The 72089-nt window shown below is 34.0% G+C and overlaps 1 protein-coding gene across 1 annotated transcript; it reads left to right on the top strand.

Annotated features, from left to right (window-relative positions):
• The first annotated feature begins 24719 nt into the window (after positions 1-24719).
• LOC127128765 (protein SWEETIE) lies at positions 24720-68752 on the top strand. The gene is made up of 48 exons (XM_051058136.1): positions 24720-25076; positions 26050-26257; positions 27187-27293; positions 29428-29664; positions 29771-29860; positions 29945-30032; positions 31689-31753; positions 32623-32727; positions 32982-33071; positions 33170-33250; positions 33332-33400; positions 34554-34679; positions 37392-37495; positions 37965-38097; positions 38498-38604; positions 40207-40317; positions 40394-40561; positions 42315-42401; positions 43497-43590; positions 44631-44699; positions 44787-44909; positions 44998-45066; positions 45158-45262; positions 45435-45523; positions 46762-46918; positions 52568-52717; positions 53368-53417; positions 53558-53657; positions 53921-53977; positions 54065-54132; positions 58006-58099; positions 58733-58929; positions 59278-59422; positions 59534-59602; positions 61857-61913; positions 62140-62226; positions 62430-62558; positions 62647-62850; positions 62981-63445; positions 64407-64472; positions 64682-64779; positions 64884-64983; positions 65143-65287; positions 66106-66413; positions 66494-66628; positions 66756-66920; positions 67011-67136; positions 67291-68752. Exons 1-48 carry the CDS (start codon positions 24915-24917, stop codon positions 68317-68319), a joined length of 6888 nt encoding a protein of 2295 aa, XP_050914093.1. The 5' UTR covers positions 24720-24914; the 3' UTR covers positions 68320-68752.
• Positions 68753-72089: the final 3337 nt, after the last annotated feature.

Raw genomic sequence — 72089 nt, 5'->3', positions numbered from 1 at the left:
AATTCCTGCTCTTGATCCTATATTAACTGCGTGGTTTAGTAATGTAGGGCGTGAAAACCTACTAAATTAATTATTTAATATTTTTCTATAACCTTTATATTTTTTGTAAATAAATAATAAATACTAACTATTTTAATAACTTTTTTTATTACTTACTTATAATAATAAATCCTTATATGTTTTGTAAATAAAATCTAATTGACCATTTTTCTAATTGAATAATAATAATAAACCTATTAATCTAATAATTTGATATTTTCTATAATCTTTATTTATTTTGTAAATAACTAACTTAATATTTTTCATATAACTCTTTTATTTTATAATTGGTACATTAATGTATTTTAAATTCTTTTATTATTACTAATTTATTTTAAACTCATATTTTTCTAATAACTTCTAAAAAAATCTAACTTGTTTAACCTAAAATAATTTCTTTTAAAATTCTAACCTTTTTATTATCACTTTATTATTATTGTTATTTTATTATTGCTTTATTACCATTGTTTATTTATTATTTTATTATTATTTGCTTTTATCTATTCTATTTTTGCTTCATTATTTTCCTTATTTTAATTTTGTTTTATTTATAATATTAGGAACAAATGTATAGGTTGTAAATTTATTCTTTCTCGCCTGATTATTATGTATCTGTCCCATAGCCATGTAATAGTTTAGGAATTTATTTTTCTTGCTTTTATTTTTTTAAATATTTATTGCGTGGTTAGTAATTTAGGGAGTGCAAAAAACTAACTGTAAATAATTGAACTTAGAAAATTAAATTCAAGACAAATTTCTGAAAAATAACACTCACACACGTAAGTCGATCTTTGATCGCCATCTGTACTTCCTAGGGTATTCCTCTTGGTTGCCTTCTTTAAATGGTCAAGTCCCTCGAAAATAGGGGTGTCTTAAGCAAAGTCCCTTCAAACAGAAAAATCATCAAGTCCCTATAAACTTAAAAGATCAAGTCCCTACGAGGTTGCCTACGATATAATGATCTTGTCCCTTCGGTAAATATGATGATAGTCCCTACGAGTTGCTAAAGACACCCCTTATGTTGCCTTCATTGACCATACGATGACCCTACGCCCGTCCCTTAAACACATCCAAGGTAATGACTACCTATTCCTTAATAATAGGGACAGTCTTACCATTGAAAGAATATACGAGAACACGAAAGACTTAATCTAGGGTAGGTATCTCATAGTTACTTGCTCACACTTTTCAAAATTACTTTTACACCTCACAATTTCTAAACTAGGCTTTGTATACACCCATACGAGGGCCATTACAAAGTACTTAAAGAAATTTTTCTAATCACACACTACACTCTTGCAAACAAACAAAGTGAGCTAAGTAACTAAGAGCCCATGGATAACCATGGATATAAAGGGTGCTAATACCTTCCCTTTGTATAACCTACCCCCCGAACTCAAAATCTTTTTAAGGTCTTTCCTGTTCTTTTATGTCCTTTCCTTTTGGATAAAATAAAAGTCGATGGCGACTCTTGCTATCCGCAACATTTAACTAAAGTCAGTTCTCCCACCGTGTTACAGTTACATACTTAAATAAGGGAGTGTCGAGTTGATCCCCTTTGAAATATCTCCAATGATGTTCTTGATTGCATGATCATCAATGGTCTTCCATTCCTTGGGTAGATCCTGATAGCCATTACTTATTTCTTTGTTTTTGTTGGTTTTAGTTTGACTTTAGTCTTTTTTATTGAGTTTGTTCTTTACTTCACCTTTACACTTATTTTCATCTTGATATTTATTTTTATCTTGATCTTCTGGGAGAATGTTCTCCAAAATACATTCACAATTAGACACTTTTACCTCTACCGACTTGGGGTTAGTTTCATCAAAGGTAACATGGAGTGATTCTTCTATAAATAAGGATATTTTAATATATATTAGAAAAGCTTTACTAGCAGGGAAATGTGTGGATCTATGTGCTTGCTGTCGCATTACGCGAAAAACCGGCAGGAAAACAAAAACAACTGAGCCGCCACCGTGCGTTATTTATCCCAAAAGAGGGAAAGGAAACGCTCGAAGTAAACCTGGAAAAGACATGGTCTCGCGACCAAAGAGAATGGGATCGGGAGTCGGTTATGCGAAGGGAAGGTATTATCACCCCTACGCATCCGTCGTACTCGACGGGATCCACGCACAAAAGGAAGGAATAAGGTTGCTAAAACACTGCTCACACAAACACACACTGGCTGAAAGAGACACAGGAAACAAAAGAAACTAACTCGGCAGGATATCGCATCCTGGGCCTACGTAGTCTGTCAGGCACAGACATCAGAGTCGACGTAGTTCGGGACAGGGGAAACGTGCTCGCTAGGATGTCGCATCCTATGCATATGTATCTTCTCGGACTAAAGAAGAATCAGAGCACTCGTAGCTCGGCTCACGCACGCCAAACAAAACAAAACACACACAGGAAACCGACTGCCAATCGCTGGACTTATGTCAGACTCCACACAAAAATGGGCAAACATGGAACCCAAATGCCAATCGTTGGACTTATATCAACTTCCGAACCAACAAACCCACACTGGAAACCAAATGCCAATCGCTGGACTTATATCGGACTCCGAGCACACAACAAACACACACAAAAGGGTTGAAAACAAAAGGTTGCTCAGAGAGATCAGCTCAATCTCCTGCCTATGTACCTCATCTGGTATGAGGATCAGGGCGACGTAGTTCCCCTACGCAGGGAAAAAGGACTAGCCTAACCAGATAACAAAGGTAGACACAAACTACCAGGGAGACTACGACTCGAGCCTAGAAGTTGTCATGCATACGATCCCTAAGTTAAGGTTTCTAGCTAACTTGCACAGGGAGCAAGCTATCCTAACCAGCACAGGCAAAACAAACATTCACATAATTAGCACACACTATATACAAATAAAGTGGGCTCACACAAGGCTAGGCTTTAGTCAAGGGATCATGTCAACCTTGACAAACAAGCCACTGAAATGGGGTGTGATTTGCTCTTAACCCTAACATTGAGAGTTAGGGTGAAGCAGATGAAATGGGAAGTGAAGATAAGACTTCACAACTCTTATCCCTGGCCTGGGAGAGCTTCAAACAGATGAAAGTGTGGGAGTCCAGAAAGTGAGACTCTACTCCACATGACTGACACAACTGTACAAGGATCTTGGGTTAGTATCCACAATGCATCAACACAGTGGTGTGAGCAAAGCAAATGACACACAGAATATCAGGGGATGGATTGCACATCCCTTGTATCTGCCAATGCCTCTTCCCTTAGGAGGTCTTTGATATGTACAGGGACAAAAGTAAACAAACACAGGCATTGCCTCTTAAGGAGGGCTTCAGACAGGTGCCTGCCCAAATAACAGGACAGGTCTTCAAGACTACATGGAGTCAGAGACATTATACCTCAATGCTCAAGCTATCAAGCAAAGCAAAAGCAAGTTCACAATGAACTATAGAAACTAAGGTACCTGAAAACAATCCAACACAATCAATATACAAGTCAAAAGAAAAGTCAAACAGACAATGGTCAACAGTCAACTGTACATAGTCAACAACAGTCAAACAACAATGCACAAAGGTGCAAGCCACAAGGCCTAGGCTTAAAACCTACAAAACAAATCAAGGTTAGTAATCAAAAAGCAATGGATCAACTCCAATTGAGTGAACATCATCAAGTACAGCAATTGTGCTTTTAACCTGAAACAAAGCTCAAATGTGAGAGCACAAACCACTAGGACAAGGCCTAGGGTCAAAGTGGGAGCAATAGTCCAAAACAGAACATGAAAATTGGCATGAATCAAGCTTAATCAATTAATGACAATATCCAAGTGGTCCCATATCAATATCATCAACCAATTTCATTTCACAAAGCACATAGGGCAAAGCATGCAAGCTAAAACCTCATTGAAGCAAACAGAAAGATCCAATCCCCATCAATTCAAGAACAATTCAATAAATCTCAAGAAAAATCATGGCTAAACAGAACTCATCACATGATCAACACACCAAAAATCAAGGCATTTGGACAAAGGGAAGCATGTCATTTAAATTCCCTAAGGCAAGGCAAGGCAAAACAAGCTCAAACAAGGCCCAATTGGCTACATCATCTTAACACGAGCCTAAAACAGAGCTCAAACATGATAAAGACATCAAACCAAAGCCACAATAAACTTCAAAGTGTCTAGAACCAATCCACAAAATTTCAAGTCCATATGATAAACAACCATCATTTCACAAATCATCTAAGTTCATGACTCATCAAAAGTCCAAACATGATCAATCAGAGGAGAAAATCTCAAACAAATCCAAATTGCATCCAAAAATTCCACAAAAATTCACAAGCAATCCTAACATCCAGAAGTAGCATCATGCAAAAATTCACATCAAATTAAGTTCATATGGCATGTTAAATAAATTCCACAAGTCAAGCAAGCAAAGGTGTGACACACATTGTCACACCTACATTCAAATGATCATATCTCATCAACCAGGAATGGGAAAAATGCAAACTCTATACCAAAATGTCCCTAAGGATGTCTATTTTAAGCATGCAAAGTTTCAAGAGTGTTGGATTAAATCTCATCATTTCACAATCAAAATGGCAAGGCATGTCAAGAAAACACATGTACACACAATCCCTAGCCAAAATTAAAATCCATGCGTGCACAATTTCTGGAAAAATCATCACAAAAAAAATAGACATGACAAGGAACAAAGTGCAAAAAACCTCACATCAATTGGACAATTATTCATGGAGATATGGATTTTTGAATGTAAGGAAAAAAATAAAAAAACATGTGAACAAGGCATGTGTGAATGGCATGGCATAATGTGAAGGCAATACTGGAAATGTTTCAGCCAGGTATCGAACTGGCCAGCTTTTCAAACCAAGGCGCGTTTCATATGAAACGCACCGTTTCACTAATGTGATGTGGCACGGGGAAGCAAGCAGAGCCAATCATTTTGCCACATAAGATTTCATGCAGCCAATACATGAGCGAAAACATAGAAACACATGCAGCACGCGTTCAGCAAGATCAAACTACTTTCTGGAATTGAAACCCTAAGACCTTCATACGTGTTCTTCACCAATTTCCAGATTATGAACAAATATCCCAGAAATCAAGAATGAATACACCATTGGCTTCATCTTTCCAAGCACATCACTAATCTAAGCTCATTTTAACCTAACTCTCACTAAAACGCCTGGATCGAGCAAGATAAGGTTCATACATCAATCTTATTTTCAACATAACTTTCTCATCTCTCCATGAAAATAAATGCCACAAAGCTCAATGCACTCAGTGTTCCAAGATCTACATCATGCATATCATAATTTCAAGAGTTATGAGGATCGATTCCTGACCTGAATTGAAGTGCAGAAGTGAATTTGCTTGTTTTAAGTCCTGTAAGGTCCAAACAGATGTTCTTCAATGCTTATGTGAGTGAATGAATGAAGAATCGAGGCTCAATTGTGATCGATAATGCTGAAACCTTCAACTGCCATGAATAGAAGCTTGCTTTGACAGTTCCAAAATATGCACGAAAAGGATGGATTCTAGCTTCAATCCAACTCAATTATCATTGTGGATGATGATTCAATCGAGGAAATAGCAAGGTTTGTGGAGAATTTTGATGAATCTTCAAGAACAAGTTTGAGAGCACAATGAGAAAAGCTTCAGATCTGGAAATTATGCCAAACTCCACCAAATTTCTGTTATGATTATCTTTATATATGGTGTGCTAATGAGGTTTGTTAATCATGATTAAGCCAAGCCAAAGTAATTAGTGAGATGCAAGTGTTTGTGCAAAATTGTCCCATGCACCCTCATGCATGATATGAGTGCTACAGTACACGAGTTTAGTGTTAATTCACCTCAAAAATCCATTTGGAGCCAAATGCACATGATGGAATGTGTGGGAAATGCTTAATTTTTGAATTGGACTTTTTCCCTCCAAATTTCAAATGAAATCCAATTGAAAAGTTCAAAAATTTTGCAATGGAAATTCATGGTTTATAATGCATGTTTTGGATAGCTCATGTTAAAACAAGAATATTGCAAAAAGAACCATCTCATTTGGCCTTTTGGTGTGAAAGTTATCCCCTTTTGAACTTCAAATTTGCTTGACAATGATTGATCCATAATTTCTCAACCACACATGGGAAATTCATGTTCTTGGACTTTTTGGAAAGGTGAGAGTAAGATCTTCAACTTTCATGTTGGACAAAATTTCATTTGAAGCTTTCTTGGACATGTAATCTTGAGGAGAAAACCTTTCCATTTTTGGCAATTTCAAATTACATGTCACTTTCTATTTTTGGAAAGTTTTCATCTGACCTCAAATTATTCAAAGTTGATCTTTGAGATGTCAAATGAGACTTGTATGGACATGAATGAGGCCTTTCTAACCATCTCCCACCTTCAAATCCATGATTTCATGCACAGTTGACTTTGGTTGACTTTCTAGGGTTTCAGATGAACTGGTCATTGACTGATGATCTTTGAGCATCCAACCTTTGGCCAAACCACTTCAAAATGATCCCTAGGTCATATGAACTTGTTGAACCAACCTTAGGGCTTTGCTTCCATGAAAAATACACTTGCTTGCTTGCACAACTGATCCTCTAGCCAGTCTTGACTGATGACTTGCACTTGGACAAAGGACAATGCAATGTTATGCAGTGGATCATGTAATGTTAATGACCTAAACATGAAAATGAATGTACAAAATGGGAGGTGCAAATTTGAGGTGCTACACTTGCATGTATGACGTTTGCATTGATTTGTTTGATTTTGATGTTGACAGTTCTCTTAAGATAAGTCTTCACCAATCTTGTTGTCCATGGGTTGTTAGTTCATATGATATCATCTGATATGTCGGTCAAGTGGTGATGATTAAAGATCAAGTGATCAAGTTATATTTATTAGTTGTAATTGAGGTGTATGAAGATCATCTAATACACAACTGAATATGCTTTTGAGATCAAGTTGTGTTGATGAAGTTGTGGTGATCAAGTTTGTGGTGCTTGGAGATCTAGTCATTTGTCTATTTGTGGAGGACAACGCGTGATGTCAAATGGAATTTGATGAAGTCAGCAAAGATCTTTGATCAACCAATTTATCTATTTATGGAGGTTATCATGAAGAGCTACCTCAATCCTCACTAGAATAAGATTCATGGTTCTAGTTAAATTCTAAATTCAAAGATAATGTGGCAATGAACTATAAGCTTCAGAGTCGTGAAAAAGGGGAAGTGAGAATGATCATCGAGTTTGTATTGAGTGATCATTGTCTGTGAATGTATAATCAAAACTATCAATTTTACTAAGGAAAACCACACACACACACACATTCAACCTTTTGAAAAGTCTCTGTTCTTTTATGAAAATAGCCAAAAAAATGTTTTTTTCAACTAAATTGTTAAGACCTAAAAAAAAAATTTATGAAGGATTTTTACATTCTATAATCGTTTATCCCTTATGAATAATCGATTATTACCTTTTGTAATGCCTCGTTATCAATGATTAGGGTTAGTAGTCAATTAGGTAAAGGCTCGTTTAAAAACCATCCATTTTTGTACCTCATAATCGATTATGAGACTTGCATAATCAATTATCATCCTTTAAAATCCCATGGACTATGTCCATATTTGGTCCACCTTTACTCCTATAAATAGAGGGGTCACTTCTCATTTCTTATGCACTAGAAAACATATTGAAATTCCTTTTTCTCACTCTCCTCTTTCTCATTTTAATTCACACATTTGTGACACGCTGCAAGTGTATGGCAATGTCGAAGTAGTAAAATAAATATCATCGACATAGAGCAATTTTTTACTATCGAGTCCTATCATTTCATTGTTTTTCTAAGACAGATGATATTTGAGTTTGGTTTGTGACAAAATTAAAATTTGGTTTTTCTTAATAAAAATGGGAAGAATGCAAGATTATGATTCGTGCCACTGACTTTGCTCGTACAAGTTTTGATTCAGATCATAACGAGTATCATTGTTTGTAGAAAATAATAGACTTCAATAGTAATCCACACTTTTTTTGGTGTATTACCATGTGCTAGACCAACCAGTTACCCACTTTCGCAACGTATCTCATTCGTCTAGAAACCTATAAAAATGCAACTATTTTAAAAGGTGTTTTTTTCTTAATTGAGTCTGAGACATTTTCACCGCCTTAGTATCAACTATTCAAATTTCTAAGTCAAACACCGATTATACCTTTTCTACATATAATCGATGTCTAAATGTCCATACTTTTGTAGTGAACGTGTGCTTTTAAAAACATAAATAATGAAACAAATAATCATTATTCTCGTAATTCACACTACTACAAAAGGTACCTCTCACAACGGCTGGAACAAGAGATTTAACTACGGGCGATTGTATGTGGTAAAGAATGGTGTGGTAGTAAGTCAGCTACTTACCACGAACGATGGTATATGGTAAAGAATGGTGTGGTGGTAAGTCAGCTACTTACCACACTGGCCTATTGGACGTGGTAATAAACCGGAAAGTGTGTTGCATATCACCACGATTGAAATAAGCAACCATATTTGAAAGTGGAAAAGTCATTGCTTTGATACTTAACAATGTCATTTTTGGCATTTATTAAACTAGATAGTGCACTACATATCACCACGGTTTGCAGAACCAACCGTGGTGAAATATATTAGTTTTTTAAAATATATATTTTTTAATTTTACAAAAATCTCATTATATTAACATGTACTTTTGTGAATCATATCAGATCAAAAACATCACAACAATATATTTATGAATCAAAAATAAATGGGCAACTATTTTGAACAAAAAATATGTATTACATCAAAACTAAAATGACACCAAAATGACATACATTTTAAACATCATTACATCAAATAAGAAACCAATCAACATACAAAATTATTATGTACTACATTCATTATTTTGAAGGAAGCAAGATGCACAACGTGATCAGACGTGTTTTGCCGTCTTGTCTCTAAACACCTATAATTTCAAATTATAATACTTTTTAGTATATAACACTTAGAGATTATAACAAACAATAAATTATGAATAAACAAGAAACAATATTTACTTGTTAGTTTTCCCATATGCCTTCTTCATAATCATAATGAATAGCAAGCACATCATCTATATCAATTTCTTCATATGAAGGAGACACATGTGTTGCGAAAGAAGAGGTCTCAAGAATATCAAAATTTAAATCATGATTTTCATCACTATGAGAATTGTGATTTCCTTAAAGAACAATTGGTCATATTTTTTCAAAAGGGTCATTGACATTAAACACTTGTTTTGCTTGGGATTTCATGATGAATGACTCGGTCATATAAGTTGCCTTGCTAAAGTCAACCTGTGTGAATCTTAACTTATCAATTTCTACACCAATGTTATTGTCAATCCACTTTCATTTAAATAAAGGCACTTTGAATAAAACACAATAAACCTTTCAAATCTCCTCAATGACCCCAAATTACAACCTAAATGCTATTGTAGGATTCTTATCTTTGGAACTAGAGAAGTACATGGATTCGGCCTCAACTATAACCCACTATTTTACATTGTACTACGATCACCTTTTAATTTTGTATAAAAGGAAATTTTGCTAAGGTCATATGCATTCCAAGTTACTACATTAAATTTAGGCATGTATGACATACAATTAATTGTCTTGTATGTACTACCATCATTATAAATCTTTTCATTAAATCAATTTATGAAATTCTTCTTATGCTCTTTCAAGAACAACTTGTCACACATTTGTGGATATTTTCCCTGGTAAGTCTTCTGTAAGAACATAAGTGAGGTTGAACTTCATCAACATTATTCAATATATACAAATATGCTTGAAGAACTACATTTTAAGCCATTGGGTTGACATTTAAACCTTGAGTATCTTTACCTTCATATTTGTCATCATGGTGAGACTTTGGAATTGCTATAGAGTATGCTTCTGACAAATAGTTTGAACAAACTCAACAATTTTTTATGTGACGTACCTTTCAACGATCGAAACTTATGGACGATGATAATTCTTTGTATATCCTTTAAAGATCTTCATGTATCGCTTTATTGGATACATCAACCTTAAATAAATTGGACCAAATTTTTTGATTTCCCTAACTAGATAAATAATTAAGTGAACCTTAATGTCAAAAAATGATGGATGGAAATACACCTCTAATTAACAAGAGATTATTTTAGCCTCATCTTATAATTCATATATTTTTTTAAAATCAAGTTCTTTATTACATATAGCATTAAAAAATAAGCACAACCTAGTTATATGTATCCTTACAATTTTTGGTAAGATGCCACGAATAGTCACTGGTAGAAGTTGTTGCATAAAGACATGACAATCATGAGACTTTAAGTCAATTAACTTGAGATATTTCTTGATACAACTTTCTTGATGTTTGATAAGTAACATTGGGGAACTTTGATACCATCTAAACACTCGCAAAAATGTGTTTTCCTTTTTAGATGGAGTGTGACATGATGGGGGGAAATATGCTCTTATTCCTAATTCTTTTGGAGCCAATTGTTGTCGTATACCCATCGCCACCATATCTAAACGGGAATTCTTACCATCATTTGTCTTACCTTGAATGTTTATAAGTGTTCAAATCAAACTATCACACATATTTTTCTCTACATGCATCACATCAAGATAATATCTTACATCAAGGCTAGACCAATATGTAAGATCAAAGAACACTGCCTCTTTTTCCATATATTTTTTCAACGGGCCCTTTTTTACTCATTGAAAAGGCAACATTAATGTATTTTTGTCGTTTATAAACTTCAAACTCAGTTAAAGGCTTAGGAGCGATATTGAACTCTTGCTCTCCATTAAAAGTATTCTGCAATCTACGATATGGATACTTGGATTTTAGAAATTTTCGATGCCCAAGGTAAACGATCTTTTTTTCCAAACCGAAGTTGGTGGAAGCACATATTAAATTCATATAAAGGACACATTTAATGTCCCTTGACACTATATCCAGTCAAGTTACCATATGTAGGAAAGTCGTTGATTGTGCAAAATAATATGGCACACATCTTAAACTTTTCACCTGAATACGCATCATCAACATCAACGTCTTCCTCCCACAAAACTCTTCAATCTTTAATTGATGTACTTATATAAACATCTATATTGTTTACATCTTGTTTTGTCCCTAAAATAATCATAAATAATAACATATATTTGCACTTCATGCACAACCAAAGAGATAGGTTGTAAAACATGAGAAGAATAAGCCACGGAGTATGGTTAGTACTCAAGTACCAAAGGGGTTCATTCCATCAATGCCAAGTCCAAGCCTAATGTTTCTTTGCTCATGGCCAAAATACGGAACCAAAGAATCAATTTTCTTCCATTGCAAAGAATCAATTATATGACAAATTTTTCCATCATATTTTTTTTCATTTCCATGCCATCTAATATTCTTTGTGTCATTCACATTAGAAAACTATCTCTTGAACCTTTAAATTATTGGCAGTTACCATAACACTTTGGCAGGAGGACGCTTATTGCTAACATCATCATCATCATCATCATCATCATCCCCACTATTGTCCTTAACCTTGTAGTGAGACTCACCATATTCCGAGAATTTATCCATTTTTTAATACTCTTTCTTGTATAATATGCAGTCATTATAGTATGCATGTATTTTGATATACTTTTAACCCATTGGACACAATATCTTATGGGCTTCATAACTACGGTCAGACAAATTGTTACTTTCTAAAAGCATTTGTTTCAGCAACTCAAGCAATTATGTGAAAATTTTATTCGTCCACCTACTTTTTGCCTTCATATTAAACAATTTCAACATCACAAACAATCGTGTAAAATCTGTACACCACTTATATAACGATGCATCCTTGTCACTGCATAAAGTCTCATAAATATGAGATTTCCTAAAAGAATCTTATCCAATATCATATATCATATATTCTAGTCGATCATCCATATCTACATCAACTTCATGTATTTGTGACATTGTTGTTTGTTTTTTTATCTACTTCACCATGCCGCATCTATATTGTATAATTTTGACAAATTCCATCACAACATAGGTGATGAAACACTTATTTCTTTTCAATTTTTTTTTATATTTCTACTTATAACACAAGGATAATAAAAGATACCATTACGACCAAGAATATTTTGTTTCACGTATTCAAGGAATTCAAGAACTCTTTTCACATACATTGAACTTAACACATCAACTTTCATCCAACTACAATCCATAGTACATTCCGAAATTTATATCAAATACTTGTAAAATTATTTAGCAATACAACAACACAACAACATTCTCAAAAAAATATCTTACTAAGTCATTTTCAATAATATGGAAAAATAATATATACCAATAATACAACAATACATCAACAACAAAATAACAATATTAACACAATAACACAATAACAATGAAACGACTACAACAATGATTTCTTATCGCACACACGTAAAAAGTGAGTTATTAAAAAGTAGTATAAGGAAGCGACACTCGACTCATATCACAAAGACTCTCGAATTAATTTAACTAACTAATTGAAACGAAAGGGGGTTGAGGTTTTCGATTACGATTAAGAGAAATTGATTATGAATAATATTAACAAGCTAATATACTGGTTCAATTTTTGTCTTATCAATGGTTACTACCTTACCAACTCCCTAAGAAGATTTGATCCCTATTCAATTACAATATCAAGTGAACAAAGGCAATTGATACTATATTATTTATGTTATTATTTTCCGAATTAAGCAAACAATTAAAGATTACACGGACTAACGAAAAAGCTATGTTAAACTCGATTATGGTTAAGGATAAAAAATCAATCGAATTTAATCAAATCCACTCTATGACATATCAGATAAAAGCATTTGAAATTCATAAAACAAAATTGAAAATGAGAAGAAATTGAATTGATAAATGTATGAACCTCAAAGTCTTGATGGAAACATGATTCAGTAGATCAACCATATGAGATTTTGCTCTTCATGAAATTCTTAGCGGTTGTTTATTCTAATTTACGTGGAATCTAAATACTAAGCAGTAATATTGCGTGTATTCTTAAAGATATAATAAAATTATGCTCTAAGAGCACTGAACCCGAAAAACATAAATTCAATCCAAAAACTAATTACTTTATTAAGTCTGACACGAAAACTAATAATTTGACTTATATGCACTCCGAATTGATTTTTGACTTCAATATGAAACTTGTAGATTTTCCTCTTAGATTTCTAACGCATATTAGAACACGTCAAACAAAATCCATCAGGTCAAGTTATGATTTGCACTGTGATAAAGTCTCAAATTACTCCTTATTCAGAAAATAAGTAGTAGTAATAAAATAAAAGCCAAATTAACTCAAACTTAGAAAACAAACTAAAAATAACATAAACAATAGGAGAAATTAAAGAAATATCGTAGCCCAAAGTAAAAAATGGTTCACCAAAATGTACTAATCAAACCCCCCCACACTTGAACTTTTGCACTCCGAGCAAAATTCTAACATACATATTTTAAACAGAATAAAAACAAAAACAAGAACAAAAACATAACATGCAATTTCAAAAAAAACCAGGATTACAAAGGGGTAAACAAAACTATCATTCTAAGCTTCAAGAAATATGATATTAGTGAGTAACTTCTTGTGGCAATCAAATCAAATTAGAGGATGGTTTACCAAAGATAACATCATAAGTAGCCAGATCTTCATATGATAAAATTCTCTCAACTCTGAAGTGTTTCTGTTATCTATTTACTCTCAAAGCACATCATAAAAGTTAATATTGCCATAAGCTTGAAAAGACTATAACATCCACACTTGAAATACATGCACATAAAGATCAAAAAAACTTTACCCGGGTTGCAACATAGAAAAGGTAATAGTGAGATTAATCCTAAGGGGTATTAGACTAATATTTAAAGGGGGAAAAGAGAATTCAAAGGGACTGTGGGAGTTGAACTAATAATCACTTTATTCGCCTGCCAATAACTTCTTTGCAACTATTTCCTCTCTTTTCTTCTTCTTCTTTTTTTCTCTTTTTTTTCTAGAAGGACTAGTAATATGTATTTTCTTCCTCCTTTTCTTTTCTTTTCTTTTGCTATATTTTTTTTCTGCCAACTTTTAAAATATCATAACACAACTATAATTCAACCCACACAACTCCAAACAAGACTCTTTCATCCCCTTAAATAGGGTCATAACATTGTTTTTCACTTTTAGGCTTGTAATGAGTTATAAAAGAAAAATATAATAAATAGGCTCAAAGGGGTTTCAAACAAATGATGATAATTACATGGTTTTTTTTTTGGCTAAGTGGCTAAAAATAAAACAAAAATAAATTACCTTTATCATATTAGTGTGTACAAGTAAACAAAAAATTTCAACAAGAGTAAAGTCAAATTTTAGAGTAACTAACAGACATGAGAGAAATCATACAGGAAGGAAGAAAGAAATGAATTTTTGTCAGTTATCTATTATAAGGATCAAAATCTCATAAAAAACATTGATCAACCCCAAATGATGCATAATTTAGAATTTAGTATTACTTACTATACTAAGAAAGCAAAGAAAATCGCTCACATCACACCACGAGTTTTAGTCAAAAGAACAAAAAATTTCTCACACTTGCAACCCCAAAAGTCAGAGAAAAAAACATGCATTTTAAATCATTTTTTAATAAGAAAACAAGTAAATGACAAATAAGAAACTAAGTAAATGACTCATTCCCCCACATTTAAGATACACATTATCTTTAATAAAATAAACAAGTGTGTGTGTGTGTGTATATATATATATATATATATATATATATATATATATATATATATATATATATATATATAAATATATATATATATATATATATATATATATATATATATATATATATATATATATATATATATATATAAATATAAAAGAGAGAGAGAACATGCCTGAGGGGTCAAGGTGGATAGATGATTGCATGAGTAGTCTTTCCCAGTGAGAGCTCTTTTATATTTCCTTCTTCCAATTTAGGGCTCTCATGGAAGAATAACTTAATGCAGTGTCCATTGACTTTGAAATTTTTATCAATGCCTTCTCATTTTATTCCATGATCAAAGAACATTCATTTGTAGGTAAAAATGTCGAGTGAGCAAGTGAAAGTAGTCTTTTTGTTTATCCTCTGGTGCAATATAGATCTCACTTTTCACAAAATAAGAAATCAGGGGATTAAACCACATTTAAGACTGCCTAACTGATTTTGCCCCATTCTCAAGTAGTATCTTATCCATACACATTTGTAGGCTAGTGACAGGAATGTTAGCTAGTGCCAATCCAAGTGTCTTCTCGTGTTTCCTCAATACTTCTAACAATATTTGTTCATGTTCGTATTCAACTTTAGATGAAATTATTATAGGCAATTTTTCTTCCAATTCTAAAAATGCTTATTTTAAATTTGCACGGAGTGGCTTAAGCTCTAAAGCATGTGGTTTCTCAATTAATGGCAAATTTTTTGCAGCAAGAATTACATTTACTTCTGCAACATCAACTTTGTCAATATAAATCTCATAAAAAATATCAACTTGTAAAGCAACTTCAATTTCAGCATAAATTGAACATAAGTGAGTACCAGTACAAACATCACAAGTATAAGTGTCATCAAAATCAAACAAAGAAGGTAAAGCAGCAAAAAGTGAATTAGGTGCGGTAAATTCTCTTAGAGTTTGTTGAAATTCAACCATATTATGATCTAGTCATACAACAAACAAACACAACAATGTTGATAATTTCAATAAAATAAATTATTAAATAAAATATGAGTGAAAAGCTAATAAAATCTAATGAAAAACAAATAATATAAAATATATAAAATATGAAAATATGACTAAAAATCAAATCAAATCAAATAACTACTCTACATATTTTTTTTGATTTATTTTTTGAAAATATGAAAATAGAAAAATTCAAATAAAATTTTAAAAAAATGGAATTTGCGATTTCTAGGGTCGAAATCTCTTAGAAGTATCTTCTAAAGGGGTATTGTTTGTTGATTTTTTTTTTTTGGAAAAAAAAATCTGACCAATTTAAAACAGTAGCTTACAAACTCACCATATGGGATGAGATACTTACCTCTATATTGTAACCCTGAAAATCAACAAACAAAAACAAAAAACTAAAACTAAAGCAAAAAAATTGCTAACAAATCTCTAAACTAGGATTCTAAATTTGGCTAAAATCAACAGAGAGTCCCTAACAATGGCGCAAATTTAATCCACTGTCGCACACAAGTCAAAAACGAGTTACTAAAGAGTAGTATAAGGAAGCTACACTCGAGTCGTATCACAAAGAATCTCAGATTAATTTAACCAATCGATTGAAACAAATGGGGGTTTAGGTTTTTTATTATGATTAAGAGAAATTGATTACGAGTAATATTAACAAGCTAATCTACCGGTTCGGTTTCTGAATTATCATTGGTTACTACCTTACCAATTCCCTAAGCAAATTTGATCCCTATTCAATTACAATATCGATTGAACAAACACAATTGATACTATATGATTTACGCTTTTATTTTCCGAATTAAGCAAACAATTAAAAGTTACGCGAATTAACAAAAGAGCCACGTTAAATGCGATTATGGTTAAGGTTCGCAAATCAATCGAATTTAATCAAAACCACTTTATGACATATCAAATTAAGCATTTGAAATTCACACAACATAATTAAAAAGGAGAAGAAATTGAATTGATAAATGTAAAAATCTCAAAGTCTAGATGGAAACACGACTTAGTAGATCAACTGTATGGATTGGTATTTATCTCTCCATTAAATTCTTAGCGGTCGTCTATTCTAATTTACGTGAAATTTGAATACCTAGAAGTAGTAATATGTCTTTGCTTAAATAATAGAAGAAAATTGGGCTTTAAGAGCAACAGGTCTATAAAACATAAATTCGGCCCAAAAACTAATTATTCTATTAAGTCTGAAACGAAAACTAATAATTTGACTCCTATGTACTCCAAACTAGATTTTGACTTCAACACAACTTGTAGATTTTCCTCTTAGCTTTCTAACACATATTAGAATGCAAAAGAGAAACTAAAGAATTATCATAACACAAAGTAAAAGAGGATGCATCAAAATGCAGTGATCAAACAACAATATATAACATGTGGATATATGTGCTTGCAAATATAAAGTTGATCAATCTGTAAAATATCTTCTCTAAAGTTTTGATGAAGACAACGATAGTTGAAGTCGGTGGCAATAACTCTCAACTCTCTGATCATGGTGAACCCAACTGGAAAACATCTTGAGCCTCATCAAAATAGACTAAATCTTAAAGTGATTATATGATTGAGGAATATACCAAAGGATTTTGAAGCCTCTGAATAATAAAAGAGATGCAGTGTAACAACTCTCCAGGTTGTGTATATCTGTGTCTGTCTGAGTGACTATAGTTTTGTAAAAGTAGGGAAGTAACTTCAAATATACTAAGGAAACTCACACACAAAATTGAAAACTCCTTTTTATCTATCAAATATCTTAAAAATATTTTCAAACCAGGGCCAATTGATTAAGATACTATCAACTTCCTTTTTGAAGCATATTTTGGACTAACGAGTCAATTAGGACCTTAAACCAATCAATTGGAGGACTTTTTTGAGCTAACCAATCATTGGGATCTTAAGGCAATCAGTTGGATGATTTTTTAAACTACAAAATCGATTAGAGCCTAAAGCCAAACGGTTTAAAGAATCCTAAACAATTGTATAATTGATTATGACGGGTCTTAATGACTAACAACAACTCCTTATCCAAACTTTCCAAAATGGGTCAAGATAATCAATTATTTAGGTCACTCGATAGATTGAGACATTAAAAATACCCATGGATTGTTTCCTTTTTCAATTTTTCCTTCTCCTATATAAAGGAAGGTCTCCTCCTATTCATTTTACACAAATTCTATAAGTTTTATATTTTCTTTAGAACTTATCTCTATAATTTTCTCACTATCTCTCTAGAAACATTTTTCTTCACTTAAAGTTGTCTTGGGGATTTTGAGTGAAACAATACTTTTAAGGAAGAAATTGTTTGAGTGAAGTTCCCTCGTGATTACTTTAAAGAGTGTGATACTCTTCAAGAATAAAGTTTGGTTGTTGAGATTAACCAGTCTTAAAATCTATGTTTGGTTCTTGAGATTAACCTAGAAAATCTATATTTGGTTTGTTAGCTTAGTCGGGATAAAAGCTTCCTATTTGGTAGGGATAAACCATTGCAAGTATCAGCTTATATCAAAAGCTTATGGAAATAACTTGTAAAAGCTCAAAGTTTTAGTCAAAGTCTCAATAAGATCTCTTGGGGACAAGACTAGGCCAACGTTCGATCAAACCTGGATAACTCTCTAGTGTAATCCCTCTAACCCTTATCCTCTTTAATTTCTTCTAGCTATTTTTTATTCTTATTCTCGTTGCTATTTACCCTATTTGTAAGAAACTACTAACACGACTTTAAGAATAATTAAGAAAACCACAAAAGTAATAGTGAATTTTAAATATCATAATTCACCCCCTCTTTTGTGTTTGAAGTCACTTGTAAACCAAAACATTCTCAACAAAAAAAAATCTCAATGTCACTCAATCACAATAACATATAACGTTAAACAACAACAAAAATCTATTACTATCTCAAAAAAATATAACATCAAATCACAATCAAAATAACAAACAACAACATTAAAACTTAATGTACAATGACAATGAAGAAGAAGAAGAAGAGGCAAAGAAAGGATTTTCGTGTACCCTTGTTAGAAGTTTTGTCTTTCCCTTCCTTAACTCAAATCTTAAAGGATGGAGTTTGCTTCATGTCTTTATGGATATTGGTCTCTGTTATCTCCTTCTTTTGTTCTAAAGAGATTTCGCTAGGGTACTATTGTGCTATGAAGAAAATAAACAAAAAAATTATATGTTTTAATTTAAGAGAATTTAAACACGTTTCACAATAACAACCATAGTGATAACTTATACATGTTACCATAATTTCACTTCCCAACCATGGGGAAATAATATAGGGATTTGTCTATAAAAGCTCAACGAGCGTGTCATTTACCTTTTTACTAAACCTAACTCATTTTTCCTTCAAAATTCATATTACATTCTTCAAAAGTTAAAAAGTATATTGAAAAATTTGGTTTAAAGCCCAATATTAAGTTTCACTTATCAAGTAAACGATAACTTTGAATCTTAACATTGATCTTTAAGGCCAAAATTTTTAAGATAGTAAAAATGAATGAATATTGCACATAAAGTGTCCCTGAGATTGTAAAATTTGTATTTGTCTTTAAAAACTAAAATCTCTGTGAAATTGTGAAAACTAAATTATTCTTGAGATATTGCACACAAAAGAGACCATGACATTTTAAAAAGGTGAAACAGTTGAAACCGTTAAAATAAATAGGAATTGAAGAGGTGTGATAAAGTGAATTAAAAGTTTGGAATCTAAGGTTGGAACTAGGTTCGTTATGACCTGTAATGCTCATTACGGGCTGGTTCTAATGGCCTTGGTCAAATGTATCAGAGCCAAAAAATTAAAGAGGGGCATGCACCCATTACAACATGTAAGGTTGGCTACTGTTAGACCATAATGGGGCATGGGTTTGTGTATTGGAGGATCCTCTGTGTGCCTTCGTTGTGTGTTTTGCCCTAGTTTGCATTCAATTTTATGATCTCATCTCCTTTTTTCTAAAACTCCTTAAACATATAGAAAACATAAGTAAAATGCACAAAAGTAAAGATCGAATTATTCAAATTTAAACAAATAACATGCATAAAAATAGTCTAAAAGACATTGATCAAATCCCCCCATACCTGAATCATTGCTCGTCCACAAGAAATTTTGATTGCATTGATACAATTTGAACAAAACCAAGATTTTAAGAGAAGGGTTCATGAAAGTAAAACACAAGTACTCATATGAGAATCTACAATTCGATTAGCTAGAGGTTAATTATTCCGATACTCATTTGATCCTAAGGGTCTTATGAGAACACAATCTAGAGTCTCCTTGAAAAACACAAATTCGAATATGGATTTAAATATAAGTCTCTATATTTGATTTTCTTCTCCTTTAAAAAACATAAAATTATCAAATTAAGGCATTCTGATAACATATATCATAACATACAGGTAAACTTGGACTGAAGAGGTATTTTTTTTCTAATTTGCAAGAATATAATATGTCATACCAAATCATGTGAATTACTAAAAAAATAGTCACATATTATAAACACTACAAGTTAGATAATATTAAATTGACATTTAAGTGAGAGAGTTTAGGTGTTAGGACAAGACCAACTTACTAGATTTTCTTAGACTCCTTAACCTCAAGTCTCTCTTCCTATAAATTCAATATACTTTTTCGTGAATAAAATTAAAAACACTTCAAAAACTAAATTTATGATTCAATAGTTCGGACTAATTTTCACAGCGGTGGAACAAACAAACACACACAAAATAAAACAAACAAACAATAAAACTAAAAAGCATATAAAATCCCCCACCCCTATACTTAAATTAAACATTGTTCCTAATGTAAATAGTAAAAGTAAAGGGATAGGGAAAGCTCATAGTGTTTGATAGTAGAGGAAGTGGAAAATAGCTTGACTCTATTACTCCGATTATATGCTTTACCCCACTCCTAATTAGCAATTTTCATGCATATCGTTTGGTAGGAGGTTGTGGTGAATGAAATATTTTTGTGAAACTCTCTTTTTATTCATGTAAAATAAACACACAAACAAAATAAAACACATAATTTTATGGTTTCCTCCCATATGACACTTATTTAAGGTCGTTAACTTGACTTGTTTAACCCTCTTAATCAAGAGTGTGCTTCCTTCTAAATTGAATGCTTAACATTGTTCCTAACAACTTCACAGATCCATTTGAACACATCCAGCCATATACTTTATCACTTCCTTTCTCTTTTTTGTGAGGGGGTTCATACATGAGATTTTGTTGTAGAGGTTTCTTTTTCACTTCTGGGACTGCCTCGCGTGATAGTGCTAAGCCTTCTATTTTAAAACTTTGGTCTTGAGTGGTTGGACTTTCATCCAGTACCTTCTCGTAAGCCTCAACTCTTTTATCTTTTATACACTGGCTAATAACACTCATTGGGTATACTTCCACTATATCAAGGGGGATTGGTTCAGAGGGGGACTCATTGACATGCTTTTAACTATGTCAAAACTGTAGCACAAGTTCTTAAAATTTTGTTTTTATAAGTTTGGACAATATGAACTCAATATTTTCACCCCCTAATTTAAATGTGAGCTTCGCATGCTTAACATTTATGACTACCCCAACTATGTCAAAACTGTAGCACGAGTTCTTTGGAATTTATCTCTTTAATCTTTTTTTTTTCTCTCTCTCTCTCTAAAAAACATTTTTTTTACATTTTATTCTGCCTTAGTGCTAGTAAATTAAGCTTTTCTTGCGAGTAAGGACTATTTTGTAAGTGGTCGTGATGGTCGTTTATATTGTTAAGAGTGTGATACTCTTAAGAGGTCAGTTTTAGTTCTTGAGATAAATCTGTCATAAATTTTTTGTAATGGATTTCTTAAGCTTTGTCGAAAAAAACTTTGTTTTGGTTACTGAGATAAGCCATAAATCTCTAAATGGTTCGTTAGCTTAGCATGGAGTAAAAGTTGTCATTGGTCTAGGATATGCCTGAAAAAAAACCTCAAGATCAAATTCTATTAAGGTTTGTGCGCATAACCTTCAAAAGCTAAAAAGTTTATAGTCATAACTCTCAAGACCTCTTGGGGACAAGACTAGACCAACATTAAGCCAAATTGTATACTAGTAAATATCTAGTGCAATCTTTCTAACACTATCATTTTATTTTATGCAATTTACTTTCAGTTTTTTACTTGCGTTGTAAATTACTCACTTAAAATTACTAATCCGATCTTAATCGATAAAGGTTTAAAATCAACCACGAATTTTGAATACCACAATTACCGATAAAGGTTTAAAGTTACTAATCCGATCTTAATCGATAAAGGTTTAAATTCAAATTTCACAAGAGTATCATTCCCATTATTGAGAACAAAACATTTGCATCAGAACACACTAAGGTTAGGAATATTGGAATTCTTTCCTTTGTATAACCCATAGGATGCCTGCTTTAGAATTGAACTTATTATGACACAATTCCTTATATACTAAGTCATGTCTACTGCATCTTCCCAAAAGTACTTAAGAGGGTTAGCCTCACTGAGCATCGTCCTCATTATCTCTTCAAGACACCAATACTCTTGAATGATCACTTTTAACATGACACCAATACAAAACTCTCTAAAGAAAACTCTCACTCGCTTGGCATTAAGGAAACTTTAGTGAAAATGCAATTTTATAAAATAAATGAGAGAATGAAATGATAGAAGAGTTTCTGTTCAAAAAATTGGTGTATTTTGAAATGAGGACAAACCCTAATTATATATAAAATAAAGTTGTATAAAAAAATCATACATGGGCCATTTTAATGAGTTAGTAAATTAAAAAGATGTATTAATTGATTAACCAAGTTAAATTAGGAATGTTTTAAAAACTACATCACTTAAGCTGTTATTAATTTCCTTAATCGATTATGAGGCATTACATGTTGGCCAAGTGATTCCAAATACAAATGAGGGGTGAATTGTGATATTTAGAAATCAGTTTTTTAAAATATTTTATAAAAAATTGTTTATAACAGTCCAAAAAAGATAAAGTAACAAAGAAGAAGGAATTAAAGAGGAGAGAACAATAAATGACAAAAATTAAAGAGATAGAATTATAGAGATTGCATCAAAGATTCATATAGGGTTGACCTACCACTTGACCTACTCTTGTCCCAAAATTTCACTTTTAAGAGTTTTGCCAGTAATAAGTCTTGATCTTTTAAGGATATCCCCACAAACCTTCTTACAACAAATAATAGATTTTGCTCAAATTGATACCCACACCAAACAAAGTTTTTTAGGACCGTCTTTTAGAGCATGCAAAGCGGGCTATCACGCAGAGCCTCATATTTGTCAGGGTTAAATTATAATAAAATATGACCTCATAAAATATTTAGGTTCAATCGTGAATATATAAAGCCTCTATTTGTTTGACCATGGTTAAGTTGTGGTTAACCTACACAGGGCCTCCAAAAAATTGAGACAACTCCAAAGCTTTTAATAGACTAAGCTCATTCATCAAATAAGTATTTTAACCGGTTGATCTCAATAACCAAATATAGATTTTGATAGGCTAATCTTGAGAACTAAACAAAGATATTTCTCAATATAATCACACACTTGAACAAGAACACATACAACACAACACCAATACAATCAAACCCTCCCAAGTATTTTTCACTCTCTTAGCACTAAGGCAACTTTGATGAAGAATAATAAAATAAAGAAGAAGAGAGTAGAAAATGAGATAATACAAATTTAATTTCGAAATTGCTGGACAAGTGACTCTAAACACAAAAGGGAGGAGGGTGTTGAATTGCATATGTTTGAAAAATGTTGTCCAATTAAAAATATTTTGATAAATACGATTGTTTAAAACAATTTTACAAAACCAAACAAAGAATATGCAACATAATAAGAAAAAAAAGGAAAATAAAGTAAAGGAAAGACAAGCACACATGGAAATAAATGAATAAATGAAATATAAAAAGATAAGAGTTGAGAGAATTGCACCAGAGAATTATAGAAGTTCGACCTACTCCTCTCCCTAAGAACTTCTTCTTCATAGTTTCCAGTGTACATGTGAGTTTTTTCACAAGTTATGTCCACAAACTTTCTTACAATCAAACATGAGTTTTACATTGACTATCCTCTAAACCATACACATGGTTTTACACAGGACTAATCTCAGAGTTTTCTTTAACCGATTTAGAGACATTACAAATAAGTTAATAACTTAAACCCATCATCTAAATCGATTGACCATTGTAAAAATTCATCCTAATTGATTAAATAAGTAACCGATTAAGGATGCATATCAAAAAGTTTTTAGGTGTTTTATTCAAATAAGAGAGACTTCAAAATCTATTTACGTGTGTGTGAATTGCCTCAGGATCTCTAGAGTTAATCTTATACCTTTACATTAAATTTATCACTCAGACATACGGTAAGCGTGAGATCATGCAAGATTTCACACTTTCTCTCTTTCACAACTTTGAAACTTCAAGTTTTCTTACATATTTCAACATTGATTTATCACTTTATCTATAGTTCGACTCTTCTAACTAATAAGACTTGAGATAACTTTTTTGATCAAACAACATCATTAGAAATTCATCAAAGACTTTACCCAACGTCATTTAACCTTAGTTTTATTATCATCAAAACCACCAAAATTATCTAACAATTATTATACTTTCAAACACATAAATCTAGATACAATAAATTTTTTAATTATTATGCATTGTCAGCATCACAATCATTCATAAAGATTATTTTAAAAATGATTAAATTAAAAGTCAAATATAAATAAAATTTAATGATCAAAATTATCTACAATGTAAATGCATATCACTTAAATTCATGACTATTTTATTTTATCATTTAAATTCATAACTATTTTATTTTATTTTGGCAAAATGAAAATTACTACTAGTTTATTTATGTGAAATGAAAATAGACGAGTTTAGACACGAGAACGTGAAAAGGAGGTAATCTAAAATTTACACATCAATCTGTGATCCAAGCAAGTTCTTCTTCTTCTTCTTCTTCTAGCTTTAAACACATCAATCAATCACATAACATTGTAGCGAGAGAGATATTCAAGTATACATCATCGAAAAGTGGAAGTTGAAATTCACATGTCAAAGATTCAGATGGCGTCGGCACCGCTGTCGCGGTTCGGCGTACTGGTGGCGCAGCTGGAATCAATAGTCTCTTCATTTGCTCACAAATCTCCCGAGCCACTCCTCTGCTTCGATCTCCTCTCCGATCTCATTTCCGCCATCGACGAGGACACTAAGGTCATTTCCTCCACTTCAATTTCAATTTCATCGCATCTCTTTCGATTTCAATTTTCCCGCAATTTTCACTGTTTCTTTCAGATTTGGTTTGAGGTTCCATTGATCTTTTTGTTTATCACTTTATTTTGATTCCTTCACGTGTGCATTTGCTTGTATCTATTTTTTGTAGTAGATTTACTCTATATTGTATTGCATCACTTCAGGTTAACTGTTTTTGATTTTTTTTCATTATCGTTATATGATTAGTGAGTAGCTATACTGTTGTTTTCAAACTCAATGTATGCTGAAGAGAACAGTTTGAAGATTCGAATTGGTAGCCTAAGGCCATGTCTAGATAAACAACCTAATTAAGTGTGTGTTTGGTTCTGCTGTGACGAGAATTGATTCCGAGTGAGTTGGATGTAAAGTATGTTTGGATACATTTATGTAAAAGTGAGTTGAACAACAAATTTCAGCGTGAAATTCACGTTTAAACTCATAAGCTACAAATTAGTTTCAAGTAGAATCAATTTTGGAGACAGAATCAATTCTACTTTAGAACAACCAAACACCTAAAAATCATTCTAAAATCAATTTTACACATAAACTTGCTTTTGACTCATCCAAAAGCTAAACCAAATATACACTAAGCGCTAGTGGTATAAAATTAGTTATTTTTATGTCTAAATAAGCTATAAGTGGTTTTCATTAGCTATCCTATGGAGATTATGAAAATAACTTATGATAAGTTGTTTCCATAAGTTATGCCAAAGTGTCTCACAATTGCTTATGCCAGTAGATAAAGTTTAATAAGCTAATCCAAACCGTCTGTACATTGAAGATGAAGCTCTTACTGATTTTACTATTTGGATCTTATATATAATCTGAAACCTCGAAAATTACCGGGAGAGTCAATCTTTTTCATTTGTAATTTTTCTAGAAAGACTTTCGGCATGGGTTATTGATTTATGATACTGAAATATATAACTCGCAGGACAATATTTTGGTGTGGCAAAGGAGATGTGAGGATGCATTATATTCCTTACTTGTTATTGGTGCAAAACGGCCTGTGCGTCACTTGGCATCAGTAGCAATGGCAAAGATCATATCCAAGGGAGATGGGATATCGATATACTCTAGAGCAAGTGGCCTTCAGGGATTTCTTTCTGACGCAAAGAAGAGTGAACCTCTGAAAATTGCTGGTTTGTTGAAATAAAAGATTTCTTGAACTTTTAGATGGATATTATATTGTCGCATTGCTTGTAATGGATTCTTCTGATAGATGTTGAATACTTGAGTATCCTCATCTGAAGAAGGCTACTGATTTTGTTTATTTATGGTGATATTTTCCCTCTCCATGATTCAAAATAAACTTAGCATCATAAATTCATAATGCAATGTTTGTATAGTTGAAGCAGCCACGAGCACAGCACCAAAGAGAAGCCTTAAACATAACTCCATGCCATAACAAGTTTAGGGGAAAATACACACCCTTATGGTCAATCAAACCTCTTAACACAAGTAGTTTTTGTTTTGATTTTTTATGTTTTCTTTTGATTGCTCCCGGTAATGACATGACTCTTTACACCATATTTATGTTATATTTCATGTTGCATGCTTTTTACTCAACTCCAAGATAAACAACAACAACCAAGCCTTACCCCACTAAGTGGGGTTGGCTACATGAATCAAGTTACGCCATAATGTTCTATCAAAGACCATGTTTCACTCTGGGATGAAATATAAGCAAAATTTGACCAAATTATGCATATTATCAGACAGTTGATATTACATTTAATCTATAAAGTCTCAATAAAAAGTGAAGTCTATTTCCTAAATTACCCTCTACGACTAATAAATTGGTTCATTGGGAATATAAAGAGTTAAACTAAACGAGGGGAATTTTAGAGATACTGTCATTAAATAAGAGAGAAGTAGTACTAGTAAACATTTGTATATATTTCACTCCAAAAAACGTGAGGTTAAGTTTGCTTATATTTCATTCTAGAGAGTATATTGGATACTGGTTTTTCCATTGTTTCCTGCATTTAATTAGTCATATTATGTGAGGTTTCTTTTGTTTTTTTTTTCAGTAATTTTTTTTCTTCTGAATATGATGTTATATTTATAGGTGCTGCACAATGCTTGGGAGAATTGTATAAGCACTTTGGGAGAAAAATTACTTCAGGTTTACTTGAAACAACCAACATAGCAGCTAAACTTATGAAATTCAATGAGGTATTTTCTTACAGCTTGCTTGTTTATATGTTTAAATTACTGAGGCAGAGTGAGTTGCCAAATATAAATGCCTTATAGAAGTTTCCCTTGGTTGTTGTTGTTGATTTATGCATACATGTTTTCTCTAGCCCATGAATTTTTTATTTTTTGAGTCTACCTTTGAATTAGTTTTATCTTTTGATTGCTTTTCCATTCTCTGTTTAAGTTGAAAGTTTCATTATTTGATTATTTTATATATATATATTAAAATTTAAGACGCCTGAAAACTAAATGTTGAGTAACAAGATTGACTTCTTAGCTGAACAATATTGTTCATTAAAGACTTTGGCTCTTGGCTATGGAGAATGTGCATTTCCCATCACTAGAGAATTTAATCAATTTAGTTAAAAAGGTCACCTTTATATGATAATGTACATGAAGTATTGACTACGATTTAGAAAATGAAAAGACTATAAAAAGATTAGGCCATGTCTAAGGTACACAAATTTGTGTATCAGTTTGCCATTTAATCAACACTGTTCAAAATTTGGTGAAGGGTCTGGGGGTATAAAAGTATCTGTAAAAATTAGAGAAGGAAGAGACATAAGTTCCTCTCTACCACCTTTGTACCCTGGACCATCCTCCTCCTTCTCCCACTGCCTTCATTTCTAGAGCGCAACTCCTTCATCTCCTTTTCTCATCTCTTGCATTTGTAACCTCCTTTGCCCCATCTATAAGCACAATGCAATCCGCCAATTATGACTTTTTGAAGCGGTTCATTGAATTTCAACCCCCAGGTGTTCTACTCCAAAGGCCACCTATACTGATTTGTTGAAATGGTTGCAGTAGCGCCCAACCTCATGCTCCATTAACTCTTCTGTAAGAACTTGTAATTTTGTTGCCAGTTTCTCCCAATCATTTTCAATTGGTTATTGGGTTCTCGATTCTGGTACCATTGATCATGTTGTGGGTAATAAATCCTTGTCTTCACTCTGATATGTCATTCATTGTTAGTTTGGTAAGTCAATTTTTGGGGCCATCCATAGTTTGCATCTTGAAGTGTTAAATATGTTGGGATCTCATCCCAAAAGTTAGCTAAAAGGGTGATTTTGCGCTCACATATTTAAGCATTCAACAGTTTGGGAACCTAATCAATGTGGGACTCTAAGCAACGTGGGACTCCAACACAACTTCAACACCCTCCCTCACGCCTAGCATGAAATCTGGGTCCAATTTCCACACACTGGACTCCTTAACCTGACTCTTATGCCGTGTTAAATATGCTTGGATCTAATCCGAAAAGTTAGCTCAAAGGGTGAGGTTGCCCCTACTTATTTGAACATCCAACAGTCCGGGAACCTTAGTAATGTGGGACTCCAACACTGCTTCAACATGAAGTAGATGATAAAGCTCCAACAAAAGGTCTTGTTCTATGAAAACTAATGGCGTACGCAGATTATGTGATATTTTGATGGGCTGACTCTCCTAATGATGGGCGGATTTCTGATATATATATATATATATATATATATATATATATATATATATATATATATATATATATATATATATATATATATATATATATATATATATATATATATATATATATATATATATCGAGGGCTTATCTATTGAAAATGTAAGAAGCACAAAGTGGTTGCTCGTCAAGTGTATAAATCCAGAATTCGAGTTTCATCATTGGCGACTTTTGATAATGACAATTTAGGTTTGGAAAGGTTACGCCAATGACACGCGTTTGTGATCAAACTGCATTGCATGCTGCGTCAAATTTAGTATTTCACGGGAAGACCAAGCAAATTGCCAAAGATTGTCATTTTATAAGATTTTATGTTGAGACATCATTATTAGCTTTGCTAGTTCAAATGGTTATATATTGATTGATGCATTTGAAATGATGTAAATAAGTAGTTATAGTTTATTAGTCTCTTAAATATCAAAAATAGGGTAGGGTTAGTATTTTTCATTTTATTATGACTTATTGTATATGCCATAGCTCCACTATGTAATACACATAGATTCTCTCATTTGCTTTCTCATTTTCTCTATTTCTCATCAGAAAACACTTTTGATTTTTTTTAATTAGCCTGCTCTGCTTTTTTTTAATAAATTTGTCATGTCTCTCAAACTTTAGGAGTTTGTAAGACAAGAGGCATTATATATGCTTCGGAATGCTTTAGAAGGCTCTGCAGGTAGTGCTGCTTCAACAGCATATTCAGAGGGGTTCCGTCTTATAATGAGGACTGCCGCTGGGGACAAGTCGTTTGCTGTGAGAATAGCTTCAGCAAGATGTTTGAAGGCATTTGCTAGCATTGGTGGTCCAGGCTTAGGTGTGGCAGAACTTGACAATTCTGCATCTTATTGTGTCAAGGCAGGTATTTTGTCTCAATTTCATCTCTTTCACTAATAAACACTGCAATCATTTGGTGAAAAATCACAGTATTCTTTACTTGTCTTTGTACTGCTGCTTCTGATAGGCTCTTGAAGATCCTGTTGCATCGGTCCGTGATGCCTTTGCTGAAACTTTGGGTTCCTTGCTTGCTCTTGGAATGAATCCTGAAGCACAGGTTTATATATATATACACTTGTTTTTTCTGACTTTTCCTCGATTCTTACGTCCTTCGTAAATTCCATCTCCTAAATCTTACTAGATTCAACCAAAGGGAAAGGGCCCTTTACCTCAAGCAAAAAAGCTAGAAGGTGGATTGCAGAAGCATTTGATTTTGGCTTTCACAAAAGGTAATTTGTTTGGATCACTGTATTTCTGTTTGCTAAGATGGCGAGAATATATCATGGCGGATCCTTGCTTAGCGCGGCCCAACCTTCCCTCTCCCCTCTAATTTAAAAATAGAACCCTACCTAGGTGGTTCTGCTTATAAACAATTTACTCTATCCGTTTTAAAATGAGCGTCGTTTTAGCGAATAAAATTTATTTCAAAATTAATGTCATTTTCACTTTTCAATGTAGTAATGATTGCTATTTTTTAGAATGCGTGAGTTAGGCCTAACTCGGCCTAACTCACCCATACAAAGTCGGCTTTTAATTGTAAGGTGAGGGTTGTCCAAGCTTTATAAACACTACACATGTCATATATCTAAACAATGTGAGACTAAATCCACCCTACAAACCTAGCACAATGAAGACGTCGGAGGCTGCAACGAAGGCAAGTCAAATGTTGCAATTAGGCGATTAGGGGCAGACCGTAATGAAGGCGGAAATTCCAACACACCTTCTCACGCTCGGGCCTCAATAAAGGATTGAAGTTATCAAAGCCAACAATGTCATGCCGTGCTTGTTCAAGTTGAGTGAACAATGAGTACAGATGAATCCGGTAGGTCGGTGTCCAACATCGTCCTGTCGTTGGGGCGGCACAGGTGGAAAAATAGCGCAGAAATATTTAGGTAGAGGAAGGATGATTAGTTTAGGTTGAGAGAAATTTTTTCTTTGTCTTCACTATTATTACCTACATTAGCCGGTTTATAAAAAAGTTCACTTTTAGCCCAAGCCCTTATTAGGGGGACACATGAACTATTAATGAATAAGGAATAACCACTTGAATGCTGGTATTATCCATTTGACCATTTTTGAAGAAAGAATGATTAATTATAAGTGTGTTGAAGGATGACAGCTGATTGAGTTTAGAAGTTTACATTGAGTTAGTGAAAAAAATGGGTTATGCTGGCCATTTGGGCCTTTCTCTTACTGATTGCCATGAGTGCTTGTCTGCACTGGGTAGATGAATGAATATTACTTTTAATGCTTGTGTCTATTAATAAAATTTTCAATATAGGATTCAAGTTGTTTTACTTGTTTACATATCCTTGGAAAACATATTCATTGTTTTTAATCGGGATTCGTTACTATTAATCGAAAATAATAAACAAAAAGGTAAAAAAAATGAAGGTCTTTGTGTTTCTTTTGACATTGTGCTTCAGATATATTTTTCTGAAGAGAACTTGTTTTACAAGTTTTATAATTGTAGTAAATAATATTAAATAATAAAGCATAAAGCTTGTGGAGAGTCCCACATTATATGATTAGTGTTTATAAGTGGTGGACATTACTCATCTTACAAGTCAGTTTTGGAAAGATGATTGAGGCCAAAAAGAAAATGGTATTAGATCATATCCATCCGATCACCTACCATATTATCATGCACCAAACCAATAGCATTGGGTGTGCTCTCACTTTACAAGCCGAATTTGTAAAGATGAGTTAGACCTAATTTAAAATTTAAGAAAGCTAAAGTTACAAAATTAAAACAATTATACCAATGGAAAATCCCATGCATCTAAAAATTACAAATGTAAAATCTTCTCATTATTTTGATAAGGCTTCCAATGACCGTGTACATCTTTTGTGTGCATGTAATGGCATTAATTACTGTGATTCAGCAAGTGGAGTACGTTCAAGGCATGTTCGGGTTGGCCTGACTCTATCTTGGGTATTCTTCTTACAGGTAAATCTTGATATTTCTTTGATAGGTGTTCAACAAACCATGTGTTTAGAGGCATTCTTCTAACCTCCTTGTTGATATTTGTATATTGGGTATCATTGTTATTTCATTTTGTTAGAACTCTGTCTTGTTTTATACTTTATCGAGGGTCTACATGCCCTTATTCTGCTGTTTTCTGTATTTGGACATTATTGAGTTCTTTTCTATTGAATAAACTTATCCTTTTTTTTTGTTGAAAGATCAAATAAACCTTATTGTTTTTTACTGCCTTTATTTCTTAATTTTGATTTGTTACTTTTTATCCTTTTCCAGAACACTGACTGCTAGCGCTGTTCATCCTTTTCTATGCTTTAATTATGCTAGGAACATTTCTATCAATTTACTACTGTCTTACATTTCTTAATTTTGCTTTGTTACTTCAATTTTTTTTCCTTCCTAATCACTGACTGGTGCTCATCTTTTTCTATGCTCAGTTATGTTGCTACTTTTCAAAAGAATTTTTTTTATCAATAATGAAAAGTGTTTTTGTCTATACACTTCAGGCCACTTTTTGAACTTATCATTAGTGTTGGGAGCGATATGGAGTTTGAGTTGAAGCTTTATAGAACTTTTCTTATTTTGTTATTTGCTTGGCTTTGGGGTTTAACGGAGTAGAAATATAAATACTAAGATTTTGTGGGTGATTGTTTATTGCTGTTAAAAGTCTTTTGGTTTATTGCATTATGATTTGTATAACCTTGAGTGCATCTTGAGCACAAGTCTTCTCTCTTTATTTCAATAACTTTTTTTTGGCTTAATATATATAAAGATTGATTCCTTTAGTAGTTTTGTCTTGGTCGAGCTTTTATTCTCCAGCAATTTCTATTTTGCAGGCAATTCGTATAAAATATCTACATCCAGATAGCGAGCTGCAAAGTTACGCATTGCAAGTTATGGAAATGCTCCGTGCTGAAACTTCTGTTGATGCACACGCATTGGTATTTTTTTGTTTCAATAATTTGTTCTTTTTATTTTCTCTTTTGCTGTTGATTTGTTTTATGATGTGCATTTATTGATATAAAATGGCAGTGATTGGTGGTAGAATACTGTGTATGGGTCCTAATATTGAATCAGGGGAAGATACTAGTGGGCCTTTGCTTAAAGCAAACTGCTAGAATTTTCAGCCACTGGTTTCCTTTTAAGATTTCTAGTTTTGAAAACTGTTGATCAGAGCATCTTAATCTTGCTGCAGGCATGTGTTCTTTATGTTCTTCGTGTCGGTGTAACAGATCAAATGACCGAACCTACTCAGAGGGATTTTTTGCTTTTTCTAGGAAAGCAGGTACAGCTTTCTTTTTTTCCTTCTTGCTTTGATTTCATCATAATGATGTGCACTGAATCATTCACCCCTACCCTCTTTCCCCACTTTTTGGCTTGTAGCTCCAGTCACCTGAAGCTGGTCCTTCCATGATGGTGGCGGCCTTACGAACAGTGTCATATACTCTAAAGACTTTGGGAGAGGTACTAAGATTTAGGTTCCTTTGTAAAAGGAGTAAGTATGGCTGGGACGTCATGTGCTTGTCTTAATTTGTCGTTTTGCAGGTTCCTTTTGATTTTAAGGAAGTTCTTGACAACACTGTAGTTGCTGCGGTGTCTCATTCTTCGAAGCTGGTGAGCTCGTGATAGTGTGCATACATACTTACGCGCACCTATGCATATGTTAATACTATTCCTGCACTTAGTTTTGGATTTTATTGTTGTTTTGGTTTAACATGTCATCTTCTTTGTTCTTTTGGATAGAAATAGTATAAAGTAATTGTGATATGCCCTTGAGATACTTTTTTCTGGTAAATGTGCTGCGAAACATGATGGCTGAACTTCAGTTAGGATGGCTATCTCTGGAAGATAAATGGAAACCCCTTTGTTTTTTAGCTCTGCACCTTCTTATCTTAAGGTCTTTTGAGATTTAAATGTGCTCCTTTTTCCGAATTATGGGTTTCCTTTTCTTAATTATTCAAAATGGAATTTGAGTTCTATATTGAATAGGAAGATGTGATGTTGCTCGATGGGGGTAAAAATTGAAAAACTTGTATGGGAGATGGCATTAAGGAAAGTTTGAATACGTGTTTGTGTATGTAATTTTATTAGGATGATGGTTGAGTGATGTTAGAAATGTAAACACATGAGTGATTAATTTGTTCAGCATAGTTTGATTTTTGTTGCTTTTATTTTTTAGTGTAGTAACTAAGTTTAACCATGGCGTAGTAATTTTGTATACTTTAAGCTCCGGTGGTTATATGGGATCATATGTATTTACTAGAGATATAAATGGAATGAATATACTATGAAGCACGGACATCCCAAACACAACTCCGATACTGACATGGCGACATCGATAATAATTTGAAAAAATGAATAAATTAAATAGTCACAAGTGTCAGTGCAGGTGTCCGATACCGACACAGACACCTTTTTTTTAGAGGTGTCGGTGCTACATAGACATGTACCCAACAGTGATTTGAACCCTAAATAATCAAATCATGCCTAGATGACTGGCTCTTTGACAGCTGATTTTAACCCCGCAGTGTTAGACGATTAGCTCCTTGACAGTTAATTTTACCCCGCATTTGAGAGCTTGTAGTTTCAACTGAATTACTCTTGAAGCAATCTGGAATTCTTATTTTTTGCATGCCTTTATCCAATTTGAAATACTTTTGATCGAGTTCCTGTTTGTGCGGAATATGGAATCAGAGCATAATTATTATATCCAAGCTCTTATGTCTTGTCCCTTTGTAATAGCGTTTTGAAATCGGTATATTGTTAGGTTCGGATTGAGGCTGCTTTAGCATTACGTGCAATGGCTGAAGTTGATCCAACTTGTGTCAGTGGTTTAACTTCATATGGGGTGACCAATCTTACTGCTTTAAGAGAGAGTGTTTCTTTTGAAAAGGTAAAATTCTTCAAGCATTATGATAATCTATATATTTCAATGCTTCCTTTATTGTTATTGATGATTTTTATTTGTTGCAAAAGCATTTGTATCGATAAAATAATTTTTATTAACAATAATTTGAAAAGAGTACAACAGAAGATGAAGATTGAGAAATCGTTTTGGCATAACAAAGTTACATAAAAAGATAGAAAACACGCATTGATAGTTAAATTTGTAATTGATTAGCCAAAACTTCTTCCCTTCATTTAATTATGAAAATTCTTCATTTTTGTGATTTGATCATCAAATTTGTGCTTTATCCAATTTAGAGAAAAACAATTTGTTGCGAAACAATCCAAAAGTAGTGATTATTTGATTTTGTTGAATGGAATAGTCGATCCATGAGCTATTACAGCAAGGAAAATAGCACCAGAGTAAGAACTCGTTCAGAAAAGACATGTTCCCTCTGCCTAAACTTTCTCCAAATTACTCTTCCCTGTCACTAACATCCTACTCCTAGTCATAAAACTAACTAGCTTGCCCACTTCTCTTCTTCCTTTTATACACTCTCTACACCTTGGGCCTTGTGAGATGCATGCCCAGTACTTGACCCTAGTCCATGATCTTCATCTTCTGCTTAGGCCTAGCTCCTCTTGTGTTATCCTTGCCTCTTGCTGGAAAACAGTCCTGTCCTCTTATGGATCACAAACTCCCTTTCCCAAGTAGCATCCTTTACATGCTTTCCATTCCATTTAAGAGTTCCATCAGCTGTGGAAACTTCTCTACCAGCCAAACCATCTTTTGGTTCCACACCTTCATTCATTTCAACCTCCATTCCTGCAGGTAGCATAGCTTCAGCAGTATAGTTTCCAATGGCCAGTTTAAGCTGGTAATTATGAAAAACAGGTTGCACCTTCGAATCCACAAGATGCTTGAGTTTAGACGTCATGTTTCCCAACTTTTCAGAAATTTAAAAAAGGATGAAATATTTAGCAAATAGTTTTTGATTGTGTTTTGCCACAGACTGCTCCATATGGGACCTGAACTTGTGGAATACCTGTTCTCCGATCTCTAAGGACCGTGGAGCTCACTTCTCAGGAGCATAATACTTCATTACTCCTTGTTAAGTTATATTTCAATTGCTTTTAAGGGCTTCATCCCTATTTGTTAAGAATAAGGAGAGGAGACTAACTTATGGTAGTGTGCAGTTTATGTGAAGTTGAATGCCCATACTTTCAAGGGTGTCTTATTGTTGTAGGATATGGTGGGGTTGGGGGTTTCAGTTTAGTGTTATGTTATGCTTGCTTTAAAGGATTTTAATTTCTAGTGTAGTTGGAAATTAACTAACACTAGGATAACTTGGCACACTAATACCACTTATAGCTTATTATAGATAATGGATTTGATCAGCCCAATTAATAAACATTCAAGCACTTTGGAAACCCTCCCTTAAAAACTAGCTATCGAAGGGGAATAACCAAGCCACTTATGTACTCCACCCAGCATCTCATACTATCTATGTGGGACTTAGGCACCCCATAATACCCAAATCCTTATGATAACACAACCCTCTGAGAGCCGGCATCTCGATGGTTACACTCTATTAAGCTTCATTCAAGTTTTTAAAGTCAGCCCCTGGTAGGCAGCCCTTTGTCAACCAGCTTTGATACCATTTAATAAACGCCTAAGCACTTGGAGAACCCTTCTTTAAGAGCTATCTGTTGAAGGGGAAGAATCAAGCCACTTAAGTTCTTCACCAAACATTCCATACTATTTGATGTGAGACCTATATACTCCATAATACCCAGGTCCCTGTCACCAACCATCAAATATAACTAACTTATACATAGACCTTGTAATGCAAAGTGTTTTAAATTACACTAGATGAAGTATATAGGCGATAGTTTACGGTAGATCAGTGCCACATGTGGTCTATGGTAAACCATATTTATTCACCGTTAGATCCAATAGTTCTTTTAGATACCGTTCTCTCTCCACATAAAATCTCTCCATATTCTCTCTCCACATAAAATCTCTCCATATTCTCTCTCTACCATCAACCCCAGTCCTCTTGTGGACCCCCTTTCAAGGGTTGGATGATTGAATGATCCTTCATCAACACCAGGATGTGCACAGACCTGCCATTTCTGCTCCATCATCTCTTTTGTGTTCTGTTTCTTTAGTTCAACCACAACTAAGTGTGTTGTTTCTCCTCTATCTGAGAGCTGCACATATGCTCTTCCCCTGTTTCCAGTCTACATCCTAGCTACAACAAACAGAATTGCAACAACAATTTCCCCTTTTCCTATTTTTGTGCTATCCTTTACCTTTCCTCTCTTTCTGTATTCATTTCCCCCTCTCTTTTGGTGCACCTCAGGAGATGCCCCTTCTATCATCCGCTCAAGCAAAACTGGGTCAAGGCCATAGTTCAGAGAATGACCACAGATGCCTAGGGTGTGGCTGGCGGGGAAGAATGGAAAAGACATTACATTGATATGTTCACGAGGGTGAGATGAGTCCAAAGGCTAACACATGTGGTCCATTATAGACCGCATGAAGCACTGACCCCCCTAGAAGCCACCTAATTTCACATTCAAATGCTTTGTAGGTAACACTTTTTAGCGGGTTTTAGCTTTTCTGTGCAGAGATTATAAACTAGTTTCAGGTCTTCAACTAGTGGTGTTCTATAAATTTTCATTTTCTGAATTGACCTTAATATTTTGTCTGCAGGGTAGCAATTTACAGTTTGAACTTGATTCTTTGCACGGGCAGGCTACTGTCTTGGCTGCTTTAGTCTCTATTTCACCAAAATTACCTCTTGGTTACCCAGCAAGGTTTATTGTCTTTCCCTTAGTTTTCTTACATTTTTGTTTTCTATTTTTTAATTTCATACCTGTATATTTGTTTTTGCACCGCCAAATTAATGAACTCCTTTCCCCTGTGTATATACAGTGTCACTGAGCCTTTGCTTTGAAAATGAAGTCTTTTTGTTTGTATCATACTATTTATCTATATTTTGAGATGGAATGAAAACAGATTACAAGGTGAACATAATTTAGATGACAATGTGTGTAATGAATCGGTGCCAGAACTGGTTCAGAGACCCATGATACTTTATAATTTTGAACTTAGTTGATATAAATGTCAATCAACACCTTTGTTATCTTTACATTTTTTTTAATTTGCATTTTTTGTTTAACTCTGGTCCATATGCTACTAGATAACAACAAAAGAATTGTTATTTATGCAGTTCAATGCTTGCTTGATTTTTTGTACTAATATGTAGTAATGTATTATAACCAGGCTTCCCAGATTAGTGTTTGAGGTTTCAAAGAAAATGCTGATAGAATATAGCCACAATCCGTTAGCAGCAACAGTTGAAAAAGAAGCTGGATGGTTGCTTTTATCATCTTTATTGGTTTCTTTACCTAAGGAGGTATTAATTTGTTGATTGTTAGATTTTTTATTTCTGAAATGCTTTAATTGTTATGAAACTAATAAATGAATGGTAGAGGAAAGTGTGTGAAAATATTTGGCATCAGCTTTAAATTAGCCTTAGTATTTCATAACAACATTAAGGAGAAGAATCAAATATTCAATCGAGTCGGTCATAGTGGCTCCAAAATAAGGCATATTATTTCCAAATCTTTTCAAGCCCTCGTCTATCATCTATAGCTATCTATCATCCTCTTGAAATTATAGTAGAATGTTTGTACGTGTTTTGTAATACATGATAATATGAATTGTTAAAATTATTATTAGGACTGCATTTGGTGATATTCCCTATAATTTTTTAAGCAAAAGTCTCATGTCTTACGGTTTTTCCCTTCCCGCAGGAGCTTGAAGAGGATGTCTTTGATATTCTAGCACTGTGGGCTACACTCTTTACAGGGAATCCAGAAAATGAAGTTACGAAGACTGATGATTTAATGTCAAGGATATAGTAAGTACATCGTATTTCCGTAATCAAGTTATTTTAATTTTTTTTATATTAACCGAATTATTTGCATTTATATGGTGAATATCATTGTTAAAAGAACAGAGACAAAATTGTTTTCATTCTCCTGCATAATACCAAATGGATACCGCTCATACTATAGAAGCAGAGTTGGTTCTCGAAACCAAACTGCAGGAGTAAAAGAAAAAGATCCTAGAAGCTGGTCAAATATCGGTAGTGATATTGATACAAATTTGATACAATCCTAATTAATACAAAGGATAATTGGGAAATAACGAAAAAGGGAAAGGGAATCAATATATTTTTTTTAAGTAAGGGAGCCAGGTATTTGGAACCCAAAAGCAAGGCTTTATAGCAGCACCCCCCTAAAGTTGGGGTGTAAATATCTATCATGCCCAACTTGCTAACAAGAAATTCAAATATATTTTTGGATAACCCTTTAGTGAGTGTACTTGCAATTGTTGAGATATTGGGACAAATGGCATGCATACAGTCTCATTTTCTATTCTTTCTTTGATGAAGTACCTATCAAATTCCACATGTTTGGTTCAATCTTGTTGGACATGGTTCTGACAATGCTTATTGTATCCTTGTTAGCACAATACAACTTTATGGAAAGGTAAATAGCCACAGCGGATTCTTTAAGAACACCCTTTAACCTAATCAATTAACAAATGCCTTGTGGCATTGATCAATAATCAGCTTCAGATCTCCCTTTAAATTATCAAAAACATGTCTTTTGCATTGTTTGGACCTTGCTACCTCCATCCCAAGGAAATACCTCAATGACCCCAAACCTTTTATTTCAAAACTTTTATTTCAAACTTCGCAGGAAAAGTCTCTTCCATTCCAGCATTCCCATTTCTTGTCAATCACCTTTGAGGATGATGTCATCCACATAGACAATGAGGAAAGTAATCTTCCATTTATTAGTTCACTTTACAGATCTTGTATGATCTGTTAGGCTTTGAGAATATCCTTGTTTTACAACAAATTGAGCAAACCAATCAAATTAGGAAAAATATTCACGAAGTATTTACTGTTATTGTTAATTGAACAGTATTTCAGTCAAGATAGGATCCACATGTTTGTTATCATGTAGATTTCTGTAAAAATTTAAAGTTGTTGAAGTTGGTATTTGTGTTGTTGGAGTTTTTGTTTGAAGTTCCACATTGCTTAGGTTTCCGGACCGTTGATTGTATAAACATGTGAGGGCAACCTCACTCTTTGAGCTAGCTTTTGGGGTTGAAATTCAAGCATATTTAACCTGATATTAGAACCGGGTTAAGGACTGCAATGTGGACATTTGACCCAGACCCACACCAGGCGCGACGGTGGGTGTTGAAGTTGGTATTTGTTTTGTTGGAGTTTGTTTAAAGTCCCACATTGCTTAGGCTCCCAGGCTGTTGATTGTATAAATATGTGAGGACAACCTCACCCTTTGAGTTAGCTTTTGGGGTTGAAATCCAAACATATTTACCCATTGCTAAGCATAGTTATTTTTTAGATGTGTTCTGTCTTGAATAATAATTCAGATGCAATTCTGATTGTGCATGTTTCTTTAATGTTATGCTCTATTTTTTGTAGTGTATGGTCGGCAGCTGTTCATGCACTTACAGCATTTATAAAATGCTTTATATCTCCTAATGTTATCAATGATGGAGTTCTACTTCAACCAGTTCTTGTATACCTTAACAGGTATCCGTGCTGTTTTATTTATGGCTGTAACTTCATTTGACTGTTGATAGTAATTCCTAACCCTTGTTGAAAGCAGTGCATTATCATACATATCGGCATTAAAAGTCAAGGAGCTTCCGAATGTGAAGCCTGCAGTGGACACTTTCATCATCAAAACTTTAATAGCTTATCAATCTGTCCCAGATCCTGCGTCATTTAAAAATGACCACCCTCAGATTATTCAACTATGTACATTTCCGTTCAGGTAGTGTTTTTATTTTTCTGTTATTTATCCTCAGATTATTCAACTCCAAATAGATGTAAAATGCTTACTTCTTATCCCAAATAAACCATTAAACTCCAAATAGAAGTAAAATGCTTATTTCTTATCCCAAATAAACCATTGTACCCCTGAAACCTCTTTAAACACATAATAGTTATGCTCAAACCATACACATCATATTTTAGTGAAGTTTTTAGGTTACTATAAGAATTTAGCCTCTTCACTCCATTTAGAATTGTGGTTGGGTCTAACTCAACCTCACGACATGTGAGGTGAGGATATTAGACTCTCATAAAGGAATTAAGGAAAACTGGCTATTCAGTTTTTAACTGTTATTATATTATTAAGAGCGGAGTTATCAATACCGGGTAGCGGCACGGAGCGGCTGACTCTAAAAATGGGACAACGGGATGGCGGATAGCAGGAGGATGATTGCTATTTGATTATTTTTTTATACAAATTACATGAATGATATTAATAACTATAAACAATATGCTTAATGTAAAATTGAACCAATAACTCAATACCCATAAAAGATTGATAAATTAAATTATCAAATCACAAGATTTAACAAAACAACTCTTAATCAATTCAACATCAGCAAGTCTTTAAAAAAATATTAGTGAGGAATATTGAATTATTGATAAATTAAATTATCAAATCACAAGATTTAACAAAACAACTCTTAATCAATTCAACATTAACAAGTCTTTAAAAAAATAATAGTTAGGAATATTGAATTAAGAAAGAAAAATGAAAAAACACATAAAGCAAAACAAGGGAATCAAGTATTAAATTTAAAAAAGACAGAGGATAGAGGAAGAAGAAAAGAAACAGATGATAGAAGAAGACGAATGGAGGAAGAAGAAAAGAGCTTAAAGGTACCATTACCAACAAACCCAGAAGGAGGCAGCGCAAACACGAGAGAAAGATGAAGCGCACACAAGAGAAAGATGTAGCATAGAATGCGAAGCAAACATGAGAGAGAGAGGGAGCGAACGCAAGAGAGAGGATGATTGGATATTAGGGCTAAAAGTGAAAATTGACAAAAATACCCTCAAAACAATACTCCCTCTGTCCCAAATTATAAGTCACTCTGCAAAAAAATTTGTCCCAAATTAGAAGTCATTTTACCATTCAAATGCAACGTTAATGATATTTTTTCTAATATACCCTTTATCATTTATTACTATTTCTTTTTTTAATTTTTTAACTTTCTCTTTCATGCGTAATAAATGAAGGACAAGTTTGTAAAGTCATACATAATTTTGTTCCCCATACAACATTAATTATGTTTCTTAATTCGTGTGAAATGACCAAAACGTCTTATAATTTGGGACGGAGGTGGTATTTTTTAAAAGGTATTTTGAGGTTTTCATCGTTTAAAACAGAAAGTGGGTTTTAACCCGCTCCGCTCCCGCGACCTGCGAACGACCCAATAGCGGCCGTGACTCAAAAGAAAACATTCTTTTAGAAAGTTTGATGCTGAAGGAACTTGGGCTGAATGAGAAAGTGAATACCGTGCTAACTCTAATAAATTAAGGAATTGTCTTGAAAACAACAAAAAAATTTGCTAACAGTTTTTTTCACTAATAAAAACTTTTTCAGGTCATATCACATCCATTATAGAATTCTTACCAGTTTTCTTTTATTTACTTCATTTACATAACAATTGATTAGACCGTTAAATCTTCATTGATTGATCTGAATATTTGTTATTGCTTATTTGAATAAGACATGCTTCAGAATGTGAAGAAAGTTCATGCTTGAGGATGCTGTTAGACAAGAGAGATGCATGGTTGGGTCCGTGGATTCCTGGAAGGTCTCTATCTGGCTGTTATACAGTTATGCTTTGTAGTATCTTTTCCTAATTATTAGAGTAAATTGTAATGAACCCTTGATGTTAAATGAAATTACATAGATTCCCTAACTAGTTTGCAAATGACAAACTCCTCCATTAAATTACAAGAAAAGTATACTGTGTCAATATTAGATGCTATCGATTCACTCTTTTTGGTGCTGTCAAGGTAGACTACATTTGTGGCTGTTCTTGCCTGTTTCCACTCTGCATTGCTCTTTTTTCCATTCTATAACCATTTGTTCTTGCCTGTTTCCACTCTACATTTGTTGGCTTTATTTTCTGGAGTTAAATCTTGTAGTTATTTAAGTGCAAATGGATAAATTTGATTGAAGTTTCCCAGTACCATATTCATAATTAACAGAGCAATCAAAGTAGTGTCTGCCTAATATAGTTGTGATGGGGTTAAATAACATCTTACCAGCTTGTACCGGTAACTTTGAACCAAGTCGGGCTTCTTATATCTTCGATGTTACTCGAGCACATGCTAAAAAATATCACTTTAATTCTTTATACTCATGAAGCCTGTTGCTACTTGTTCATTTTATTTTAGCTGCTTCAATATTTTTCTTTTTCTTTCTCTTAATATAATATAATATTTGTATTCAAGATATAAGCCAAAACTTGTACATCATATGCTAGTCTATCTTTTCCATCTGTGTTTCTCTACTCTTGCATTCCTCTGTCTATTCCTGTTACTGACTGCATCCCAAACCATTAGAGTACCCATCAACTTTTGACATAAAAAGGAGACTTGTATCGGATGATTTCACTTTCTCTCTCCTCTAACCACGTGTAATGTTTATGTTTCAAATTACCATGTTGTTTTACATTTTTTTGCATTGGCAAATGATGCTCATTAAAATTAGTTCTGTCATCAATATATTAATATTTCTGTTATATATTTATGGATACTTAATATAGGTGAGACTGATATTATGTAGAATGTTAGTTTTTTCAGCATTATTTTGAAAACAAGTTAGCGGCTATCTATGTCTCTCTTCTTCCTTCTCCATTTTCCAACTGACTTCTCTCACCTTTATATTTATGTGAAACAAGGGATTGGTTTGAAGACGAGCTCCGAGCTTTTCAAGGTGGAAAAGATGGCATCATGCCCTGTGTATGGGAGATCGATATTTCTAGCTTTCCTCAGGTATTATTTCTTTGGAAAAATTAAAAATCTGGAACACTTGGCAAAAATTATTTCCAATTCAGGCAGGAAGAATCTACTACATATGTAGGTGACATTACCCATATTTTTTTTCTTCGTTATATGTATTTTGACCTAACTCATCATTTGTTCTTTAATCTATTACTCATTTAGCTAAACTAGTTATTTAGGTAGTTAACTACTGAGAAGGAAAGCATAGGCTATATAAATAATAGGAAGGACAGATTAGAGGAGGAATCAATTGATATTGACTAAGAAATACACCATGGGAAATCATTGCGTTTAGGATCGTAGAAGCTCGTAATGTCTTGATTATGGGATGAAAATTACTATAATATGTTACACTGCAATCACACAAGGACACGATCCAGACACCAATTCAGCACTGATAGCCTGCCAAATATTCATAGGATTGTGTAGTTTTATGAGTAAACTTGTTACCTTGACAACAATGCTAATTGCAGATTTGCTGTAGAAGCCAATAGAATCGTGATATTCTAACCTTAAAAGGCTGAGTCAGCTGAACTACGTTAAGTAATACGTTCATAACTTGATATACATTGAGAGTCGAGAATGTCTCTTGCTAGTTTAAGGACACAAGGATGAATTATCGTTATGATGGTTTTGCCTTATGAGGAAAAGACAAATTAAGGCGATATTAAGGATAATTGATTAAATGGAGGATAGTATGATAAGTAGAGGGGAGAAAGAAAGACTATGAAAAACTTAGGAGAAATCCTTTTAAAAGGCCTTGTTGAGAATTTGGCCATTGGTGAAAACTTGGTATTTAACAGAACAAAATGATATCATTTAATCTATATGCAGCTAGTCTCTCATTTAGTAGGAAAAGTGCTTTGTTGTTATTGTAGAATTTAAGTTAGAATTTCTTTGTAGTTTCATTAGTACATTGATTTGTTTATCCAGCTCATTTCATATATCCCTTTCCATGCAATCTTGTTTTAGTTTTAGTTTTTATCATATTGGATGTATTTTCATTTGGTAACTTAAACTTAACCTTGAAGCCGGAGACAATAAGCAAGACTTTGGTGAACCAGATGCTTCTTTTCTTCGGAATCATATTTTCTTCTCAGGTAGAGCATTGTACAATGTTGTATATTACTGTAGAATTCTGTTAGAGGTTTTCCTGTTGTTGAAATCATTGGTAATTTATATCTCAGGATAGTGGTGGTATGCTGTCCCTTCTTGGTGTAATTGAGCAGTGTCTGAAAGCTGGGAAAAAACAACACTGGCGCACATCTAGTATAACAAATATTTGTGTGGGCTTACTTGCTGGGTTTAAGGTTCTGTTTATCCTTCTATTGGTATGATCCAAGTTCCTTGTGTCGATCTCACCGAATATTAATATTCTGATTTCATTTTCTTCTCCAGTCTTTGCTTTCTTTTCGACCACAAACATTAGAACAAGAGATTTTGGGGTTGGTGCAATCTATTTTTCAGGTAGGAAACCTTTAACAAACACTATGGCACACTTTAAATATTTGTCAATACTAATTTTTGCTTTTCTTTGTTTGCCACATTTGAATGGAAGAGTATTTTGGGGGAGGGAGACATTTGTGCATCACAGCGTAGAGCATCATCTGAAGTTCTTGGATATTTAGCTCGATTTGGAAATGATATCTTCACTGCTAGATTGGCAAGTTTTTTACTCTGCTTCTCAAACTGCTTGTTAATCCTCACTGAACTGTGACTTACCTATAAGAAACTTTTTTCTCTTCCACACACACACACATAGCTTCTAAATTTTGTATTTGCTATTTAGTGCATTCATTTCTGATTTTTTTCCCATCATTGATGGTGGCTAACAGACTAGATCACTACTCGGTGACCTAAATGGAGCAACTGATTCCTACTATGCTGGATCAATTGCTTTAGCACTTGGCTGCATTCATCACAGGTCACTGGTTAATAGTTTTGCATGTTTATTTCATCAATTCTTCAAACCCAACCCCCTCCAAACCAGGATATCTTCCTTCCACAGAATTATTGATAATTTTTAATTTGCTTCAACTAACTTATTATGATGAGATTTGTATGTTTAGACTATAGTACCAACCAAGGATGATAAAGTGGGATTTTCAAATTAAAAAAAAAAAAACTAAGATAGAAGAGATGTACTAAGAGAGGAGGATAAGAGATCCTCCACAAGAACCATGCAATAAGATAAAAAAAGTATAGCAAATCTTGTTGAGAAAGAGGAAAACAAGTAAGTTAATAGGAGAATATAATCCATGTGTCACAATTACCCACAAGGGCATGATTGTTTAAGATTCTTAAAAAATAATTTCTGATACAAATAGTTTAGAGATTAAAAAAAACATAAATTATGGTTGAAATAAATTCAAGTTGACAAACTGTGCTTGTTAAAGTAGTTGTTCATTAATATGGTTGAAAAAGCATAGACACCATAAGTTATGTTTTTCTCCTGTTTTTATTAAAAATGATTTTCTTCAAAATCTAATCTAAATTGCCATTTCATTTTTAACATAAGAAAATGATTTTAAGATAAAGTTTTCATACTACTTCGTTTTTTATTATAAGTTACTTTGGGAAAAATATTTGTACCAAATTATAAGTCGTTTTACAATACCAATTGATCATTAATGATATTTTTTCTATTATATTCTCAAACATTTATTAGTAATGAAGGACAATTTTGTAAAATGTTTCTTAATTTTTCTTTTTCATACAATAAAAATTACATTTCTTAATACGTGAGAAAATATTAAAACAATTTATAAAAAAAAAACGGAGTTAGTATAACTAAAACCTCAAAAATGATTTTTTAAGAACCTTTAACAATCAGCCTTTAAATCACATTCACCTAGCCCATTACATATATAACCAATTCCTCGAGGACATCTCAACTTATTGGTGAAGACATCTGCCGATGGGTCACTTGAATTTATAACGTGAGTCATAATGTCGTGGGATATCCAACAGAGGGTTTACAGTGTTGTTATTTGTTGAACCCTTTCTGTTGCATTATACTTGTAAATTTATAATCTCAGTTAAAATTTTTGGCTGAACAGATTGATGACTATTCTGAACTTAAATGAGAAATTATATATTTTACTTCTTTTTACCATAACTCAATATGTCTTGACAGTTTTTATCATATATATCTTGCTGCAGTGCAGGAGGGATTGCACTGTCTACTTTAGTGCCTGCAACAGTGAGCTCTATTACCTCACTGGCTAAAAGTTTGATCCCAAATCTGCAGATCTGGTCTATGCATGGGCTTCTTTTAACTATTGAAGCTGCAGGCTTGTCCTTTGTTTCTCATGTCCAGGTATCTCATTTCAAATGTTAGCAGCATCTTGTGATCAGTATATTTCTCACATATAGAACAGATAGTCTGCCTTTCCCTTATTTTAATGAAAATATTTCTCAAGGACCAACATTACTCATAGTGCTATGAAATGTCACTTACTGATTCATCTGAACCAGTGATTCCAGTTTTTTATTTTTATGGATTATTGCAATATTCATGTTTATCCAACACAGAAAACCCTATCCTTTACCAAAAGAACCCTTTACCAGAACCCTTTTTATCATTATTGGAAAAAATAGATAAAAGTTGTTATGATTTATTCCTCAATCTTAGACTGGTTTATATAGTGAAGATACAATTATTATAATTGATTTTCTCTTTAATGAAGAATAAAGAAAAATAAAGATAGTATTAAAGACAATAATAAAACCGAAAATAATATATTTTACAACACCTCCCTCAAGTTAGTGCATAGATATCTATCATGCCCAACTTGTCCATCAAATGCTCAAAAGTAGGTCTTGCCAAACTTTTGATCAGGATATCCGTAGTTTGCTGACTTGAAATCACGAAGGGTAGAGATATGAGTCCCGCATCTAACTTCTTCTTTATGAAGTGTCGATCAATCTCGATATGCTTGGTTCTGTCATGTTGAACTGGATTATGAGCTATGCTAATAGTAACTTTACTGTCAGAATACAATTTCAATGGAAGTTCAATTTTCATCTTAAGTTCTTCTAGGATTCTAAGGATCCATAATCCTTCACAAATACCTTGAGACATAGCTCTAAACTCGGTCTCTACACTACTCCTTGCTACAACTCCTTGTTTCTTGATCCTCTATGTCACAAGATTACCCCAAACATAGATACAATATCCAGAGGTTGATCCTCTATTTGTGACTGAACCAGCTCAATCGGCATCGGTGAAGATAAACACATTTCTTTCACTAGTCTTCTTAAAAAATAATCCTTTTCCAGGATTTTCCTTCAAATATTCCAGTATCCTATAGACTGCCTCAAGATGTTCCTCGAAAGGAGAATGCATAAACTGACTCACTGCACTAACTGAGAAAGCAATATCAGCTCGGGTGTGTGACAAATAAATCAGTTTGTCAACCAATCTTTGATATCTTCCAGTATCAACAGAAGCATTACCTTCTCCCCAAAGTTTAGAATTATGATCCATAGGGGTATCTGCAGGACGACATCCACTCATTCCTGTTTCTTTCAACAAGTCTAGAATGTATTTCTGCTGTGAAACCATAATACCATTCTTTGACCGATCAACCTCCATACCTAGAAAATATCTCATGAATCCCAGATCCTTGATTTCAAAGTCAACTGTCAATTTCTCCTTTACTCTTGCCATTTCCCCTGTATCGTCTCCAGTAAGGACAATATCATCAACATAAACAATTAGGACAACAACTTGCCCATTGTGGGAGAACTTTGTGAACAAGGTGTGGTCAGTTTGTCCTTGGATGTACCCTTGTTTTTTCGTGGATTGAGTGAATTTTTCAAACCAAGCTCTAGGGGACTACTTTAATCCATACAAAGACTTATTTAGTTTCCACACATTTGATCCAAATTTGTTTTCAAAGCCAGGAGGAATGCCCATATATACTTCTTCTAGATTGCCATTAAGAAAGACATTCTTAACATCTAACTGATGCAAAGGCCAATCCATGTTAGCAGAAAGAGACAAAAGAGTTCTGACAGTGCTCAAATTTGCAACAGGAGCAAATGTCTCTAAGTAATCTATACCGTAGGTCTGAGTAAAGCCTTTAACCACCAAATGAGCCTTGTACCTTTCAATTAACCCATTTGAATTATACTTCACAGTAAACACCCATTTGCATCCAACTGTCTTCTTGCCATCTGGTAGTGACGTAACACTCCAAATTTTGTTCTATGCAAGAGCTTTCATCTCCTCAAGTACATCTTCCCTCCACTTTAGAATTTCTAGAGCAATCTGTACACTTTTTGAAATTTCTACACTAGACAATTTTGAGGTGAAGACAAACATAGATGAAGACAAATTTGAATATGATATAAAATTGGACATGAGATGTTTAGTGCAAGATCTGACAGGTTTTCTAATGGCAACATGATCATCTATATCAGGGTACAAAATACGACTCTCAGAAATAGAGATAAACTTACCTTTCCTTTTGTTAGGAAGTTGATCATTCCCCGTTCAGATTCCTGGCAGTGTTGAGATGTGGACTGGTCCTTTCCTTTATGGTGCTTTTTCACAAAAACCTTTCCTTTCCAAGTCCTATTTCCTAATTCAAATTTGTTTTCTTGAAGTGACTCATTATTTTGTGCCATTTCAATTAGATAATCATTATCATCGTTTTCTGAATTCTCATTGTTTTCTACAAAAGAAAATGTAGGCTCGGATTCACAAGGTTCCTTACTCATAACAGGAGTAGGACCAAATAAAGAATCATGACCATTTTCTGTTGGTGCAGGTGTAAAAGTCTCAGAATTTTGTGATACTGACAAAGATAAGTTATTTAAAAAATTCAAGTCCTCAATTTGAAACGAGTCTTCGTTTATCTCCCCCCCTTGAAGATGAGTATCATCAAAAAAATGTTTATTTTCAAAGAATGTAACATCCATAGTGACAAACATTTTCTTATTTTTTGGGTAAAAACATTTATATCCTTTTTGGGTTGGGGAGTATCCGACAAAGACACATTTTATAGCATGTGGCTCAAGTTTTCCAACATTTTTATGTTCATGAACAAAGGCTCTCCAACCAAAGATTTTTAAAGTCAAATCAGTTAAAACACGAGTACTAGGAAAACATTTTTTGAAGACATTAATTGGAGTTTGAAAATTGAGAATTTTGGAGGACATTCTGTTAATTAAATACGCAGCTGCTAAAACAGTTTCGCTCCACAAATAATTTTGTATTTATTCGAAAAAAATAGAGCTCTAGCAACCTCTAGTAAATGTCTATTTTTCCTTTCGGCCACTCCATTTTATTGAGGAGTATTAGGACATGAACTTTGATGTACAATCCCATTTTCTAGAAAAAAATCATCCAGGATTAGTGTTAAAATATTCGTTGCCATTATCACTTCTAAAGACTTGGATATTTGTTTGAAATTGGTTTTGCACCATTGAAAAAAAATTCTTTACAGTCCGACAAACATCTGATTTCCCCTTCAACAAGTACACCCAACATACTCTTGTATGGTCATCTATAAATGTGATAAACCATTTTTTTTTGAGAGAGTGTACTTGTACGGTTAGGGTCCCAAACATCACTGTGAATAATAGAAAAAGGTTTTGATGGTTTATAAGGCTGTATTGAAAACTGGGAACGATGATGCTTTGCAAACTCACATGCTTCACATTTAAACGAAGTCAAGTTCTTGTGAAATATCTTAGGAAACAAGTGTTTTAAGTAACGAAAACTAGGATGACATAATCTTAAATGCCATACCATAATATTGTCATCTTTATTATTCAAAACAAAAAATGTCTCAAAGTAGTAACTTATTGTTTATGAAGGTAGTTGTGATGCAAATCCAATGTCAAGGTAGTAGAGTCCTCCACTCTCCTTAGCACTGCCAATCATCTTCCCCGAGTTCAAATCCTAAAGACACAGTGAGATCGGAAAAAATTAGTTTGATAATTTATATCTTGGGCTAATTTACTGACAGACATTAGATTACAAGATAAATTTGGAACATGAAGGACATTTTTAAGAGTTAATATTGGAGACAACACAACTGACCCTTTACCTGCAATGGCTGAAAAAGAGTCATCAGCGATTGTTATTTTTTGATTACCTGCACATGGATTATATGAAGAGAGTAAAGTAGATTCACCTGTCATGTGATCAGAGGCACTTGAATCTACTATCCCAGTATGACTGGACTGACACTAAGGAATGCAAAATTACCTTTTGTTGCTATAGAGCAAGAAGGGGTTAGAGATTCGAGGAGTTTGTACAGTCTGTTTAGTTGCTCTGTAGTGAGTGGAAACTGAGACGGAGGGGGTTGCTGCCCTTGATCAGAATTACTAGCCTGAAATGCACGATCACTTTTCTTCTTTCAGTTAGGAGGTTTGCCTTTGAGCTTCCAACAAGTTTCACGTGTATGTCATTCGCGCTTGCAGTGATCAAACCAAGGAACTTTGTCTGACCTTCTTCCCTCGTCAAAGCTCCTAGTATTCAGAGCTGAGCCTTCAGATTCAGAGCTTCGTGGTGTCTTGCCCATCATAATTCCTTGTCGTGCCTCCTCCCTTATTGTTTCTGCAAAAGTTTCACGAAGAGTTGGCAATGGTACTTTTCCTAAAACTCTACCTCTTACTTCATCAAGGTCTTTATTGAGCTCATCGAGAAACATGAATACACAATCATTTTCTTGCCTCTTGAGAAACAAAACACTGTCTTCTGTACACCTTCAATTATCATCATAACAGAGATCTAACTCTTGCCACAGTGTCAACAACTCATTGTAATAAGCAGTTACACTCCTGTCACCTTGTTTCGCATGCCATAACTTTGATTTTAAATCAAAAATTTGAGAGGAGTTTTGAATATCAGAGTATGTTTTTTTAACAACTTCCCACACATCCTTTGTGGAAGGTAAAAAACATGTAAGACTTACCTATTCCAGTTTCCATATAGCTTACTAGCCACGCAATAATCTAGGAGTTTTCTGACTTCCATTGTTTGTAATGTGGGTCTCCTGTTGCCAGTTCAGCTACTGCTCCTGTTAAGAAACCAAGTTTCCCTTTGCTATCCAATACTAATCGAACAGTTTGAGCCCATTCATTATAGTTATTCCCATTCATTTTAGGGATATTGACCTTGAGGGAGTATGAAGAATCCTCTTGATCATTACCGCCTATGTTGGGATAACTGTCACCAAAAACAATGTTGTTCCTGTTTCCATTGTTGCCGTCATTGCTGCCATTATTTATAATCACCGGTGGTTCCTCTCGTACGCCGTTTCCACGGCCGACGCCCGACTTAGGTTGCGATTGTTCGTCATGGTTGGATCCGGTGTAGGCCTGTGATGGGGAAGGCCACCTGTTGTTGTTATTCGCCATAGGAGGCTAAATGAGTATGTGAACCGGGTCGGGTAAGAAAGCGGATCGAACCCCACTAGTTATGGAAAGCTTTACAGGAACCCCTAACCCATTGCTCTTGATATCATATTGAAAAAAATAGATAAAAGCTGTTATAATTTATTCCTCAGTCTTAAGCTGATTTATATAGTGAAGATAAAATTATTACAATTGATTTTCTCATCAATTGAGAATAAAGAAAAATAAAGGTAGTATTAAAGACAATAATAAAACTGGAAATAATATATTTTCCAACAATCATCCATACATATTTACACACATATTTACACGAACATGGCTCAGAAAATTTATGCCAATGTTTTACCAATAGAGGCATATCCCCTCCCATGTATGTTGCTGCCTGCCTGGCTGATGTATAGTAGTTTATTTCTATTCTACATCCAACTTACATCTCTTCCAAGTGATCTATCTTTTGCACCCAAAAATCTAAAGAAAAATAAAGGACAGGAAGGAAAACTGTTATTGTTTTTATTTGTTAATCTGATGGAGTATCTCATTTTATTCTATAATATTATCTATCTTTTTATTTCATTATCATTATTTTTCTTCACAGGCAACCCTTTCTCTTGCAATGGACATTCTTTTATCTGATGATAATGGTTTGGCAGACGTTCAGCAGGGAGTTGGCCGCCTTATTAATGCTATAGTTGCTGTTCTTGGTCCTGAGCTTGTACCAGGAAGCATCTTTTTCTCACGCTCCAAGGTTTATTTTTTAGAACTATTTTAATGTAGGAAGAAAGAGAAGATAGTTTAAAATAGTTTGGAAGACAGGGGATCCTGTTTGATATAAAAGTAAAATGCAAATGAGATGAAAAGTCTTAAAAAAATGTAATGAGGTGAAGCTACCCAATTTCTCAGCATGTCTATTTGGAAAGCTTCCATAGGAGACCACAAGCTATGCTAGTTTAGGTCAAATAGAAGCTAAATGCCTTATCTGACACCTAATCAACTGCGTGTCAAAAGTAACTTCCTTAAAGATACAACAATTACACTTCAACCATACTGTAAAGTTGAGTATATATTGCTTGTTGTCACAAAACTTAGGCTTTTCACTTTACCAGAATCATTACATTAAATATATTTATAATAATGTTCACATAACCTAGAGCTTTCTTTTTACCTCTTTTTTAAATCATTAAATGTAAACTTCATACAACTAGAGGTAAAGGAAGAATTAGAAAACTAAAAAAGAAATTATTAAGAAAGATCTTGAGATTAACGAGTTATATAGAAACATGTTTTTTGATAGAACATTATGGCATAATTTGATCCTTGTAGTTGATCTCCACTTGGTGCGGCAATAATGGGTTGTTGTTGTAAATGTAAACTTCATACTTTGTTTTTTCTTTTCAGTCTGCCATTGCTGAGATAAGCTGCTGGCAAGAAACTTCAACAATGCTTGAGTATGTTTCATAACTCCATACTTTATCATATAATTTACATTTTCTCATAGTCATCTAGTCTTTGGCTTTTGGGGAAGTCTTTTTCAGTTAAGTGTTGCCTCTACTGATGATTCTCAGTAGTTTTGCTTGTTATATGACAGGAGTGCACGCTTCACTCAACAACTTGTTCTTTTTGCACCAAAAGCTGTTTCTGTGCACTCCCATGTGCAGACTCTTCTCTCTACATTGTCATCAAGACAGGTTTTTTCCTGCATATTTTTCGTCATTGGCATTACTTGAGACTGAAAATCTGATTCAATTATATGGAGGAATGTACACACACACACGAGTCTCCTATTCAATCCTAATAATTAGGAAAAGAATCAACTAAGAAAAGAACATCAAATAAATATAATGAAGACATATTAGCACATTATCCTTACTGATACTAATTATATCAATAATATCTCAACAGTATTAATTTGTTAATCACTATTTTCAACTAACTATTTTTCTTGATGCAGCCAACTTTACGCCATCTTGCCGTCTCTACTCTAAGACATCTAATTGAGAAAGATCCGGTTGGTTTCTAACCCTGGAAGGATTTCCAATATAGATATATTAGTGTATATTATTTCTGTGCTGAAAGTTGGTTTTAATCTTTACAGGCTTCCGTTATTGTTGAGCAGATTGAAGATAACCTGTTCTTTATGTTGGACGAGGAAACTGATTCAGAGTATGTGAATAAGAGAAAGAAAAAAAAAAGATTTCTTACTTTTGCCTGCTGAGTAGTTTTTGGGTTAAGCTCGGCCTCAAACCCTTTTCTTTTATTATTAGTAACATGAGATTATTTTAGGTTATTGCCAACACATTTTTTTTTGTAGTCTTCTTTTTACTCATTTTTATTGAATATGCATTTATAATAGAGCTAGAGATGTCAGAAGGAATACAAATAGGTATATGTCATTCTCCTAGAGAAGTCAGCAGAATAAAATATCTGTTAAAAACTAAAACAGTTTAATCTCTGGCATACACGACCCCTTGGAAAATCTCATGTTAAATGTGGAATAAAACAACTTTTAAAATGTGTGAGTTGGGTCTAACTCTTCCTTACAAAACTGACTTGTAATGTGAGGATTACCCCTTCTTATAAACACAACACAAGGTATATCTCTAAGCAATTTGGAGTCTGCAACAAAAGCAACACAACTGCCGCAATTAGACGACTAGGGGCAGACGACAATGAAGGCGGAATTTCCAGCAACAACAAATGAAACTCGCCAACAATATATGAAGGCATTTGTTTATACGCATATGATTGCATTCCTACTGTTGATATTTGTATATGTTAAGAATATTTATATATAGAAAAGTCTCACATCGACTATAACATGTAATTAGTTGTAAACCTCTCTCTCTATAAAATAATCTCTGTAGTGTTATTTAAACCGTGGGTTTATTCAACTGTCTCTTGTTCTCTCAAAATTTCATAATTCTATATGATAGCCGTACGCAAAAATAGGCATCTCGTGGAAACCAATCAGATCCTACTTCTCCATGGTAATGTTCCACTCTGGTTCCAGGGGATGTTGTGTTAACATGTTACTTTATAAACCGCATGTCCTCATTTGTCCTTAACGACAAAATACCTCACTCAATTCTTTTTCCCCATTCCCCCTTCACCCAATTCCTCCCCGTGTCTTCGGGTCTACATGTTTTGTTCACAATCTATCTCCTGGACTTGATAAACTATCGGCTCGATCACTAAAGCGCGTCTTTCTTGGTTATCATTGATCCCAAAAAGGCTATCGTTGCTATTCGCCTACTCTACAATGATACCTCATATCGGTTGATGTTACCTTCTTCGAGTTTGTTCCGTATTTTGAGTCCAGTCATGTAAATCTGAAACCCCTTCAGAAAAGTACTCCTACCCCACATCCGAAAGTTATTAATGTCATGTCTAACATTGTGCCCATCACTCTATGAATCATGACCAACTAGATATTCCTACGGTTGACCCCCACTTCTCGACCACTTCAAACATATCAGTGTCGTCACCCAATATTTGTCGTACCTGTCTCTGAGGTCATTGCCGACTCTCCTTGATGCTCCCGCTATCACCGGATCCAATCTGCAACCCGAGTCTGATCTTCCGGTTGCCTTTCAAAAAGGTATACGTCAAACACTAAATCCTTCTCCACATTATATTGATTTATGTTATCATCGTCTTTCGCCTTTGCATTATACTTGCTTGTCTTATTTGTCTTCTGTTTCTATTCCTAAAACACCAGGGGAAGCGTTATCTCAAGTGGAGGCAAACGATGATTGATGAAATGTGTGCTCTTCAAAGCAGTAGTACCTGGGAACTGGTTCCTTTTCCCCCTGGAAAATCTTTGGTACGTTGTCGCTAGCTTTATACAGTGAAGGTTGGTCCAGAAGGTAAGATTGATTGATATAAACCTTGCTTGGTAGCCAAAGGATACACTCAGATTTTTGGATTGGATTATAGTGATACTTCCTCGCCTGTTGCCAAGATGTCATCCGTTAGACTTCTTCTCGCCATTGCAGCAATTCGACATTGGCCTCTTCATCAACTTGACATCAAAATGTATTTTTACACGGTGATTTTGAAGAGGAAGTATATATGGAGCAACCACCTTGATTTGTTGCTCAGGGGGAGTCATCGACTATGCTTTGTAGGCTACACAAGTCTCTTTATGGTCTTAAGCAATCTCCGAGAGTTTGGTTTGACAGATTCAACATTGTAGTACTACAGTTTGGTATGGTCCGTAGTGAAGCTCAGTATTTTGTGTTCTATCGTCACTCAGACCCAAGGGTGCATTTACCTTATTGTGTATGTAGATGATATTGTCATAACTAGTAGTGATCAGCAGAGAATACTCCAGTTTAAACAACATCTCTTGAATCAATTTCAGTCGAAAGACCTTAACTCCGCTATTTTCTGGGTATTAAGGTAGCTCAATCTAAAGATGGTTTGATGATTTATTAGCAGAAGTATGCTATGGATATTTTGGATAAAACAGGTCTTTTGAATGCTAAACCAGCTGATACTCATATAGATCCAAGTGTCAAACTCCTACCTAATTAGGGGGAGCCTTTATTTGACTCAGGAAGGTATAGGAGATTGATTAGAATTGAAAAGTTGAATTATCTCATTGTCACTTGTCCGAACATTTCTTTTGCAGTTAATGTGGTAAGGGAGTGCTTAAATTCTCCTTGTCCGGAACACATGGATGCTGTTATCCGAATTCTGAGATACATCAAATGCGCTTCAGAAAAAGGTCTCGTGTATGAAGATAAATGACATACTCAGATAGTTGGATACTCCGATGTTGATTGGGCAGGGTCACCCATTGATAGACGATCCACCTCTGGGTATTGTGTACTTGTTGGAGGAAATCTTATATCCTGAAAAAGTAAGAAACAAAATGTAGTTGCAAGATCAAGCGTCGAGACAAAGTATAGGGTCATGGCAATGGCAACATGTGAGCTCATTTGGTTAAGGCAGTTGCTCAAGGAACTTAAAATTGAAAAAGCAAGACCACTGACACTTATTGTGTTAATCAAGTTGCATTGCACATTATTTCAAATTCAGTCTTCCATGAGAGGACCAAACATATTGAGATAGACTGTCAGTTTTTCAGAGAGAAGATTGCATCAGGCGACATCGTCACAAGCTTTGTCAACTCTAATGATCATTTGAAAGATGTGTTTATAAAATTCCTGCGAAGTCTCAGAACTAATTATATAAGTGACAAGCTTGGTGTATTTGACCTATATGCTCTAGCTTGAGGGGAAGTGTTGATATTTGTATATATTAAGAATATTTGTATATAGAAAAGTCTTACATTGACTATAACATGTAATTAGCTGTAAATCTCTCTATTTATAAAACAGTCTCCATAGTGTTATTTAAGCACACAGTATATTCAAGTGTCTCTCGTTCTCTCATAATTCTACATCTATTAATGATATTCCGATAAACACTTTGGGTTGACTCTAACTCATCTAATGTGGGACTCTTGAGATATCTCCTCACACCTAGGACTGAACATCTGGAGCGTGAACCGAGTGGTCTAATAGTGGTAAGATGAGCTAATAGTAGGTGGTCCAACAGATCTTAAATACTCTGATACTTTCTTAAAATTTAGTCTGTGTTTAACTCACCCTTACAAAAACCGGTTTGTAAGCATAAGTTAGACCCAATATAAAAACCTTGTATAGTATCATAGGCAAGTTAAGAATTTCACTTTGGGAATTGGACCCAAGGTCATGAAGGTGGGTATTGAAGTCCAAAATTGCTCAGGTTCCCGAGCTTTTGGATGTATAATTGTTTTTAGGCAACCTCATCCTTTGAGCTAGCTTTTGGGATGAGATCCAAGCTCATTTTAAGATTTACCGATGATCCATGTGGGGATTAAGATAAATATTTGGTTAGCATTATTTATGTATTTAGATTAGAAATGTTTTTCAAAATTTTAGCTATTGTTATCATTTATATTTTATTGACAAACTAGATATTGGCCAACATAAGTAATTTCCATTAGGCTTTTATAAAGCTTAGTTCTGACCCTTTTCATTTGTGCAGAATTGGTAACTTAGTGCGAACCACTATTATGCGATTGCTCTATGCATCATGTCCTTCATGTCCTTCACATTGGATATCAGTATGTCGCAAAGTGGTAAGCTTTTTATTTTTAAATGCGCATTTTTCTGCATGGTTCACAATGTCTAGAAGTTGTGCTACAAAAATACATGAAAACTATTACTTTTTAAGGAAGTAGTACTAGATCCATATGGAAGATGTGAATGTTTCCTTTTTCACACTATTGTTTGAAATTCTGTTCTGAAACCAGGAAGATTTAAAAAGGCCCGAAAGTAATGGAACTGCCGTATAACAAGATCCTTTCAGGGATGAAGGGCAATCAACTTTTTATATGTTTGGTCTTTTTATGCACATTATTTAGGAAGCTTCAGTTCCCAAAACAACTATGTTACCCGAATAAACTCTGTATCTGCATTAACGTAGTGATAGGAATTTGTTTTATTACAAGACAAATAGAAGGGCAAACTAGAGCAAAGCCCCAAGTACAGTATCTTATGGAAATATCTAAATTAAAAAGAAAGATGGTATCGCAGAAGCAAAAATGCTTCTGTCCGATAGCATAAGCCACCCCTTCATTAAAGAAATGATCATTTACCCTCACTCCAATCCTTCTCTCCCCTCAGTGTTCCCTTTCTCCCATTCCCCTTCATAATACTTTCCGTAACATTTCACCAAATCTTGACAGTGGTTTAATGGGGAATTATCGCAGGTCCTTGCAACGTCAATGAGGAACACTGAAACTAATAACAATGCAGAAAGTGATTTTTTAGATGGTGATTCAACGTTGAACCTTAATGATGAAGAAAATATGGTTTCTGGCTCCAACAGCAACCAGTTTCAAGCTTCCACCGGTGCAGCTAATAGAGAGAAGTACCTCAGATATAGAACTAGACTTTTTGCTGCAGAGTATGTATTTCCTAATCTTGTAATTTAATTTTTGTTATAAATACATTGAACTTACAATTCCTCCATCTTTCCTAAAAATGATAAAATTTATTCTATTATTTCAAATTTATATAAATTTGAATGAATTCACCCCCTCTTTTTTACTATTGAAGATAATTAAAAGAGGCTTTTATCATGTGATGTGAATGTATTTAATGCTAAAAATGTCCTCATCCTTCAGTAAAGTATTAAATGAAAGATCTGTCTTGATTTATATTTTGAGGCAGATGTTTTCTTTTGCCAATTAAAGAATCTTGTTTTTAGTCTCTGTACTATTGAATGTAATTTGAGTCGTTAATTTTATTATAGATGTTTGAGCCATCTACCAGATGCTGTAGGAAGAAATCTTGCTCATTTTGACCTCTTTCTGGCAAGGAAAGAACATGCAAGTGGGAAGTCCCCTGGTGATTGGCTAGTTCTTCACTTGCAAGAGTTAATATCACTTGCTTATCAGGTACTGCCAACCAATTAGAATATAGGAGCAGTGAATAATTTACCCTTTGTTCTTCTGAAATACTAAAGATATATTAGAATCAATCACACCCTTATTTTTTTTCCCCATCAGATTAGCACAATTCAGTTTGAGAACATGCAGCCAGTAGGCGTTAGTCTTCTTGGCACTATTGTGGATAAGGTAGTATGTTTTCTGTGAAATATGATGATGCACTTATTCTATGCACGTTTTCCTTGAATACTTCTTTTCTTGTAGCTAATTTGTAGTTTTTCCTGTGTCATTTTCTGATAGAAACCAACTGATATATAAAAGAATATAGAGAAAATCCCTTTGAATTACAGAATTGTACCGCAGAACTTCGAGAGTCTGCACCTCCCAATGCCAAAATGGCCCCTTTTTCTATCCAATTCCAAGATGATCAACTCCCTCAATGTCTTCCCTTATTTATTCTAAACCTAAACACTCTTAATTAATAATATAATAATTCTAATAATTACCCACTAACTCTCCTAATAATTTAATATCAGTTACAAAACTCAAGAGTCTAACAATACTCCCCCCTAAAGATTCACCTTGTCCTCAAGGTGAAAGAATATATCCTCCTGGATCCCATAACTTGAAGCAAAAAGATTGTTATACAAAAAATAGGATAATTTTCTCCTGGATCAAATTTGCTCACTGCGGTCAATTTTCTCATGATCGATTGTAGGGATGACAGTGACACCGATAGTGGAACTTTCTCTTTCCTAGGCTTTATCTTAGGAACAACAACAATCACCTTGTGATACTCGACGTTTTGAGGTTTCGGCAACAACAGCTGTTGGCCGAATCATTGTGGCGGTGGCCGTTTATTTGGTTCATCGCTGAGTCTCATTTCTCTCATTTGCGTTGCTTGATTCTCTACTAAATCAATTTCTGCCCAAAATTTCTTGAGAATAGCCTCTTTAAAATTTCCCCAAGTGGTACTTGGATTGACCGAAACCCATAATTGGTACCATGTGATGGCTCTCCCAATAACCACTCACTAATTCCCCGATCCGAGAAGTTCTGATCCGAGCAGCCATCAATGAATATGTATTTTTCACTTCGTCGCCCACGCAATCAGGATTGATATCCACCTTACAAACTTCTTTTTCACTGTAGTGTTGGATTTGTGAGTCTTCAACTTTACCACCAATCTTTTCTTTCAGTTGGAGATGCTATTGGTTCTTGAATTTCATCGCTGCCTTGGATTTCCTGTGTTTTGTTTTCAGACTCCAGTAGACAATCCCAAACTTCTGGTTGAAATTTCTTGAGAATGGCCTTTACAAAATTCCACCAACAAGTAGTTGGATGACTCTCCTTCCAAGAAATCCATCAATCAAGAGCATCTCCTCTCAATGCAAATGCAACAACCCACTCAAGCTTCATCTCTTCACTCATTCTTCTTGACCCAAAATATTGCTCAGCCTGGATCAGCCACCAATAGGCCTCCCTTCCATCAAATCTTGGAATCAAATCTGCAGCCATATTCCTGTCAAAATTTTCAGCACAACGGTAGAAACTTCTCGGATCAGAACTGCTCTGATACCAGCTGATAGAAACCAACTGATATATAAAAGAATATAGGGAAAATTCCTTTGAATTACAGAATAGTACCCCAGAACTTCGAGGGTTTGCACCTTCCAATGTCAAAATGGTCCATTTTCCTATCCAATTCCAAGATGATGAACTCCCTTAATGTCTTTCCCTATTTATTCTAAACCTAAACACTCTTAATTAATAATATAATAATTCTAAATATTACCCACTAACTCTCCTATTAATTTAATATCAGTTACAAAACTCAAGAGTCTAACATTTTCCCCCCTATAACTATAACATTGTGTTATTAGGTTTAGTCGCTCTGTTATAAAAAAAAGAGGGGCTTTAAGGTGGGGCTGCTAACTATTATTCTCTATTAGATTTATTTTTTTGGACACGGGGAAATGTGTGTATCTTCATGATTTCTTCGCACTTTGTAGTTCTGGTATGAGGCAGGGTCTGTTTTGGGCATCTTTTTGATGTTCAGAAAATGGTATGCTTAACTGAGCCTCCCTGACAGGTATTAAAAGGCACTGGAGAGCATAATTCTACTGAGGATTTATTTTGTCTTTTCTCTGTAGTGTGTTTCTCATATGCCCCTAGGCCTTTGACCTCTGTCATCCATAATTGCTTCTTATGTTTAATTCTTATGAGTAATTGTATTTAATTTTTAACCATACACAACTGAACATATTTTCTTCTGTCTAAAAGATGCATTGTTTGTCCAAGTATTGAAGAGCTCATTCCTTATTAATTATCATCTTCTTTTCTGCTTAGTTTAATGTTGTGTATACTGCATGATGTATCTTATAATCTCCCTACTGGTCAATTTTTGTTAATTCGTGCTTATATGTGAGTTTTGGATTTACAGTTTGAAAAAGCAGCTGACCCAGAGCTTCCTGGGCATCTTCTTCTTGAACAGTATCAGGTATTCAACAAAATGTTTTCACCACCCCCTAAATTGTTTACATGACACATGTCAATTAATTTTTATGTATGTCATCTAAGTTTTTTTTTCTTTTTATTTCTTTTCAAGTATTATATGCACATGCTTGTGTTTAAACATTCTATAGAACGGATACTTCATTTTTATGGTTATGTAGATTATGAGTTTTGTGATGCACTTGGAATAACTGAAACTATTACAAATATAGGCCCAGCTAGTATCTGCAGTTCGTACCACCTTGGACACATCTTCTAGTCCTAGCTTATTGGAGGCAGGCTTGCACTTGGCTACCAAGGTTGCAGCTTTCATCATTTTATTCATTTCAGTTACCTTTGAAGTTGATTTATTACATGTTTTAACATACCCTAATATTCACCTAATTATTACTCTAAACATATCTCAAGTTAGTAGTCATTTGGAAGTTGGGAGTATTTTAAGGAAGCTCCTCAACTATGAAATTAAACATGATTTTAACTCAATTATATGTAATAATTTCAGATATTAACAAGTGGAATAATCAGTGGGGATCAAGTGGTGGTCAGGCGCATATTTTCTTTGATTTCACGGCCACTGAACGACTTTGAGGACATTTATTATCCTTCGTTTGCGGAATGGGTCACAAGCAAGGCACGTGACTCTAAATGTTATATGAACATAATATATTTCAATATTTTTATATCTAGTTCTTTTATCTTTTTTATAATTCACATTTTAGATCAAAGTAAGACTTCTGGCCGCTCATGCTTCTCTCAAGTGTTATATATATGCATCCTTGAGGAAGCATCAAGATGGAGTTCCAGATGAGTACCAGACATTATTACCATTGTTCCAAAAGAGCTCGAGTGTTCTAGGGAAGTACTGGATCCATACATTGAAGGATTATAGTTATATAAGCTTGTGCCTGAGCCCAAAGAGGAAGGTAAGCATGAACATGAACTTTCAAGATATTCATGGGTGCATACTTTTGTCTCGGAGACAAACCTGGATCATTATGATTATGTTAGTGTCGTCAAAGTTTCTTTCTCATTCTAGTTGCACTTTACTTGCAGTGGAATCTGTTTCTTGATGGGCTGCAATCACCTGTTGTTTCTTCAAAGTTACGCCCATGTTTAGATGAATCTTGGCCTGTAATTTTGCAAGCACTTGCACTCGACTCAGTTCCAGTGAATTCTGGAGGAAATGATTCCACCAAAGCCTCAGTCAAAGAAACTGACAAACATAATGCTGCTAAATGTCAGTATAGCATGGTCCAATTGAAGTTTGAAGATTTCAAGTTCTTATGGGGATTTTCTCTTCTTGGTCTGTTTCAGTCGCAACATCCTATCCTGTACAAACCAATTATACAGTTGGCCTTTGTTAATGTGAAGCATGGTGGCAACTCCCCAAGCGGTGATGTGAAAACCCCAGGCTTGAAATTATATGAAATTGTACTACCTATGTTTCAATTTCTTTCAACTGAGAGTTTTTTTGGAGAGGGACTGCTTAACATGGATATTTGCAAAGAACTGCTGCAGGTGGGTGTTATTTCTTACAGTATTATTTAACATACAGTTCTAAGACATATTTTTTATTTTAGTGGATGCAACATTCAGCCCTCTCAATCAAGTCCTATTAAGACGGCATATTTTTACCTTCATGATATTTCCATGTACTCGTCCATTTATTTTGATTAGAATTTAGAACAAATAACTGAATATTCCTCATTTAAGTTCATGAACTTTGTACAAGAGGATTTATTTCCGCCATGGTGAATGAAATAAGTATTATATTGGATAGTGTGAGACATAAAATAAAACCATTCCAGTGTCCACTCTTCACTTAATAGCTTAAACTTTTGTTTTTTCTTTTTTTCAAGATTTGGTCCTTTAAATGGTATTAAAGCTTCTATTGACTAAGTGGCCAATAGCTCAATCCTTTGCAATTTACATAAGGTAAAGTGGGTCTATGCACTGTCTGCGCTTACGGGTCCTTACGCGAGGTTATGTGTAAAACCAATAATTTTCCTCCACCTAACCATGTTTAAGGAGAAACTGTCCTTGACACAGATCTTGCACGTATGTTTGACATGCACAGTAGATATTCAATTCAATTTGTGATTTAATAAACTAATCAAGGTGAAATAGGTTCTCTGTTTTCTTCAATGTGTATAATTAATACAAATTTGGAATTGCAATAGCGTTGGCACCTAAAACTTCTTAAATCTACCGAGAGTCTGACATAAATGACTGATACTTATTTCTTTTTCATCTTTGCTGGTTTAGAGTAAAACCTACTGTTAACAAAAAGGATTGATGACATACCTGCTCTATGTCAATATATCATGCCAATCCACTACTCTGTATGAAGATATTGGACTGTAAAAGTGTTCTGCTTGTTTTTATTCATGACAAGTTCTTTGAAGATAGTTAAATACATATAAGGAACTATCATGTAGAGAATTCTCATATTTTTCTTTATCATGTTTAATGAATGCAGATTCTTTCTTATTCCACATACATGGATAATTCTTGGAATAGTCTTGCAATATCAATTTTATCACAGGTACGCATTCGATAAATTGATTTCAGGATTTTAACTCTGCATTATATTTTATATCCCTGTAGGGCATATTTTTCAAAACACTGAAAATCCTCGTTTTCTTATTAGGCACGATTTGTTCTTAAATGACATGTTAATCTTATTAGCTGTTCTCCTAATTGGTTCATTTTTTATGACATTCAAAGTTCAAGTTTTATTTGTTTTCCCTACAGGTTGCCCAAAATTGCCCGGAAGAGATTTTCAATAGTGAAAATTTTGCTTTGATAACAATGGAACTTTGTATACACTACCTTTTTAAATTATTTCACAGGTAATTGATTTCCTGTGACTAATAACTTATTGTAGTTTCTTATTGGATGGACATTTTTGCATAGGATATATTATGCTAAATATTCGTGAATGTCTGTTGTCCAGAACTGATACAATTTCGATAGATCACCCAAACTCTGAAGTAAATGTGATACATACACTATGTAGCACAACAGTGGCCGTAATTAACCGTATTGAGACCAAGGTGTGTCTGTTGATAATGATTCTAGATAACAGGTTTTTATTTGAGCCAGTATCATTTTTTGCATATTTAAGATTATATATTCTCGGAAGTCATGGTGCACTTTTTTAATCCTAAAAGATGATTATCATTACTGACTTGCTCTGATTACGATTACTTAAGATGTCCCAGCATCCAAAATCAACGGTTCTGGCATTGGTTTTAGTTGGCTACAAGTGTGTTAAGGAGGCTTCAACTGAGGTTTACTTATCAGAAGCCATTAACATGGTCAACTGTACAATACCTTTGTTAAAGAGAATAAGTGATGGTGAGCTATTTTAATCCAAACCAGTTTGATCCATATGCATACTTCCCACCGTGTGAATTGCTAGTGTGACTATTTATATTTGACGAATATTTCCTCACTGTTTCTTCCCTAAATGTATTTTTGTTTAAATAGGAATTAATTTTGACATGCTTATTTTATTTAGATTCCTTAAATTTTTTTGTGTGGATATATATATATATATATATATATATATATATATATATATATATATATATATATATATATATATATATATATATATATATATATATATATATATATATATATATATATAAACGTAAATAAACATAAATAGAGAAGAACAATAGAACTGGACTGAACCGAACTAAAAATAGGAAGAACAAAACAATTGTTTGTGAGCAAGAACGTTATAGAAGGAAGAACATAGTATTACCCTTAGAGGGTTTGAATTGACATTTATACCCTTAAAAGATAGCAGATGCAATAGTGGTTTGAGGCTGCAATAAGCGGCTGCTACAACCGCTATTGCTGGCAGCGGTTCACAGCCTAGTCGTGTTGTGCCGAACCCTACGAGGGCTATAGTATTCTGTTGTAGCAACTCCATACTTATTTTTTTAGGTCTTTTAATGTTAGTTCTTATATTTCGTAGACTCTTGTCTCCCTTGAGTCTAACAACCTTGTTAAAATATTTGGGTTGAGAAAACATCTCGAGTCCCACAAGGTTCAAGATGTTTTAATTCAAACCAAACATCAAGCTACCAATGTAGGAGTGAAAAATAAAATTTGATTCATTCAACAGTACAACTGAGGGAGTTATTCTCAATTTTATTTTGTAGATGAGGCTGCGCTGGATGATAGTATTCTCCCTTTAAAAGAAATGTTTGAAACTTGTCTAAGTGTTATTGCTTCTTTGACTAAGTATGGCATTGAGGAATTCCATTTGCAGGAGGTTAAGAGTTTAAACCAACGGAAACTAATACATGCAAAGCTTTCATTTTCTCTTGAACAAATCATATTAATTGTGAAACTGGCTCTTGAAAGCAAATATGTTGATAATTGTGAAGCAAGCAAATCCATCTGTGTTATTGCAATGAGATATTGCATTCGCTGTTTCCAAACAGTACTCCGTGATTCCAATATGCAGGTAAATGAATATGTAGGAAATATCACATCATTGCTGTTACCCAGAGAGAAATACCAAAGACTGTAATTTGTTGTTAACAGGTCCAAGTTATAGGTTTGCAATTTCTTAAAGCCAGGATTCAAAGAGGTGTGAATACAGAAGATAACTCATTCTTAATGTTTATTGCTGGGGAGCTAATTACTGATATTTTCACATTGATCCACAAAATGTTAAAGGTACTTACAACATTTGCTCTTGTTTTGCCATTAATGCAACTAAAAATATCATTAGTTCATTTTATCTGCTCATTGAATTTTGCAATTCTTGGTGTAGCTAAAGGATTTATATTTCTTTTGATTGCAGAATACTATAACGAAAGAGTCGGTAAACATTGCCAGTGAATGTTTAAGTCTCATGGTGGTGTTACAAGCCCTAGCTAAAGGTAATGACTGCCAGAGAAGTTTTATGACCTTACTTCTGGAGGCCATTGTCACGATTTTCTTGTCAACAACAGACGGGTTCTCTCCGGTAATATATATAAACTGAGATTTTTAATTGTTGGAGTTAGCTCCTTGTGATTTTATTATGCATTCTTTTGATCATTCAAACAAATGACAGGAAATAAGGGATTTAAGAAACACAGCCATTAAGCTTGTTTCTCGCCTTGCTCAAATTCCTTCATCAGCCATGCATTTCAAGGATGTTTTACTATCAATGCCTCCTCTGCACCGCCATGAACTTCAGGTATTTTTGGTGTTACAAATATGTATATATGTGAACTGATTATTGACATCTATTTTGCTGAACTGTCATGGGTTCTGTTACAGATGTTTAGAAACTTTGTCCATATTCTGATAACATCTCCTGTTGCATACTTCTGTAATGCCACGACATGCAGGGTGTAATACGAGCTTCTGTCACACATGATAAAAACCAAACAGATTTTAAAATACCAGTTTTGGATATTAAAATGCCGAAGCCAGTGGGAGGAAGTGAAGAGAAACACCCCACTCCTTCAGTTGTTGTGATGAAAAAAGATGAGAATAACGAGGAAGAAGATGATGTCAGTGAAGATGAATGGGATGCTTTCCAATCTTTCCCAGTCTCTAAAAATGAAGGTGGAGATGAATCAAACACAGAGCATTCTGCCAAAGAGAAGGATCCTAGCATTGTTGAAAGCTCATCAGATATGGAAGGTTCTAATGCAGATGTTGTGTTTCATGATCAAACTGGACCTGGGGTTAACGAGCCAAGTGACAATGAGCATCAAAAGATGGAGGAAGAACCGCAAAGCTCTGTACTTCAAGAATCGCAAAGCTCAGAAAATGAACTAGATTCTCGTGATCAGAAAACTAAGTTAGGAGCTGAAGGATCGGTTGAAGAGGATATGCTTGAACAAATAGTATCAGATTCTCTGGCACTTCAACAGGGTGTTTTTGAATCAGATGATGATGAACAAAATAATAGAGGTGAAGAAGATGCTAAGGAAGATGGTGTGGATGAAAATGAGAGTCATGACTCTAAGCAAGGAATGTCTGAAAGTCCAGCAGGAAATGAACTAAATTCTTGTGATCAGAAGCCAGAGGTAGAAGCTGAAGAATCAGTTGAAGAGGATGTTCCTGAACAGGTAGTATCAGATTCTCCGAAACATCAACAGAGTGTTCTTGAGTCAGATAATATTGAACAGCGTAACAGATGTTACGAAGACAAAAAGATAGACAGTGTGAATGAAAATGAGAATTACGACTCTAAGCAAGGAACCTCTGAAAGTTCAGGAGAAAGTGCACATCAAGAGATGGAGGAACAATTGCAAAGCTCTAAGCTTCAAGAAGAGGTGTCTTCAATCCCTGGCAATGAACCAGACTCCTGTGATCAGAAACCAGAGGTAGAAGCTGAAGGATCAACTAAAGAGGATATGCATAAATAAGTAGTATCAGATTCTCCGGAACTTCAACAGGGTGTTTCTGAATCAGATAATAATGAACACTGTAACAGATGCGATGAAGATGCTAAGAAAGTCTTGGTGAGTTAAACTGAGTCGTGACTCAGCAAGGAATGTGAAAGTCCAGTAGAAAGTGAACAGAATAGTACAAGATTAGAATGATTAGCTGAAGAGTGGAGACTGTTGGGAATGAAGTATTTGTCAACCAGTTATATGTTGCATGTAGTTTTCTTATTATTGCCTCACATTCATTTGCTCTTACAAGGGGTTCCAAATTTCCATAGGTATAGTTTGATGACATTAAACCTCTATTCATAATTTGTTGCTGAACTGAATGATGGATTGCTACTATATTATTTGGAGTTTGGATGATACTATATATTGTGTCAGTTATGAACAACAGATATTCATGAATGTTTAGCATACATATAATTTTTGTGCGTCGGTGTATTTAAATTCAAGTTTATTTTAATGAGATGGTGAAAATTAGACAGAAATAGAAGCGAGTTCTGAAAATTGTGTAGCTTTGATTACAATCATTTACTCTCAAATTATGATAAATTACTGAATGGGAAAATCAAAATGGCTTCAAGCATTTAGATGATATTTTATAGATCTATATGACTACTTTCAAAACACTGCTTAACATGATATGTATAAGTTAGTTTATGGAGAGACTTGTTATCTACTTATTGAGTTGCAGTCTATTGAAATATTACAATTGTAGGTAATACAAGACTCTTACATATATCTCAGGGAAGTGTTTTGAAGGATATTTATAGTTTAATCGAGGTGTTAGTCCTTGGAGGTTTTTGATGGTAACCAAGACCTTCTCCTTTTTTTCTACTTACATCATAGATTATTGATACAAGTTTGGTTCTGTTAAAGTCAGTTATGACAAACTCTTGAAGAGCCCGCTCATACTCATCAAGTGGTTTGTCCGACATATCCTTAACTAAAACAATTTAATCTCTTTCTAATTTTTCAATCTTATTTGTAGAAATATTTAATTCATCTTTCATATGACCATATTGTTTTTGTATAATTTTCATATATATAGCTTTCTCTTGACATCTATCCATAAGATCTTGACATAAAGTAATTAAATCAAATCTATAGAGTTTAGAGAATGCCTTATTTGCATCCTCTTAATTTGAGTTAGAATCAGCTTCTGAGAATGTTGAAACCATTAAAACTAGATTGACTTCTTCTTCATTCTTGTCAGCCTCTTCATTAGCATCAAGCTCATCCCAAGTTGTTATGAGACTTTTCTTAAACTTGCTTCTGAAGTTGTTCTTCTGAAAGCTTTTCTTTTTGACTTTGTCCTTCTGAAGCTCTGGGCAATCAACTATGAAATGATCAGATTTTTGACAGTTGAAGCACCCTTTTTGATCATCTTTGTTAACTTTATAGCTTGTTCCTCTGAAGGCAAATCTTCTTCTAGAGAACCTCTTGTTCTTGTTAGCAAGATACTGAAATCTCTTTATGATGAAAGTCATTTCGTCATCATTTGAATCTTCATTGGAGGCTTCAGTATGAGTGACTTCTTTTTGCTCTTAAGTCTTTGAAGATTTAAGAGACTTCCCAACATATTTCAAAGGCAGAGACTTGGATTTCTTGTTTGGTTCTTCATCTCCATTGAGTTCTAACTCATGGTTTTGGAGATTATTGATCATACTTTCAAAACTGATATTGTTAAAGTCTTTAGCTTCTTGAATAGTTGTCACTTTGGGTATGTATCTGACAGGGAGACTCCTAAGAATTTTCTTGACATGATCAGAAGTGGTATAACTCTTCTTCAAAATCTGAAGTCCACACACAAGAAGATGAAACCTTGAAAACATAGTTTCAATATTTCATCCTCTTTTATCTTGATCAAGCTCATATTGTTGAACCAGAAACTTCCTTGACTTGTTGGTTTCCTTCATAAGTAGCACATAAAGATTCAAAAATAGTTTTGGCAGAAGATTTGTCAATGATCTTTATATACCATGAGACAAAACATCTACAAGAATGTCTCTCAGTCTGTGATATTTTCTATAGATCTTCTTTAAAATAGGTGTGAGAGTTTTTCTATCAACTACCATTCATACTCCATTCACAAGAATATCAATATCATCTTCAAGAATGTCACACAGCTTATCATCAAAACTTATAATGTGTGTACATCTTTTCCACCATTCAAATTCAGTAGAGTCTCCATTGAATGTTGGAGGTTTAGTAACATAGTTGTTCTTTTCAGATGTACTATAATCATGATTAACATTATCAAGAGGAGTGAGTTGTGGGCTAGGACCACCATCAAGAGTGATATGATTCAGTTTCAGAATCACTCACAATAAAGAAAGAAGTGTTTTCTTAGGATCCAGACTTTGCTCTGATGCCAACTGAAGGCGAGAAAAACATAAGAAGGGGGTTGAACTGTGTTGATTTTTTCTCCTTAAATTTCTTCTTCTTCTATTTCTGATGGTTCTCAACCAGATTCTGACGCAGAAAATTCAATTTACTTCTGATAAATCCTATCAAATTTTGAACCAGAATCTGACGTAGAGTAATAGAGTTGACAGTAACGGAATATAGTACAAAAGCAATGAAACCTTTAGAGATGACATATGAAATGAATAAATTTCTGTTATTCGAGGCCACTTAACCTTGATTGATCCTTCGTCAGGGAAAACTTTAACTCCAATCTAAAAATCATATTAAATCATATTATGGCACTACCTTCACTTGAATGTATAGTAAATATGAATTCATGACTTCAAATATTAGCCGATGACCTCAACTGTTTCTAGTGAGATCAATTGTTATGGAGAGAGAAGGGAGAATATGGACTTGGGTCCTGCATACCTATGTTTCTTTGAATTATGTTGGGAAACAATCTATTCATTCATTATTTGCTCACAAGAGAGCTAATTCTTTCAAAGTTTGTTCCACCGTGTACTGCAATTCAATAATTCATTCCAGTTCAATGGCAAAAGCTTCCAAAACATGAATCAAATACATAAAATTTGTAACCAACTTTTACTTACATAATAAGCATAATATGGAAAGATGCATAAATAGAACAAAATCTTGAACCAAAATTTTTGAACCATATAGGACATAGAAAAAAGTGGAAGAGAAAACACTTGTTATGAAAACCTAAGACACTGTCCACAAAAGACAACATCAAAAACTCAAAAAAATACCTAGTAGCAAAATTCTGAATCTAGTAGAAAAAAATCAAAGTGTAGAGCAGGAAAAATGGACAAAATATTAGCATAAGTTTCAAATACATAAATCACTTTTACCGACGTGTATACTTCGAATATTCAATTGCATCAAAGCATATAAGGTAGGTATAATAAAACTTATTAATCTACTAAGCAAGGCATTAAAAGGTAATATACATTTAACAAAAAGTTATGAGCACAACTCAAACAACTATAAATCAAAGATTTGTTAGATCCACAGGCCTACATTTCTAGCCATACTATTCCACCCTCTATTTTTCAATGGTAGTCAACAAAAGAATAGTAACTTTGAATTTTGACCAAGAGAATAGTAACTTTGAAGTTTGACCAAGAGAATAGTAACTTTGAATTTGACCAAAAAAATAGTAACTTTGAATTTGACCACATGAATCCTATAAATACTCATTGAAGTTGTAGGAAAATTCAATTTTTCTCAAGACAATGAATGCATTTGCATTTGACAGAAAAATTGTAATTTGAGAGTTAGAGAAATTTTCTAGTGTGAGAAAAATTTCTGTG

Source organism: Lathyrus oleraceus, chromosome 3 (assembly GCF_024323335.1).
Source record: "Lathyrus oleraceus cultivar Zhongwan6 chromosome 3, CAAS_Psat_ZW6_1.0, whole genome shotgun sequence".
NCBI lineage: Eukaryota > Viridiplantae > Streptophyta > Magnoliopsida > Fabales > Fabaceae > Lathyrus > Lathyrus oleraceus.
The sequence above is the reverse complement of the archived record's forward strand: the minus strand, read 5'-3'. Positions and strand labels throughout refer to the sequence as shown.

Bases quoted from the DNA above. Each gene is read 5' to 3' on its own strand.
- LOC127128765 (XM_051058136.1), top strand. From the start codon at position 24,915: ATGTCAAAGATTCAGATGGCGTCGGCACCGCTGTCGCGGTTCGGCGTA. The intron at 34,680-37,391 runs GTAAAATTCTTC...TTTTGTCTGCAG, and splicing joins AGAGTGTTTCTTTTGAAAAG to GGTAGCAATTTACAGTTTGA. The intron at 64,780-64,883 runs GTAATTGATTTC...TCTGTTGTCCAG, and splicing joins CTTTTTAAATTATTTCACAG to AACTGATACAATTTCGATAG.